This window comes from Apus apus, chromosome 5, assembly GCF_020740795.1.
Source record: "Apus apus isolate bApuApu2 chromosome 5, bApuApu2.pri.cur, whole genome shotgun sequence".
Taxonomy (NCBI): Eukaryota; Metazoa; Chordata; class Aves; order Apodiformes; family Apodidae; genus Apus; species Apus apus.
In genome coordinates, this window is record NC_067286.1 from 63,394,824 (window position 1) to 63,463,572 (window position 68,749).

Genomic DNA, 68,749 nt, shown 5'->3' on the forward strand with positions numbered 1-68,749 from the left:
GGCTCTAAAGACAAATATTGTCAGGCAGGGACATCTCTTGGGTGGGTCTCCAGGAGCAGATCCTTGCTGGGGGGTCACAGAATCATAGATAATCATAGAACGGTTTGGGTTCAAAGGCACTTTCAAGACCATCCAGTTCCAACCCCCTGCATGGGCAGGGACACCTCCCACCAGCCCAGGCTGCTCCAAGCCCCATCCAACCTGCCCATCAACACTGCCAGGGATGGGGCAGCCACAGCCTCTGGGCAGATGGTGGCCTGTCCCAGCCTGGGCACACACCAAGCACCTGCAGCCCACGTCACTGAATGCTCCTAGCCTGGTGATACCTGGTCCATCCATCCGAGCACAGTGTGTGGATCCAGACAGTGGAGGAGATCCCTGCCCAGGGAGGACAACAGCAAGGCTTGGCAGAGCTGTTATCTCACCTGGCCTTCATCCTGCCGCCGTGAAACAGGTCTGGTGAAAGCCACAGGTGCTGTTGACTCTGCAGTCCCACGTGAGCCATCTCCAAGTCAATAACACATCAGTAACATGAAACCGAGATGCCGACCAACCCTCAGACCAACCCTCATCTCCTCCAACTTTCTCCTCACAACACCCCGACGAGAGGCACTGAGCAGGGAGCTGGTAGGTCCCCCAGGCACATCCCCAGATACAGGTCTGCCCCTTTCCTCCAGCCAGGAGAGCCTGGTGGGTCAAACAGCCAGAACCAACCCAACCAGGTCACCTCCAAGATAGATTAGTGTGAGTTTCCCCCTTCAAAACCAGGATCCATTCAACACCAAGAGCAAATACCATGTGAGAACTGGCAGGGACATGACTACACCTCCCAAGGCTTAGCTCAACAGAGGGAGAGGAGTATTTGCCCTGTCTCCTCCGAGGACATTGAGCAGATGGGGACTTTGGTTATCATAATTATTATTTTTTTTTTGGCCTAAATGGTCACTTGAGGCAGATATTAAATCCAGTTAATACGTGTGGTTGAGGGGAAATGGATCTTTCATTAAAACGATCCCTCACTTGCGTGCTGGTACCGCCAGGTTGTGCAGCTCTCTGCTTTCTCTCAATTACTGCTCTTATTAGGGCTCGGGCTCATCATAAATACCCAATTAAAGTCATTAGAGCAGGACAGGTAGCTGTCTGAGTAACACAAATGCAACCTTAGTGCCTGGAGGAATCAATTTTCCAGAGAAGAGCAAGCCATGGCAGGGAAAACACGGCCCAGCCCGGGGAATCCCAGGTTAGGGGAGGGAGGGTGGGCATCCCAAGGGACAATGGGCATCCCGGGGAAGGGTGATGGACACCCTGAGGGACAATGGGTGCCCTGGGGGGGGGAGGATGGGCATCCCAGGGAGGGATGACGGGCATTCCAAGGGATGATGGGCATTCTGGGGAGGCACGATGGGCATCCCAGAGAGGGATGATGGTTATGCCATGGAGGGACGATGGGCAACCCAAGGGACAATGGGCATCCTGAAGGACAATGGGCATCTTGGGGAGAGGATGGGCATCCAGGAAGGGACCCTGCCTGCCCTCCAGCTCCTTGGCATGGCCATGAGCTGCTGCTCAAGTTCTTGGAGTGTCCAAACCCCTCAAAGCTCCCTCACAACCCCCTCCCTCAGGCTGGGGACACCCCAAACCGGCGCTGGATAACCCCCTTGGTGTGGCAAAGGCTCGGGCACAGGATGAGGAGATGGAGCAGGGCTCTGAACCACTTTTATTCCATGGGGACACGCTCACCCCTCTCCTCCCTCTGTGTCCCCGCTGCCCTGAAGCCACATGCCAAATCCCTCCTGCTTTCCTGGAGCCGGGTGCTCTCCAACCCCTCCACAAAGTGCTGCTGCTTGGAGATATTCACAAGTACCCAGGAGTCCCCCCCCCTACAAGTTCCTCTTTGGGGCAAAATTCATCCTGGGGAGAGGGGCAGAAATGCTTCTCACCTACCCCTCGCTGCGAGCCGGACACTATTCCCACCTGTGACAGCCCCAGGAAGCTCCGGGATGCTCCGGAGCGGGATCGTGGGGCCGAAGGCTCGTTCCTCACCCTCACCAGCAGCCACCAGCTTCTGCAAGACCCAAGGGCTCAGGGGAAGCCGCGTTGAGGGGTGTCTGTCCTGCACCAGCCCGGGGGGCAGAACTGGCTGTCCCCTCCAGGGCCGGGTCCTTTGAAGCTGCTTTTTCGGGAGTTGAGCTTCCGGCAAACCCTGCGGATGAACATGCGGAAGACGGAGGTGCGGAAGATGATGAAGACCCAGGGGTCCACGATGGAGTTGACGGAGAGGAACCGCAGGGCACTGAGGTCAGCGTTCTCGTTGAAGTCAGCGGCGAAGGCCCCCAGGTAGGCCCGGATCTGCTTGAAACAGAAACACACCAAGAAATGGGAATGGGGGTGTGGGTGTGTGTGTAAATAATAATTAAAAAAATAATAGGAATCTCACAGCAGGGACAAAGCTGAGAGCACAACCAATTCCCAAGGGGGCAGCAGAGAGTATTGGGATCCCCTCCCCAAGATCCGTATGTATCAAATCAAGGCATGTCGTGGGTTGTAGAAGCTAAAAATTGGGTTAGGGATGGTGGTGGCACAAGGGCACCGTGTCCCCATCAGGGCCAGGAGGGCAGACCTAAAGGTCTGAGGGACTGGGGTTGTCCCAGGGATGATGGGAGCATCCAGTCTCGGCTGGCTGCAGTGGTGGGTGCTGCTCTGCACCCCAGTTGCGTGGCTCCCACACCCCCATGATGGGTATTAGACCAGGCATCTGTTGGGTAACTTGGTGGCCCTGGCTGGGCCAAAGTCCTTCCTCCACCTCCAGGTCCACGTTGGAGCCCTGCTTGGTAGAGGAGCTTTGCACTAGGGTGGTCACAAAACCAGTATGAGCCCAGACGTGCTGGTGGCTGGTGTGTCACGATACGGCTCCAGAGGGTGACAGAGGGGACAGGGAGTGGAGGTGGAAGGTGTCACCTAGGGCAGTGGCAGCACCTGAGCCCCATCCCCCCAGTTTTGGGATATCTTCTGCTATAGCCACCAGTTCTGCTCACAAGAGGTGACAGCAAAGTGTTGCCCTGTGACATGGGGTACTCGGGGTTTGGGGGGAGCAATAAAGGCTCTATCATGCTGGGGGTCTCCCATCCTCCTTCCCCACTAGTGGGACCCCCCCTGTCACTGGAGAGGAAAGGGGAGGATTTCAAGGAGTACTTCCCCCAGGTCAGGAAATCCAGTGGGGGTCAGAGGGAGCTGGATCTACACAGCACCTTGACTGGGGAGTGGTGGGAAGGGGGGGTTAACTTGAAGGGTCTAACTCAATGACCCAGCTCCCCTAGGAATAGGCACGGGGGAAGTTATTTCAGGGGGCTAAAGAAAGGAATAAATTGACCCCCCCAACACCTCCAGCACCTCTGGGCACCCCCAGAGGAACAGGGTGCTGATGATGGGGGAGGGGGTGATATTCCAGTGGGGTTAAAGCAATAACTAGACCCCTGGGATGGGCTGGGAGACACTCAGAGGGGAGGGCAATGAAAACAACTTGCCCCCCCCACACACACCTCAGGACAGAGTGGTGGGGATGGGGGGGTTAATCCATGGGGGTTAAAGCAAAGGAGTAGTAACCTGCAGGGACATGGTGCTGGTGGTGGTGGGCATTTTGGGGAGGGGGGGTGGAAACACAATGACCTGACCCCCCCCCAGGACAGGGTGGTGGTGATGGGAGGGAGATTATTCCCAGGAGGTTTACACAATGAACCAAATCCTGGAACAGGGTGGTGCTGTGGGGTTATTCTAGAGGGGTTAAAGCAATGAAGTAATGCTCCCTCCCCATCCCCCCCCCGACTTTAGTGGGGGTTAAAGCAACAGCCAGACCTCTGGGACTGAGTGGGACACACAGAGGGGGCAAAGCAATGACACAACCTCCCTGACACCTCTGGGACCATCTAATGATGCTGGGGTGGAGGGGGGTGTTTATTCCATGGAGGTTAAAGTCATAAGTTAACCTCCAGGGGCGTGGTGCTGGGTATTCCAAGGGGGAAGGGGGTAACCTCCCAGAAAGGGGGAGGGGAGGGTGATGGCCGGGGAGGGGGTTATTCCAAGGGTGTTAAAGCAAAAACCAGACCCCTCAGGGTTGGGGCTGCAGTGGTGGGTCAATTAGAGGGGACTAAAGCAATGAGCCCCTGGGGTGACACCTCCAGGAGCAGAGCCAGAGTTTGTTCCAAGGGGCCACAGCAATGACCTGACCCCCCCCCCGGGACTAAGTGGTGGCAATGGGGGGGTTATGCCAAGGGGGTTTAAGCATCCCTGGAGATGGGGCAGGGGAGTATTCAGAGGGGGGGAGGGGGGCAAAGTATTGCCCTGGGCCCCCAGAAGCATGTTGGGGTTTATTCCAAAGGGTAAAAACAATGACCTGACCCCCCTGGGACTGAGTGGTGCTGATGGGGGGGGGGGAGCAATTCTTTGGAATTGGAGGTGCTGGGGGGGGGGGGGGCTTTAGGCAACGATCTGACCCCCATGGACATGGTGAGGGACTATTCCAAGGCAAGCAAAGCAACAACCCAACCTCCTTGAGAGGAGGTGGCAGAAAGAGGGAGGGGGTGTTAATTTTCCAGGGGGATTAATGCAGTGACCAACCCCCCAGGGCTGATGGGGTGATGGGCATTCGGGGAGGGGGAGCAAGGTGACCACCGGAGCTCCCGGGGGCAGGGGGCAGTTTGGGGGGGAGGTGGGTGGGAGGGGTCCGTCGGGGTTACTCACGATGAGCGGCAGGGAGCAGATGGTGAAGAGAACAGTCATGAGCCCCAGCAGGACGAGGTGGTCGAGCTCCTCCATGTGGGGGGCGACGGGGCCGGCGGCGGGGGTCCCGCGGGGGGGGCTGCCTCCGGGCCATGCTGTAGAGGTGCCTCATGCTGCTCACGTTGCAGGCGCCGATGGCCAACACCAAGAGGCCCATCAAGCTGGCGTAGAGGACGGGAAAGCCGAGCTGGCGGGGCCCACCCCCCGCCATCCGGATGAAGCACCAGGTCCCGGGACAGTACTGCATGGGCACCCCGAAACCCAGCAGGGGCAGGGCGCAGAACAGGGCGCAGAGCCCCCCCGCCGCCGGCCCCAGCGTGGCACCCAGCCGTCGGGTGAGGTGCCGCCGGTAGAAATAAGGGTGCCCCAAGGAAAGCCAACACTCCAGGGCCATGGCTAGCAGCAGCAAGGTGGGGGCCAGCCCGAAGAAGGCCATGAAGAAGGCGAAGAGCTGGCAGAGCAGCCCGGGCTCTCCCTCGCCGCGCCCGCCGGGTCCCAGCTCGCTGAGGCTGCGGTTGTAGGCGTAGGCGGCCAGGACGATGGGGCTGAGCAAACACTTGCCCAGCAGGTCGGTGACCGCCAGCCCGCTCACCAGCACGTAGAAAGCGGAGACCCTCGGTGGGCGACCACCGGGGGACCGGGAGCGCCGTCGGTGCTGACCCAGCAGCAGCAGTGCCAGCACGTTGCCCAGTAGCCCGGCGGCGAATAGCACCGAGCTGGGCACCGCCGATTGCCCGCTCTCGATGTACCGGCTGCTACGGCACCTGTAACCCTCCGTCTCCATCGGGATATCCCGTACCGGGATGCACCGCAGCGGGATGAGATGGGATGGGATGTCCCGCACCTCACCGGGCTGCGCCGCGGCTGCCGGCGGCGACTGGCCCGGCGGGGCGGGTGGCCCCCGCGGCGGAGGCAAGAGGGAGGGAAGGAGGGAGGGAAGCAGGGGAGAGGCGGTGCAGCACGACCGGGCGCGGCCCCCGGGGCCGCCCCTTCCCGCCCTCGGCCCTCCCCGCCCCGTCGGGGGGCTGCTGCGGGCAGGGGGATCCGCCGGTCCCCCCGGGAGGGCTGCGGGAGGAGGGCGAGCCCCGGGGGAAGGGACGGGAGGGGAGACGGACCCACCCCGGGCGAGGGGACCGGGGTGGGTCCCCGTGGGGGGGGGGTATTGGTGAAGGGACTGGGGTTGGGTTCCGGGTGAGGGGGCCAGGGGTGGGTCCTGGGGGGGTAGAGGGGGAGATTACGGGTGAGGGGGCCGGGGCTGAGGGTCTTGGAGGAGGGGGGTACGGAGTAGAGGACGGGGTCTGAATCCCTAGGGGGGACTTGCAGGGAAAGGGAGCACAGCTGAGCCCTGGAGAGGGGGTTACAGGGTAGGAAGCTGGAGCTGAGCCCCTCAGAGGGGTTGCGGGTAAGGGGGGGTTAAAGTTGAGTTCTAAGGATGGTTATGGGTGAGGGAGTTGGGGCCAAGCCCCTGAGGGGAGGGGTTACAGGTAAGGGGGTCGGGGCTGAACTCTCAGCGAGTTTACAGGGTAGAGGGCTTGGGCTGAGCCCCTGGGGGAGGGCGGGGGGGTGTGTGTCACAGGGTAGAGGGCTGGGGCCAAGCCCAGCACCCCATAGTCCCTCGGGGAGCAGTGTGCCATATAGGGTGCCTCTGCCTCCATAAATCTCAGGAGATATCCCACACCAGAGCCTCTAACCTGGCCAGGCATCATTTCTGCCTGCACCCCATCCCGCAGGCTGCCCTGCAGTGCCCCCCCTAGCCCCCCCCATGGTGGGCTCCCAGCCCCTTCACACCCACGTCAGTGATCCACTATTCCAGAAATAAACTTCAGGAGAAGCCCCCAAAGCTTCTTCCAGGAAAAGAAGTGACCTTTCTAGCCACAGAGGTGCCCCTGCATAGTGCACACCGCAGCTTGCAGGATACATGTGATGATGAATAAGCACGAAACCACGGTTGTCTGCTTTCAGCCCCCTTTTTGCTACTCCGGATGAGTGTACACGAAGCACAGGACAGTATCAAGATGACAGGAGATGTGGGGAGGCTGTTTAAGGGACAGGACATTAGCCCTGGCAAGCTGAATGACTGTGTTTCTCATGCTGCACGACGGGAGCTGGTGACTCCTCCAGCAGAGAGGGCAGGGACGGTTTGTGGCTGATGCTCTGTGCTGGTGACAGCTCGAGTTCTGGAAGAAATCAAGATAAAACTCTTTTCAGCTCGACACTGGCACCCGTGCGGTGTTGAAGTGCTGCCCTCCTTAGGGCTGAACGCGAACCCGGCCGCTGCTTCTTGCAGGGCGCCCAGGGAAGAACTTCAGGCTGCCCAGGGAAGCAATCGGAGCGAAATCCTCCCGGTCCATGTCTGGAAAACGCACTCACTGCCTTGTGCAGCTGGCCCAGCACCCTGACCCGGCCCTGGAGCAATCACTGCCCTGCTGCGAACGCCGGGGAGGGATGGTCCTCGCCCGAGGCTGGGGTTTGAGCAGCTCCACTCCTCCTTCTTCTTGCTCAGAGAAAAACCTGTTGTCGTGAACCAAAAACCCACCCAGGCAAGCTGCTTCCATCCGCAGAAGCCACCACCAAGTGAAATGCTTGGGCTTTGCTGTCCCTTCTGCACCACGGGGGTTACGGGAGGCTGGTCCCTGGCACGGCAGGTCCCGGGGATGTGTGATGACCCCACCAAGGGCACGTCTGCTCTGATGGAGAACAGCCCAAAGTGCTGGGCTTCCTCGACAGAGCCCAGTTAGTTGGACAAAGCCAGAAGGCCAAAATACAGCCTGGGGAGAGAAAGAGGAACCATGACTAACTACATCCCTGTTTGAAGACAGGTGGTGCCCCTGGATGCCGCCAGCTGGCTGGAAGCCCCAAGGGAGCAGGGAATGCTGCTCGTGATGGAGATGCCTGGGGTGCAGAAGGCTTCTTGGGACTATCTCTAGGTCTGGCCATGCAGGCTGGCTGGCAGAGCAGCAGCGGGGTGTGGGGGGGATTGCTTTTCACCTGGTCCCAACTCTGGAAGGTCTGACACTGAGCACAGCCAGGTGTCTGTCCCTCTCCACCGAGGGGGATCCAGCCCCAGCACCATCGAGCCAGGCTGGGGACCAGAGTAGGTGTGAGGAAGGAGCAGAACCACAGGCTCATCTCTCTCTTTCATCTCCTCTGGGAGACACTGCAACATGGGCAGCCAGATGCACCACATCCCTCTTCAGCTCTTCTCTTTATTCATTTGCATAAATTACGGCTATTTGGGGGAGAGGGAAGGATTTGAGAAATTCTCATCACAACCTATGACGAATCTCTGACCCTCTTCTCGCTGGTCACATTCCTGGTGGAGAGGTGGGGAAAACCCCCCACCAAAACCCCAGAATAAAAACAACCCAAAGCGGAAGAAAAAGCAGCAACGCCACCAAAAAAAAACAAACCCAAAAAACCCAAGACAAACGAGGAGCTGGAAAAACTTGAAGCATCCGCAAGGAATTTCAGAGGTGGTTTTTTTCTTTTGGTTTGGTTTTGTTTTTTTTTCCAAAACTCTTCCTGACCCTTTAAGGCTTCTCCTCGCCAGGCGGGTCCTTGCTCCTCCCGTGCCAAGCTCGGCTTTTCCCAGCTTTTCCCAAAGAGTTGCTGCTGCCGGGAGAAGCCACGTCCGGCTGCTTTTTGTCAGCCCCGCGGCTCGGGGCGTGTGATTTTCTCGCCTTCCTGCAGCTCAGATCTGGCTTTGGGAGTGTTTGGAGCGGTGTGTGAATAACCTAATTTAGAGCCCTTCGGACGGGGAGGGTTTTGGCAGCCGTGCCGGAGAGCGGGCTGGAGGGATGCGGCTGGTCGGGAGCGGCGGGTTTGGCAGGTCCTGGACATTTGCATGTCGAGAAAACAAGGCTGGGAGGGTCCTGCGAAGAGGAGCCAACCCCCTCCCTAGCCGGGAAGGCTCCATCACCGCTGGCTGGTGCTTCCTCACTCATCCCCTTCCTTGGGAGCAGCACCCTCCCCACCCCGGTGTCCTTTCCGACTGTTCCCATGTTTTTCCCAGCTCCGGTTTCTTCAGACTAAACACTCGCCAGGCTTCCAGCCTTTCATTCTTTCCAGGCAGAAGGATTTAGGGGATTCACAAATCCCACGGCAAGAGTGGTGCAGCAGCAGGTTGGGGAGGCATCGGGGGGGACCAGGGTGCAGGGATGGGGAGCACCCACCTGCACCCGAGCCGGTGACATCCCGGTGCTTTTCCTCCTGCCATGCTGAGTCGGCTGGGAGGACGCATAGAGGATTTTAATGCCCAAACACCCCAATTTAAACCAGTGGATAGGGGCAGAGGTGGCAGCGGGCCACCCCGTGTCTCCTCATCCTGACCGTGATGGTGTTCCCGGGAGAGGGGAGAGTTTTGAGGGGCTGTTCCGAGCTGGGAATACGGCTCTGAGTCATCAGGTGATCCAGGCGGGAGAAACCCTGCGATTGTTTCCAGCTGTGTTATCGCAGCTCTGGGCTGGAGGAGGAAATATCACTGGCTGGGCGGGAAACCTGCCGAAAGCCCCCGGGAGCCCCCGGCTCAGGTGGGGGGCAGAGGGTCCAGGACCTGTGGTCACCTCCTCCTGCCCCATTCCGGGGTCCTGCCGGCATCCAGGAGGAGACCACCTCATCCCGCGGCTGCATCCTGCCTGGTATCCCAAAAGGGGGGAAGGAAGGGGGGGAGAAAGCAGCCCCGAGGTGGGAAGGTGTTGGGCAAGGAGGGGGGGTGGAGCAACGATTCCCAAATTGCACAAGGCCCGAAAGACCGGGCAGGGGATGGAAGCGGGGGGATGGAGCAGGGGGTGGAAGCGGGGGATGGAGCAGGGGGTGGAAGCGGGGGATGGATAGGGAGATGGAGCAGGGGGTGGAAGCGGGGGTTAGAGGGGGCGTGGGATGACCGGAACGAGCAAGGAAAGTGGCTGGAGCTCCCTGGTGTTCCTAGAATGGCTAGGAGCGAGTCACAGGGCGTCTGCTCCCCATGTGTCCCTGGGGAGAATCGGGAGGGGAAAGGAAAGGGAAAGGAAAGGGAAAAAAAAAAAAAAAAAAAGGAAAGGCAAAGAATGGGAAAGGGAAAGGGGGTTGGGAGAAAAGGAATGAAGGGAGGGATGGATGGAGGAAGGAAGGGAGGGAGGGAAGAGAGGGGGGCGGGAGGGTGCCTGGGTGTCCCGAGTGCAGCCCCGGGCGCGGGCAGCAGGCGGCGGCCGGTCTCTCTGCTCCGGGACTCAGGTCCCCGTCTCCCTACAGACCCGGCCCTTTTGCCCCGGCCCCGGGGTTTATCCCCCCCAGAGGCTGCCCCCGCCACGGCACAGAGCGGAGGCCCATCACCCTGGGACCTGCATCCTCCGACTGGTTCTTCTGCGGCCACAGCCTCCCCTGTAGTATTCAATGAGAAACCTGAAATCCGTGTCTGAGCCCCGTGTTCCCTCTCTGCTTGGGGTGTCCAGGTCAGTGACCAACCCCTGCCTGGGCACCCCGGCTGCTGTGGGGAAGGGACCCACGTCATGGGTGAAAAGGGATCCACACCGGAGTGAAAGGCTCCAAGGAGCAAAGTGAGCCACATAAGCTTTAAATTGGATGTTGGGAAGAATTTCTTCCCCAGAAGGCACAGGCTGCCCAGGGTAAGGGTGGAGTCCCCATCCCTGGAGGGATTTCAAAGCCATGTAGATGTGGTGCTGAGGGACATGGGTTAGTGGTAGTGCTGGGTTAATGGCTGGACTTGATGATCTGAAAGGTCTTTTCCAACCAGAATAATTCCATGATTGTTTGAGACAGCCCTCAGCAGGGTTAGATCCACTGCAGAGCAGCCCATCCCTCTGTGGTGAAATATCCTGGTGTGTTTTGAAGCTCAGTTTAGGGAGAGATGGATCTTGAAGTGGAAAAAAAATTAAAAAAAATATATGTAAAATAGGAGGGGGGAAAAAAAATAGGAGTTAAATTAAAGCAGCCTGGCTTGTTGCTTTAGGCATGGGGGGTTGGGCAAGCCTTCATGTGAGAGCTCATGTCCCTCTGAAACTCAGTGGGTCCCTGCAGCTCCCCTGCAGATGTGCAAGGAACGGGAGAAGGCAGCTCCCAAATCTGCTGCCCATGTGTTTCACTCTTTCCCAGGGAATTCCAGCCTAGCCCCAGCAGTCTGTCCCTGTCTAGCCAGATCACTCAGCCCTAAAAATCCCTTTCAGTGTGAAACTGCCCCACAGAAGTCTTCAATTTAAAGAACAAATCCTCCTGCCTCCCAGCTCGAGCTGGTCCATCCGCTGCCGGGGGCTGGGGTGACCTCGGAGCTGCTGGGTGCTTTATATTTTTTTTGGTCACAGCAGATGAAAGGGACACGTGTCAGGGGCAAACAACCTCTTCACCCAGCTGGGAGAGGTTGTGCAGGACAAAGGCTGGTGGTAGAGCCAGAGCCAGGAAAATGTGGCTGAAAGCATATTTGCTCGGAGAGGCTGTCAGGGAAAGACAAAGGCAGGAAGGAGATAAATGCAGGGAACGAGGCTAATTGCTGGGATTAGTCACCCCTGGAGCATCGGGTGCTGCAGGGGTCAGGGCTGGAGGCCCAGGGAGGTCAGGCGAGGAGAGATGAGCTGGAGAGAGGTTTTGGGGAGAGCCTTGGACTTCTTAGAGCCATGGGAAGGGCTTTTTGGGCAAAGAGCAATGGGTGACCAGGGCCTGGACTCCAGCTCTGATGGTGCCAGCTCCCCTGGAACACCAGGGACACCTAATTCATCCAGCTAATAAACCCTAATTCTGCAGAGGGCTCTTAATTCAGGATATAAACACCCATGGAAGGGCCTGAAAACTCCATCAGCTCAGCCTGGAGCATGTCAGGAGCCTGAGCCCTGGGATGGGGTAGGACCAGCCCTGCTGCCAGGGGGATGGGGAGAAGCATTCTGTCCATGTGGTGTTTTGTGCTGCAGGGAAAAACACAAGACCCCACCCTGGGAACACAGGGCACAGTCCCACCAAGGGGCTGTTTTTTTCTTTACTCTTACCATCCTCCCTCCCTGCCAGCCCACCGGATGCTCCCGGCTTCTCTTTGGGAGGACAAACCCATCTGGGCTGCTCCCCCTGGCAGACAAAAACCCCTCTTGCCAGGGACTTTGCTGGAGCCCAGGACCAAATAAGGAACTGGTGGCTAATGATGGGGGAAGAGTGCACAGGAATCAGTCGGTGTCAGGAGAGCTCCCGGCCAGCTCCGTGCCCGGTGGCACGGGGGGCTCCCAGGGCTCGGCACGCTCATCCGGCAGCTGCTGGACAAAAAAAGCAGCTCTGCAGCAATGTTTGGAGAGAGGAAGGAAGGAAGGAGAGCCTCGGAGATTAAAAAAAAAACCCAACAAACCCCAACAACCAACTTTTCTTTACCTTCATGTCTTAAAATACACTTTCAAACCCGCAGCCGTCCTTTGGGCTGGGGCTCCAGATGCCTCGGGGAGATTTTCCATGGGGGAGCAGCGTTGCCATCCCACAGGTCTCCTGCTCCCTGTGGTGTTGGAAGATTTGAGCTCCACTACTTTTCCAGCTGGGAGGACTCAGCACTTGCTGTCTTGCCTTTTAGAGTAACAGCTTAATTATTTCTTCTCTCCATGCGCTGAGGCACTTTCCCACATTTCTGCTGCAGCTGAGTCCTGCAGGGCCAAGAAACCTTCCTCTTTCTGTAAAAACCTTGGTTTTCCATAATAAGGACCCAGCAGTGTTCTAGCACCCTGTCTTCTCAGCTCTCCATAACAACAGTGTCTCTTCCAGAGCACATTTGATGCCCTGAGCAGAAAGATCTGTGCTGGGTGGCAGCTGGAGCATGTTGGATGGACCCTGAGAATGGAAATCATCTTCAGGATGGGTGGATCCTTGGGTGCAGGTGGATGGCTTGGGATCTCTGGGTGTCCAGTGGGTGGTTTGGGATCTCTGGGTGCCCTGTGGGTTGCTTGGGATCACGGTATGTCTGGTGGGTGCTCTTGCTCCTTGGAGCTGGCGGCCTCCAGACCCTCCTGAGCAACACGTGCATCCTTGAGGATGCATCTGAGCAAGTCCTGGGGGACCTCCTGGTCCAGACCCACTGGGGAAAGGGTGGCCCTGTGAGCGGGAGCAGTGGGGCCAGGGAGAGAAGCTGGTGAGTCATGAGCTGATTCGAAGAGACGAGACCGAAGGCAATGAGAACCCTTCCCAAAAATGGAAGTGCCGAGTGCCGGGTGTTGTGCTGCTGGGAACCGGCCCCGGTGCCGCGGCTCCCCTGCTGGCAGCGCCCGGCGGGACGATCCCGGGAAGGGAAACAGCCGCGGGAAAGGCAGGGAGCCCAGCCCCGAGCTACGGTACCATGGATAGAGCCACCAGGAGAGGCACCTCGACACAGCCAAACATCCCATGGGAGAGGTAGGGCCATCCGGAGATTCCTTCTCTTCCCTCCCACGCAGAGGTTGTTCCTGCCACCGCACCTCGGCCAGGCACCCGCTGTGGATTCTCAGGTGGCTTGTAAGGGTTGAGCTCAAACCCAAGGCTGTGCCCACCTCCTCAGATGAAGGGGCAGATAAAGGGGTGTCTCTTCTCTCTGCTTTTACAGACCCTCGGAGATGCTGCCATCAGATCTGGCTGAAATCAGCCAGCAGATTCCAATTATTAAGGATGGGAAGAGAAACTCCACAGATACCACCTGTTCTTAAGCCATGAGGCCAAAAAACTTGTGTGTGCTGATTCAGGGGTCTGAGCTGTTCACAAGCCCTTCCCAGCCAGAGCCCTTTCCCACCAGAACCAGAAGGATGTTTAAGGCCCTAACTTGTTGCCCTTTCTACCAAACAGCTCAACCCTGAGCAGGACTGGTGTCTGATATCCAGGAGAAATGCTCCGAGGGCATTATTGTGGTGACCCACTAACCTGGACACTGCCAGCTTATTGGGTCACCCCAGCCCTGCTCTTACCCCAGCCCCACAGCAACCCTGCTCCTGTCTGCCATCCCAACAGCTCTGGAGCATCCAGCCAGCTCTGGCTTTCTGCTGCAGCCCCCAGCCCTTCTCCAGTCACAGGGAATGACGTTTCCTTTCCCATCCTCCCCAGGAGAAATGGACGTTTCCTGCTGCTTCCCTTATCTCAGCAGTGGCTCAGCAATCCCAGGGCTGCCAGGCCTTGGGGAAGAGGCTGCCAGGATTTCCTGCCCGAAATTACCTCCGTGCCAAGGATTTGCCTGCCCCTCCTCCTCCTCACTAGGAAGCTGGGGCTTTCGGCAGGGCAGGGGGTGCTGGAATCCCTCCTCCCTCCCCCAGCCATATCTGTCAGGAGCAGGGGAAGCTGGAGGGGCACAGTGTGTGTGTGGGGGGGGGGTTCTGGGCAGGGAGTGGTTTGTCCTGGTTTGCCCAGTTTAGCACAGGCAGTTGCCAGTGTCCGTGGTGGAAGGAGCTCCTGGATCTGGCAGGAGCCTTCCCCAGCCCTGTCATGCAGAGCATCCTCCACCTCCTCCAACTGCAGCACATCTGTTTCTGCACAAAACACCACCAAGTAAATGCCTATTGGGTTTGTTTTTTTTAATGCCCAAGCTATGAGGAAAACTAACCTCCCGCAGCCAAGGGCTCTGCTGAGGCACATGGAAGTGATTAGAGGGATCAGTGCCCAAGGAGCCTCCTTTCCTGGCACATGGTGTGAGCAAGCATAGCCTGGCCCCATCCCCATCTTCATCCATAGTGTTGTGCCTCTCCCCATCCTTTTCCTCATCCTCCTCCCTATCTCCTTCCTCATTCTCATCACCATTCCTATCCCCGTTTTCATCCCCATCCCCATACTTATTCCCGTCCCCATCCTCAGCCCCATCCCAGTCCCCAACCCTGTCCCTGCCCCCGAGCCCATTTCCATGCCCATCCCCATCTCCATCCCTGTTCCCTTTCCTGTCCCCATCTCTATCCTTGTCCCCATCCCCATTCCTATCCCCATTCTCAAACCCATCCCCATCCTCATGCCCGGTGAGGCTCCCAGTCACTCTTAAATCCCAGGGATGCTCATGCCAGGTGGACTCTGCTCCTGGTACCAGGGCACAACTCCAGCCCTTCCCAGCTGCTGCTTTTTGTCCTGACCAGTGCTGGTTTTGCCAAGGGGGTGGTAAAAACTGGTTAAAGCTGGTGCAAGAAGACTGGGAGCTGTGTCTTCCACATGCCAGAGGGTCCTCAGACCCTCTTTCTCCCTCCTCTCCTGCCCCCTCAGCCCATTGCCACCTCCCAGCTGCCACCAAATGCCACCCTTCCCCAAGCAAGAGACATTCAAGCCAGGGTCCCACCCTTGGGACAGACACTTGGCTTCATGAGGGGGCATGGGAGACAAGGCTGGGTTTGTCCCTGCTTGCAGGGCTGGGAGGTGCAGAGGGGCTGCTGGTTCCTTCGCTGTGCCTGATTTTCCCTGGAGAGCCCCGGGGGTGTTTGAATTTTAAAGAAAATCCACTCTTTTTTTTTTTTTTTCCTCTTTTTATTCTTTTGGCACAGGGAACTCCTCGAAGGCTGCGGATGGTGTCCAGCTGGCCTGAGCCCTGCTCAGAGCCCTAATGGTTTTCCGTGGCCAGGCAAGGAGTCTCCCTCCAAGGCTTGGAGCCGACGGCAGCCGAGGGGAGCGGAAACTTCTCCGGATATGGCCCCTCCAATCCCACTTGCCAGGACAACCAGGCTTCCAAACCAGCTCATCCCCAGCACCGCTGGGAGCTGCTTTCCAGGATGCCCAGCAGCTCATGCTCTGCCCAGGATGGAGGGGACAGGAGCCACAATGACAAATCCCTGTCACTGCAACACGGGCAAGGCGGAGAGCATCCAGCTGTTTCCAAGGATTCCTGCCGGGAATGCCACGAATGCGTCCCTGACTTATTTCTCTCGCCAGCCTCCGGGGTTTGACACTTCTCTCCTTGTTATCTGGCATTCCTTGGCCATGCGGGTGGTTTTTGGGACAGATGAGATACGTACGCTGGCCTGGGGCCAGGGAAACACTCCAGGAAGATGGCAGTGGAGCTTTCGGCTGCTCCCAGCCTGGATTTCCAGGAGCACTCAGTGACCCCAGCTGCCTGGATTGGGGGCTGCCCCCTCCTCCACCGCTGCAGGTCCCCGACATCCCAAATCCAAGCCAGGGAACCCTCCCCCCAGCTGCCCGTCCTCGAAGTCTTGACCCCTCCAGACTTGCTTGAGCTGCACGACAGATTTTGGCCCTTTCAGTTTTCCGCCCCCCTCCAGTCCCCTGTGGATAAGGAGTCACATTCCTGCCCGGCTCCAGAGAGCGGGATCCGAGGGAAGGGAGCAGGGAGCGGCCAAGGCCTCTCGCCCACGCCCCGGCCCCGGCCCCGACCCCGGCTGGCTGCGGGCCCGGCTCCGGGGGCGGTACAGAGAGGGAGAGGGGAGGGATGGATGAATCTGGGGCCCCGGGAGCGGCGGGGCATGGAGGGGGGATCCCCGCTTTCCCCTCCCGGGATGCCCCGTGGGTACCCCGCCCCGAGGTGGGGGTCATGGAGCGGGGTGCTTTGCGGCGGATTTTGGGATAAGCCCCCCACCGATGGCGGCCTGGGGCGTTACAGCGGGGGCGGGCAGGGATGCGGAGCCCCCTGGAGCGGCGGGGCACGGAGCGGGGATCCCGGCTCTACATCCTGGGATGCTCCGGGGTAGCCAGGCCAGAGGCGGGGGTAGAACAGGGAGAGGGGGGGGGGGGATTTGCAGTTCGGGGTTTATTTGGGGATAAAATCCCACTGATGGGGGCCAGGGGGGTTAGAGAGGAGGATAGGGGGGAGGTTGGATGCGCGGCCCCGGGGAGCAGCGGGGCTCCCCCTCCCCGGGATGCCCCGTGGTACCCAACCCCAGGGGGGCAGGAAACGGAGGGTGGGGGGGATTTGCAGCCCGGGGCGGATTTTGGGGTAAGCCCCGATTGGTCAGAGCCCGGGCCGGGGGATCCAATGGCGATGCGGTCGGAGCCTAGACCCGCCCCCGGCAGCGGCGCGCCCCGTCCCGCCCCGCCGGCTCCGGTTCCCTCCGCCGGGTCGGGGCCGTCCCGCCGGCTCCGCTCCGGTTCGCCCCGTCGGGTGCGGTCGGTCGGTCGGCGCCGTCGAGGGTCGGGTCGGGTTGGCCGGCGGCGGGATGCGGGTGGCGGTGGCGGTGCTGGCGGCGGTGCTGGCGGCGGTGCTGGCGGCGGTGGGGACAGCCCTGCCCCGCCCGGGACTGTTCCCGCACGGCCCGGCCCGCGGCGATGCCCGGCTGCGGCCCGGGGACGACGAGAGCTCTCCGGGGCTGCCGCTCCGCCGGGCCCTGCGCCTCTACGGCCGCGCTGCCCGCCGCCTCTACGTGAGTCCCGGCCGGCCCCGGCTCCCGCTCTGCCTTCCCCTCCTTCCCCAGCCCCCTCCATCGCCCCCCTCTGCCCCTCCATCTTACCGTCCTTCCCTCCTTTCCGTCCCGCCGCCCTTCTGTCCCTCCCTCCTTCCATCCCTCGCTGTCTCTCCATCTTACCACCCTCCTCCTCTCCATCCTTCTATCCTACCATCCCTCCCCCTTTTTGTCTTTCCCCCCTCCACCTTCCCATCCCTCCCTCCTTCAATCTCTCCTTGTCTTTCCACCTTCCTACCCTCCTCCATCCCTCTCTCCTTCTCTTCCCCCCCGCTCTATCTTTCCATCCCTCCTCCTGCTCACCCCCTTTCTTCCCAGCCGTACCCCCTGGGCACCCACCTCCCCTCACTCCTTCTCCCCACTCTTTCTCCTCCACGAGTGCCTGAGCTCCACATGGCTTTCCTGCATCCATCCCTTTTCTCCATCCCGTTTCCCCCCCCACCCCGCTGTCCCCTGCCCGGTGTCTCCCGCTCTGGAGGAACAAGAGCCCTTTCTCCTCCACAGCTGTTCCCCCACCAGCAGCGGCTGCAGCTGGGATGGCCCTGGAGCTGCAGCTCTCTGGGGGACGGAGAAGCCCGAGGTCTTTGTTTTCTCCTTAGCAGGATGGGGGCCAGGCAGCCTCAGGGCTCTCAGCCCTGTGTCCTGCTCCACTGGGGAGGGGGAGGACTGGACTGGTGGTGGAGTCACCTCCTGAGTCCCCTCCTCCACTCTCCCTGCAGGTGGGGACCAACGGGGTCATCTCCACCCAGGATTTCCCCAGGGAGACCCAGTACGTGGATGACGATTTCCCCACAGACTTCCCTGTCATCGCTCCCTTCCTGGCCGACCTCGACACCTCCGGGGGCAGAGGGAACATCTACTACCGGCAAGATGACTCTCCAGATGTGCTGGACCAGGCTGCAAGCTACATCCAGGCTGGCTTCCCCAGCTCTGCCAGCTTCTTCGTGCCCACCAATGCCTTCATCACCACTTGGCAGGATGTGGGTGCCTACCAGGAGCTCTCACAGGACGCTCAGCCCTCCAAGAAGGTGAGGTCAATGGGCTGAGGTTGGACACCCGTCCTACGTGTGGTGGGAGGATGAGTCTTCCTTGTGCAGCACCCAAATGCTCAGTCTCTTCTTTCTGGGCAGCTGGGTGGTGGATCCAGCCTTGGATGAGCACCGGGAGACATGGACCTTCTACTCTTTGCTCAGAGTTGCAGTGGTGGTGGGTCTGTTGGCTCTGCTGATGGGCAGAAGAGGTTTAGAGGTTGCCTTCAGCTCCATGGTTGGAGATGCTCAGGCTTTTCCCTGCCTTTCAGGGAGAGCTTTACAGTGCTGGTGGTTCTGGATTTGCAGGGCAGAGCTGAGCCTGGGGAAAACATGGCCCAGGTCACTCATCAGGCTCCTGACCTTTTGCTGGTGGCTTGGGGCTGGTCCTTCCTTCTGCCCGCATGCTGTTGGAGAGGAATCAGCTTCAGAGTTTCCACCATGGGTTTATTCAGTGGCTGGAAAACAAGCTCACAGGTGGTCTGCTGGATGGGGGAGGTGACCTGAGCTCTCCACCCACAAGCTGATAAGGCTCCTGTGGGGATGGACCTGCAGCCCTGCCTTTCCCTGAAAACATTGGATCTATCACGTCAGGCTGATGATGTGCTGAGGAGGTGACAGTGACAGTCTGCCAGCAGGACAGGCTTCTTGAAACTAGTGGAATACAACAAGGAAAACTCCCCTGAGGAATACCCAGAGATGTGGGATGGGTGATGGGCTCTTGCTGTGGTGGGCTGGCCTGAACCTGAAGCCCATCAGTAGCCACCAGGTCCCCATGGGCCACCAGGAGCCATCCCCTCTGTCCATCCCCCCTGTTCCAGGGCCCTTCAGTAGCGGGTTGCTGAGAGGGAAGCCAAGGAGGGGAAGAACCCAAGGTTTGGAAGGAAACAGCACATTTTTTTTCCCTCTCTAATTTCCAACTTGGAAAAGAAGCAGCTGAAGAGATGCCATCAGGGGCCTCGCAGCGACCTCACGGCCACCAGAAATGTGGCCTCCTCTTCTCTTCCCAATGCTTTGTTGTTTTTGGTTTTTTCCCCTCTGCAAAGCTGGGTCAGTTATTTTCAAATGAGACGAGCAGCTCCAGGGAAAGCTTCATTCAAGACCCGCTGAAGTGCCTGGGCTTGGCTGGGCTCCCTTTGAGCCAAAATTGCTACAAAACTCCCCAAATGCCTCTTTTTTTTGTTGTTTGTTTTTTTGTTTGGTTGGGTTTTTTTTTTTTTCAGACCAAACGTGCCATTTGTCAAAACGCTGCCCTCCTGCTGCTCAGGGATTGACCTTCCAAGCCTTCACTCCCCCCCCTCCATGTTTTGGCAAGTCACAGCTCCTCGGGGACACTCTCCTTAGTCTCAGCAGTGACACTTTCCAGAGCAAGGCAAGAGCTGATACCACTTCTGAGGGAGGAAAATTGCTCTTTGGGCTGGAATTTGCCCTTTGCAGCATTTTTGCCGGGACCCAACGGGTCACGAGCAGGGAACTGACCCCCCCCCCCACCCCCCAGCAGTCTTTGTCCCTCAGTGCCAGCACCTCAGTGTCACCCACCGGGTGTCGCCCCCAGAAGGCAAAATCAATCTTACAGCTGCCACCAGGGTTTGGCTGCGTGGGGGGAGGAATCCAGCCTTGGGGCAGGGGGGGGGTTAATCCCCCCCCTCAACTTTTTGGCTGCTGTGTCACAGGGTCTCTGAATGCCCGAGTGTTGCCACGCACACAACAAGGCTTTTATATCCCGCGGGGCTGCTGGGAAACCCATTTTTTTCCCAAAAAAAACTGGGGCTGGAGCTGCAAGGATAGGCAGGGCAGGGCTGGGGGGTGGCACGGAGGGAGCCATTGTGTTGTGTGTGTGTGTGTGTCCCCCTCAGTGTTTTGGGGGTGAAACCAGGATTTTAATCAGTTTTCCTTTGCTGGAGCTTTGGTTTTTCCACTTTTGGGGTGGGGGGGTGGGGGGGGTGTGTGTCTGTGTGTGTGTTCTCTGGTGGCTCATTAAGGGTTGTGCTCATTCCATAGCCTGGCAGGGCTCCAAGGCTGGCACGGGGCAGGCAGTGTGCCCACAGCAGGACCTGTGGGTGTGGGGGCAGCCAGAGCCACACGCATGTTTTTTCCTGAGGAAACCAAGCTAAAATTGTTCTCCGGGGGGAGGGAAGTGAGGGGAGGGGGTGGGTTTTCCTCCAGTGCTGGTGGGATGGGGGGGGGGAATGCTGGTGGCAGGAGAGGGGGATGGGAGCGAGGGGCTACCAGGGTACAGGGTGATAACCCAGGTTATGTGGGCAGGGATGCTCCCGGGCAAGGTGCAGGTGAGCAGGGGTGGCCTGGCTGTGTCATGGGCTCTGGTGAAGGATGCTGAGCATCTGCACTTTGCACCAGGGTTTGACCATGCTCCTGTTCTTCCCCAGGAGATGTCTGTAGGCTGTACTCTAGGTGATCCTGCTCTGGCAGGAGGGTTGGACTAGATGATCTTTCCAGGTCCCTTCCAACCCCTAAGTGTCTGTGATGGAAGGTTCATACACTGTGGTGTGTGAGCAGGTGGCTGCTGTGTCCCCTAATTCCCCTCCTTGTCTCCATCCTCCTCTGCAGTCCTGTCCCCTCATGATGTCCCTCTCTCCTGCTTTTCCCTTCGACAGCTCAACACTTTCCAAGTGGTCATAGCCTACGATGATGAGGACACCTACACCATCTTCCTCTACCCTGAGGGTGGCCTCCAGTTCCTGGGGACACGGCCCAAGGAGTCCTACAATGTCCAGCTGGAGCTACCAGCCAGGGTGGGCTTCAGCTGGGGGGACGGCGATGACCCAAAGAGGGACGGGCTCTTCCACAGCCTGGCCAGCAGTGAGCAGGCTCTGAGGCAGCTGGAGCGGTGCGTTGTGCCCTGGGGGAGGGCATGTGGGGTGGGCAGGGGGGGCAGGGTCACCTTCTCCCAGCCCCCAGCATCTTTGAAAGGCTGCAAGAAGGAGGGAAGGGAGCTGGGGGTGATGGGTGTCACTGGAGGGTCCAGCCCCATGTGCATGGGGAGGAAGGAGCTGCATTTGGGGTCCTGGGAGAGGGTGTGGACTGGGGTGACTGCCTTTGGGGTGGGGGGGTTCCCAGCAGAGCAGTGATGGATATCCATGTGTGCTGCTGTCCTGCAGGGAGAGCAACACTGGGGTGCCCGGCGTGTGGGTCTTCCACGTGGGCAGCACAGCCCCCCTGGAGCAGGTGGAGCCGGGGGGCAGCGGGGGACAAAGCCCCGATGTGCTGCCAAGTGCCACACACCACGTCTCCGGCACCACCGACCGTGCATCCACGGAGCAGCTGGCCCAGCACAGCTTGGAGCCCACCTCACCCCATCCCCACCATCGACCAGCACTGCTGGGCGTTGTCCCCAGGGGGCTGCCTGTGTCCCCCGGGCAGGAGCGGAGCCGCCGGCTGCCCCCCGAGGGGGACGGCAGAGCCCGGCAGAGCTACTCTGCCAACCCCCTGTCCTACAGCTCCGGCCACCACGGCGTCGGCGTGGAGGAAGATGAACATGTCAATCCTGACAGTGAGTGGCCGTGGCCCCTCCGAGGGGACCAACGGGGACATTGGGTGGTGGGTGGCTCCCTAAAAAAAAGCCTCATCGCTGCAAGCTCATCTCTTCCAGGGCTGGAGCTAGCGTGGGCTGGCATTGCTCCTGCAGAGCTGCTGCCCTTCCAGCTCCAATCTTCCCAGCCAAATCCTGCTGCCAAAGGGCTGCCAGAGCCATACGTGGCAAGCGGGGGAAGCTCATGGGAAGCTCAGGGAACAGGTCCCTGAGATGTGGTGCCAAGGCTGGCCCGGCTGTTTCCCCCTGCCGCCAAGCTGGCTGGGAAGCCACCATGGCACAATTCCCAGGGAGCAAAGCCCCATTCCCAGCTGGCCGTCTCCCAGAAATACACTGAAACTCGATCTCTCACCCTCTGTCAGATCTGCCTGAAATCGGGCAACAGGTTCCCAACCTCCCCCGTGCATCCCAGGATGCTTTCTTGGGAAGCAGCCGCAGCCAGCTGTCCCCTCTCCACACAGTGTTTTCTGGGACCAGGGGAGGGGCACCTCCATGAGGGGGTGATTTTTGTCACCGTGTCCCCAGCCCTCTTCCCCTTGTCCCCAGTGTTCACCTACAGTGCAGCCAGCAAGGAGACGTGTGCCCAGCACCATGGGCGCTGCTCCCCACACGCCTTCTGCACCGACTATGCCACCGGTGTCTGCTGCCACTGCCGGGCCACCTACTATGGCAACGGGCGCCAGTGCCTGCCTGAAGGTACGTGGGGTGGGCAATGGGGACAGGCACCCCCTGTTCCTGGCTGGCTGCTTCCAGGGGTGCCTGTCTCCTTGCCCAGGGGCCGTGCATCGCCTCAACGGGAAGGTGAGCGGGAACCTGAGGGTGGGACGGGCGTCCATCAGCTTCCAGGAGGTTGATCTCCACGCCTACATCGTGGGCAGCGATGGCCGGGCCTACACGGCCATCAGCGGGGTGCCCCAGCCCGCTGCCCGGGCCCTCCTGCCCCTCCTGCCCATTGGTGGGCTCTTCGCCTGGCTCTTCGCCCTGGAGGAACCCGGCGCCGAGAACGGCTTCAGCATCACGGGTGAGTGGGGAACTGGGATGTGCCACCCAGCCCCGTTGCTGCCAAGGGACACGGGCTCCTGCTGGGGTGGCCAGGCTCAGATGGGAGGTGACGTGTGGCGTGCGGCAGGGGATGAGGGTGTGGTGGGGTTCAAAGACAGCCCCTCCATCACTTCCCTGGGTTCAGCTGGCTGCCACCTCCCTGCTGCGAGCCCTTCTGGGTGTGCCACGGGATTGGGGAAGAATGGTGAGACCCTGGCCCAGGTTGCCCAGGGAAGCTGTGGCTGCCCCATCCCTGGCAGTGTTGAAGGGCAGGTTGGATGGGGCTTGGAGCAGCCTGGGCTGGTGGGAGGTGTCCCTGCCCGTGCAGGGGGGTTGGAAAATTATTATCTTGAAGGTCCCTGTCAACCCAAACCAGTCTGTGGTTCTATGATGCTTTGGGCATGAATCCTTAAAAATCCTACAAATGCCATCTGCTCCTTTTCCTGCTCAGGTGCTGAATTCACCCAGAGCCTGGAGGTGACCTTCTACCCTGGGGAGGAGACCGTCTACGTCACTCAGACAGCTGAGGGCCTGGGGCCAGACAATTACTTAAGCCTTAAGACACACATCCAGGGCCAGGTGCCATTCCTCCCGGAGAACGTCACTGTCCACATCACTCCCTACAATGACCTCTACCACTACTCCAGCTCAGGTAGGTGCCCATGCTCAGACCCGGGTTCAGTTTCTCACCCTCCATCCCAGCCCAAAGACAACCTGTCCCCACCGTGGTTCCAACACCCGAGACATTGATGCCACTTTCCCCCACCCCGGGGGCGGGTTTTCTCAGCTGTGATGTCTTCTGCTCGCCGGGAGTACGTCCTGGTTGCTGGGACGGCCAACCAGACCTTGTCCTACCGCCTGCACCAGAACATCACCTTCTCTGGCTGCCCTCACGCCCGCCTGCCCGCCCGGCAGCAGCTGGTGGTGCCTCGCGCCTTCGCCCTCTACGACCACCAGGAGCACGTCCTGCGCTACGCCCTGGCCGCCCGTGTCGGCACAGCACCAGGTGAGCCCCAGCACCCGCCTCGGGGTGCCCAGCTCGGGGTGCCAGCCCCCGCCTAGGGGTGCTGCCATCTCCTGCCCTGCTCCCAAAGCTGCAGCAGGCTCCACGTGCCCACAAGCAGCCAGAAAGGAGGGGTTGTTTTCACAGCGTCACTGAATCGCTCTGGTTGGAGAACACCTTTCAGATCACCAAGTCCAACCCTTCCCCCAGCCCTGCCAAGGCCACCCCTGCCCCATGTCCCTCAGCACCACATCTACAGGGCTTGGAAACCCCTCCAGGGATGGGGACTCCACCCCTGCCCTGGGCAGCCTGGGCCAGGGCCTGACAGCCCTTTGGGGAAGAAATTGTTCCCAAGATCAAATCTAAACCTCCCCTGGTGCAAGTTAAGCCCATTTCCTCTTGTCCCATCACTTGTTCCTTGGGAGCAGAGCCAGACCCCCCTGGCTCCAACCTCCTCCCAGGCAGCTGCAGAGCCAGCAGGTCTCCCCTCAGCCTCCTTGTCTCCAGGCTGGACACCCCCAGCTCCCTCAGCTGCTCCTTGTAAGATTCGTGCTCCAGCCCCTTCCCCAGCTCCTCTGCCAAGTCCAAGCATCTAGAGCCCAGGTGCTCCTGCCAAAGGGGTCTGCAGTGGGGGTGGCACAGCCACGGGTCCCTTTGTGAGATGCAGGTGCTGCATGCCTATGTCACATGAGAAAGGGACAACTGGCCACCAGCAACTGAATGCTGCCAGCTGTCCACCAGACAGTTCTACACCACTGGCTCTCTGCTGTACTTGGATCAGGGCAAACGGGGCTTGTTTAGCTCCAGGAACAGACCTTTGAGGAGCTGCAGCTCTGCTCACGGGGCTCTGATTTCTGCAAGGAAACTGTTTGTACAAGTGAGTTCAAGCATACGAGTCACACAGTTTGTAACATGAAAAATGAACAGTGAGATAAAGGTGACTTTGTCAAAGGTGAGATATTTTCTAAAAGTAGTGCTAAACAAATGCAAATCAAAAGCCATCAAAACACAGCTTTTAAAGTGATGTTCAGGATGGTGACCTGAAATGATCTGTTTGTAATTCGTTTGATTGAGTTGCCTTTATCTCAGAGTTAATTTTTCATTTCTCATGTTTGATGGAGTCACCTTCATCTCATCCTTAACTTTTTAGCCTTACAGACCGTGCATCGTGCACTCCCCTGTACCTACACACCTTCCTTGCAGAAATCAAAGCCCCATGGGCAGAGCCACAGATCCCTGAGGAGCTGAACAAGCCTCACCTCATGGTCCACGTACAGTTGTCCCTGTGGAGAGAGATGGAGGTGTAGAAGTGTCTGGCGGGCAGTTGGCGGTGGCTGGTTGTCCTAGACCCACGTCAGATACACGTGGGAAAGGTTGTTCCTTGCTCCGCGTGTCTCCCAGGCCTTTGCCCCCTCTAACATCCCCCCCCTTTGTCCTCAGATGATGCTGAGAATCCCCTGGTGAACCCGTGCCACGATGGCACACACGCCTGCGAGGCGACGGCGCGCTGCCAGCCCGGTGCAGGGATGGAGTACGTGTGTGAGTGCCCAGCTGGGTACCGCAGGGATGGACGGGGCTGCCGAGGTGAGTGGGGACCGTGGTGGGTGCACCAGGGTGGCTACGGCCGTTTGGGGTGCTGGGACATGCTCAAGAGCTGCACTGAGGATTTGGGTGAATCACGGAGGCAGGGTGCTGGGGAGGCAGCGGGGGAAGCGCTTCAGGAGTATTGCTGGGATGGAGGAAGCAGTGGGGTGGGCAGCTTGGGGCAGGGTGTCCCCAGCAGGCCGGGAGCAGCCGAAAAAGAGGGGTGTCCCACCCACACCAGGACACCCGGTGTCCCCCAATTCCTCTAGATGTGGACGAGTGTGCCGAGGGCCTGAGCCACTGCGGCCCCTTCAGCAGCTGCCTGAACGAGCCGGGCAGCTACCGGTGCGAGTGCCGCAGCGGGTACCGGCCGGCGGGGGACGGGCAGTCCTGTGTGCGTAAGTGCCAGCCCCACGGTTCAGGGTCCCCTCTGCCCCACGGGGGTCACCTCAGCCACCCCTTCACACCTCTGTCCCTCCAGCGCTGGTGCCAGTGACCAACCCCTGTGAGGACGGGAGCCACCCCTGCGCACCGGGGGACCGGGCTCGCTGCCTGCCCCGTGCCGGGGGCCCTCCCGCCTGCCAGTGCCTGCCCGGGTATGCTGGTGATGGCATCCACTGCTCTGGTATGGGGACACGGGAGGGACTGCAGGGTGCCAGTGGGGTGTCCTGCCCTGGCTGAGCCCCATCCCCACCCCCTGATCGTCCCCATCCCTGCACAGATGTGGATGAGTGTGCTGAAAACCCGTGTCACCCGGCTGCCACCTGCTACAACAGCCCAGGCTCCTTCTCCTGCCAGTGCCAGCCCGGCTACCAGGGTGATGGCTTCCAGTGCACGCATGGTGAGGCCACCCGGCTTGTCCCCACGCTGGCTCTGCCCGGGATGGCTTCCCCATCCTCACTCTGCTGTTCCTTTGGCTTTCCCGGTGGCAGAAGGGATGACGCAGCGGCTGACCCCCTGCCAGCACGACCAGATGTACCCACGGGCAGTGCCACCGGGACCCTCGCCGGTGGGTGACGGACACGTGCCCCAGTGTGAGGAGGACGGCGGGTACCGGCCGCTCCAGTGCCACGGCAGCACTGGGCACTGCTGGTGCGTGGACGCTGCAGGGCAGGAGATCGCCGGCACCCGGACGGCACCGGGCAGCACCCCGCCCCGCTGCGGGACCCCAGGTGGGTTCTCCAGGGACACAAGGAGGTGCCATCCCCACCCCATAGCACCCCCAGCCCTGTGGTGTCCCTCCAGCATCCTTAGCATGGAAGGGCGCCGGGCAAGGAGAGGGGAACCCAGGGCTCAAAGTGGGAAAGGGGAGGCGGGTTGGGTCCTTTGGCATTCTTGATGGCATCCCATGGGGTGGTATCCCACATGGGTGGCTCATGGGGTTCCTGGGTCTTCAGGGTGCCCTGGCTCACAGGGTTATAGTGGCAGTGGCCATTGGGGAACGTGTGTCACCTTGCTATGGTGGGGACAGCCATGGGGTGGTGAGGGGGCTGGAGAGGGGTACCCCACCTGGCCCATGGCAGGAGACCAAGGGGGTATCAGCAGAGCATCCCCCAGCACCCACAGCCCTGGGTGAAGCGGGAACCAAACCTGGGTGCCAGGTGGGCCCAGGGGAGCAGCGTGGCACCCCCTGAGCCTGGGATCTGGGCGGGGGGGGGTTTTGCTGTTGGCAGGGTCCATCCAGCAGCTGACTCCCTGTGAACACGAGCGGCTGTACCCGCGGGCGGTGCCACCGGGACCCTCGCCGGTGGGTGACAGACACGTGCCCCAGTGTGAGGAGGACGGCGGGTACCGGCCGCTCCAGTGCCACAGCAGCACCGGGCACTGCTGGTGCGTGGACGCTGCGGGGCAGGAGATCGCCGGCACCCGGACGGCCCCGGGCAGCACCCCGCCCCGCTGCGGGACCCCAGGTGGGTACCCCGGGGTTGTCCCCTCCCCACAGCACCCCCAGCCCTGTGGCATCCCTCCGGTGTCATTAGCATGGAGGGGCACTGGGCAAGGAGAGGGGGGAGCCAGGGCTCCCGCAAAGCCCTGAGCCCCCCGACCTTGCACGCGGGGACCATCGCAGGGGCTGGGGCGAGCGGGGTGTGTGTGTGTGTGACTGTCACCTTCTCTGTGGCCAGAGCCCACCGAGCGTCCCCCCAGCATGTGCGAGCGCTGGCGGCAGAGCCTGCTGGAGCACTACGGGGGCAGCCCCCGCCGGGACCAGTACGTGCCGCAGTGCGGGGCGGGGGGCGAGTTCAGGCCCCTGCAGTGCCACGGGGACAGCGGGTACTGCTGGTGCGTGGACCAGAGCGGCCGGGAGATCCAGGGCACGCGCTCCGAGCCGGGCACCACCCCTCCCTGTAAGAGCTCAGCACCCCCAGTCTGACCCCCCTCATCCCCACCCAGCACCCCGCTCAGCTGGGGAGCCCGGGGGGGGGCGATGGTCCCTGAACCATCTCTCTCTGCCCGTTGATCCGCCAGGTCTCCCCAGCGTCGCACCGCCCAGCGTCCAGCCCTCGCCCCGCCCCGACGTGTCCCCACCAGCCTCGGGGACCTTCCTGCTCTACGCTCAGGGGCAGCAGATCGGCTACCTGCCCCTCAACGGGACGCGGCTGCAGAAGGAGGCGGCCAAGACCCTGCTCTCCCTCCATGTACAGTATCTTAGAGCACCCCAGACTGGTTTGGGTTGGGAGGGACCTTCAAGATCATCCAGTCCCAACCCCCTGCATGGGCAGGGACACCTCCCACCAGCCCAGGTTGCTCCAAGCCCCATCCAACCTGCCCTTCAACACTGCCAGGGATGGGGCAGCCACAGCTTCCCTGGGCAACCTGGGCCAGGGTCTCACCACCCTCACAGCAAAGAATTTGTTCCCAGTGTCTCAACTAAATCCCCCCTCTTCCAGTTTGAAATAATTACTTGTCCTCTCCCTCCCTGCCCTTGTCCCATGCCCCTCCCCAGCTTTCCTGGAGCCCCTTCAGGCACTGGAAGGTGCTCTAAGGTCTCCCTGGAGCCTTCTCTTCTCCAGGCTGAACACCCCAGCTCTCCCAGCCTGGCTCCAGAGCAGAGCTGCTCCAGCCCTGGGATCATCTTCGTGGTCTCCTCTGGACTCTCTCCAAGAGCTCCATTGCCCAGTGCCTCTCCTGGACCACTCTTGTCTGAGCTGGGATGGTTTGAGGCATCACCTCTTGAAGGTTGATGTTGATTTTGGGGGACACTGGCACTGAGATGGAGGAGGAGTGATCTCAGCTTGTCCTCCAGCTGGCCCCAAGCAGAGGGGCAGGTCACAGCCTGCAAAGGAAGGAGCATGGGTGCTCGCTGAGCCCGTTGGTCCCAGGCCACCAGCGTGCAGCTCTGCACTGCAGAGTCTTCACTGCAAATTGACTTTTCCGTTCCTCAGGCTCCTTTTGGAGCATGGCCACGTGCATCTCCAGCCAGGCCAGACCCAGGGAGAGGAAGGCTGAAATCTGGGCCATGACCTTCCCTCCTCCCTTGGGAACTGAAAGCCCTTGCCAAGTATTCCAGTTCCCCAGCCTGAAGGTCATTCCTTGGGCCAGCTTCACTGGTGGATCAGTCTCTCCTTGAGCTGAAAGGTTTCAAACCCATCTGGACGTGGGTGTGTGCCTGCAGCAGCTGGCTTAAAAACCTCTGCAGCAGGATTCAGCTGGGAATGTGCAGCTGGAGCCTGTTGGGGTTGGCTTTTGCCAGGGAAAGGGGATTTGGGTGTCATTCCCCATTGCTGCCTCTTGCAGAGCACCCTGGGCAGCTCCCAGTTCTGGCTGGTGGGATAAGGATGCTCACTGAGGCTCTGAGCGGTGGCCCAGGTGGGATTTCACCCCCGTGTCCTTCTCCCTACCCTGGCAGGGCTCCATCGTGGTGGGGATCGACTATGACTGCCGGGAGAAGACCATCTATTGGACCGACGTGGCCGGCCGGACCATAAGCCGGGCGAGTCTGGAGTCAGGTGCTGAGCCAGAGACCATCATCAGCTCAGGTGTGCTCCCATCTCCGCTGACATCTGCCCACCACCTTGTCCCCATCGCAGCTCTAGGGCTGGGGTTTTGGGCTCCTCCACCCACGCTCACATCCCTCGGCTGTGGGCCAAGGTGGGGATGCTGCCACAGGTCCAAGAGCCTCATGTGTCCCCCCCCCTCCACTGACCCTGTCCCTCCCTCGGGCAGGGCTCATCAGCCCCGAGGGGCTGGCTGTGGACCACCTGCGCCGGGCCATCTTCTGGACTGACAGCGGCCTGGACAAGATCGAGAGAGCCCGGCTGGACGGTTCCCAGCGGCGGGTGCTCTTCGACACGGAGCTGGTCAACCCCCGGGCCATCACGGTGGACCCTGTCCGAGGGTGAGCAGTGACATTCCACAGGGATTTCCATGCACGGGGCGAGAGGAGGACACGCAGGGTGGTGCCACGGCCTCATCCTGACCCTGGGAAGCAGCTCTCTGACGCTGCACACCCTGTAGGAGGAGGGATTGGCTCTGCTCCCCACCTCCTCCTTTGTTGAAGAATTCAGGATTTGGCAAAACCTGCTGGTTTGGTGTCAGGGTGGACGTTATTTTTCAAAGCTTTGAGACCCACCTGGCAAATGTCAACACAAGCTGTGCCTCCAGGGTGCTGCTGCCATCCAAAATCTCCTGCTCCTAAGACTCACCCTAGCCTAGGATCTCCAGTTTGAGTCATAAACACACTCTATATGATTCTAGTTTACTTTTAATAGCTTTTTTTAAATCCAAAAAAGATCTCTCAGGCACTGTTAGGGGGAAATCCAGGCCTCCCTCCTGACAAGAACCAGTAATGAAGAGAAAGCTGATAACCTCCTGCTGCTCCTTACTGTCTTGTTTGTTCGTTTCGCTAATGTTTTCCCAAGGAACCTTTACTGGACGGACTGGAATCGGGAAGCACCCAAAATTGAAACTTCCACTGTCAACGGAGACAACAGGAGGGTCCTGGTGAACAGGGACATTGGCTTGCCCAACGGTCTGACGTTTGACCCCTTCTCCAAGCTGCTCTGTTGGGCAGATGCAGGTAACTTAGAATCACAGAACAGAACCACAGAATTGTTTTGGTTGGAAAAAGTCTTTCAGATCAACCAGTCCAACCATTAACCCAGCCCTGCCAAGGCCACCACTGCCCCATGTCCCTCAGCACCACATCTATAGGGCTTGGAAACCCCTCCAGGGATGGGGACTCCACCCCTGCCCTGGGCAGCCTGGGCCAGGGCCTGACAGCCCTTTGGGGAAGAAATTGTTCCCAAGATCCAATCTGAACCTCCCCTGGTGCAACTTGAGGCCGTTTCCTCTTGTCCCATCACTTGTTCCTGGGGAGCAGAGCCCGACCCCCCTGGCTCCAACCTCCTCCCAGGCAGCTGCAGAGCCAGCAGGTCTCCCCTCACCTCCTTGTCTCCAGGCTGGACACCCCCAGCTCCCTCAGCTGCTCCTCCTCACACTTGTGCTCCAGCCCCTTCCCCAGCTCCCTTGCCCTTCTCTGGACACGCTCCAGCCCCTCCATGTCCTTCTTGTGGTGAGGGGCCCTGACCTCACCCCAGAATTTGAGGTGCCCCCCCAGATCCCGGAGAGACAATCCCTGCCCTGGTCCTGCTGGCCACCCCAGTGCTGACACAAGCCAGGATGCTGGTGGCCTCTTGGCCACCTGGGCACACACTGGCTCATATTCAGCTGCTGTGCCCAACACCCCCAGGTCCTTTTCCACCAGGCACTTTCCAGCCCCTCTGCCCCAAGCCTGGGGTGTTGCCTGGGGTTGTTGTCACCCAAGTGCAAGACCCAGCACTTGGCCTTGTTCAACCTCATACAAGTGGCCTTGGCCCATCCACCCAGCCTGTGCAGGTCCCTCTGCAGAGCCTTCCCTGCCTCAAGCAGATCAACTCCCACCCAGCTTGGTGTCACCAAGCTGGTGTCACCAGTGGCTGGGGGTGCCCTCAATCCTCTAACTCAGGTCATTGATAAAATATACCAAACAGAACTGGCCCCAGCTCTGAGCCCTGGGCAACACCCCTGGAGACCAGCCACTAACTGGAGTTAACTCCACCAAGGACAGATCAGCCCACAACACTCAAAGCCTTGAGGGGAAAACCAGCTGTACATGGCTTCTCTGTCCCTTTCCACTGTCCTACCCCAAAAGAGTTGGTGTGATGGGATTGGGGTGGGGGCTCATGAGTTGCTTCTACAGCCTTAGGCTGGAGAAGCCAGTTTCAAAACATAATGACTACAAAGCCCACGTTTGGTGTTATTCCATGGCCTGGTAACTGTGCTTTGTGTTTGAAAAGGAACAAAGCACCTGGAGTGCACGTTCCCTGACGGCACGGGCCGGCGGGTCATCCAGAACAACCTCAACTACCCCTTCAGCATCATCAGTTATGCCAACCACTTCTACCACACGGACTGGAGACGGTAAGGAAAGACAACCTGCTTCCCTCCTGCCACCAGGAATGCTCAGCTAGTTCCAAGGGCTCTGCTCCCCATCCATCCAGGAGCCAGCCTCCCCAACTCCCTGCCTGAGTCCTGCATGGAGCAGCTTGGAGGGGCTTTTAGGGCCAGAGGGGGAAAACAAAAAGGCTGTCCCCAGCCTGCCACCTGGTCCCAAATCCTGGAACCTCACCAGAACCTTCTCCTGGGTCTCCTGCAGGGCCTCAATCAGCAACACCCATTTGTAAATCTCTGCACAGGACAGTTGTTTCGAAACAGCCCCAGCTTCCTGGGAGGGACAGAAATAGTGGTTGGGTTTCTTTTTTTTTAAATAAAGCTTGGCACAAGTTTCTGAAACTAGACAAAGTCAAAGAAAAGACTCTGTCCTCAGTTGTTCCCTCTGCCCTGCCACCCCAGGCCCTCAGCATCACTAACCTCTATCCCCACTCCAGCTGGAAGCTCTCACAGCTTCAATTAAATCTTAGCAGATTACAACAAACACTTAAGTGCTTTGCAGGCTTGGAGGAGAGACTGTCAGGGAGATAATCTGTCCTTGGAGGGCTGGTTGTGCCTCTGCATCACCCAAGAGAAATGCACTGAATGAGCTGGATGGAGGTTTTACAGGGCAAAATTTCTTTCCACTTGTTCTGCAGGTGTTTGGAACAATCTTTTTAGCTGCCTCAGTCCTTAAATGCATGTAAAGAAGGGAAAAAAAACCACAAACCCAAGTTTAATAGATGAGTAAAGCACATCTCCCCTTTTATCACCAGGGATGGTGTGATAGCCATCAATAAAGAAACTGGCTCCTTTACTGATGAGTATCTTCCAGAGCAGCGATCACATCTCTATGGAATAACTGCAGTTTATCCCTACTGCCCTGGAGGTAAAGCACAAAGCCCATCCCCTCTCCCTTGTCTGGCAGCAGTTGCATGCTCGACCCTCTAAAGAGATACATTTCTCTCTGCAGCAAAGAAGTAACAGCTGCTCTTTGGAGAAACAATCATCTTTGCACCCAGAAGAACTTCAGACCCAGGAAACTGTCACTGCATACAACTAAGGGGGGGAAAAAACCCTTAAACCAAGGCCCACGAAGAGATCTACTTTCCTGCAAAAGCTGATCAAGTATTTTTTGAAGTTATACCTCAAGTCTTTACTACTGTATTTTTTTTAAGTGAAAAACATGGATATCTTACCAAAAAAATGGTCCTGTGAATCTCAGACCATTGCTCTAACTCTTGCTTATACAAGCAAATTTAAAATGTAGCTTTCTTTTTCAAATGTTTGATTTTATTGGAAGAAGAATGGATTCATTTTTTTTTTAATAAGTTTTGACAATCTGACCAACGGGTCCTTAAATCCAAAACCAAGTGCTATGGGGAACTCTGGCTGCAGTACCTTGCTGGGTCTGGGTAATCCACAGCCCTGAAGGCAGAGACTCTGTGTGCCCAGAAGTGTGCAGAACAGTTATGGGATATGGCAAAGGCATGGAAATTTGTCCAGAGGACAAGTCTGTATTTTCACCACTGCCTCAATGCATGTCTTTTAGTATTTATATTAGAAGAATATGCTAGAATTGATCTGTTGATGCTTGTTGGTTCTCCTAAGTGCCTTCCTAGACCTACCCAGTGTAGACCAATACATGTTCAGAAATACCATTTACGTTGTAACGCTTCACTTTTTTCTAGGTTACTTCAATAATTGAATAAACTGGTTGGTTTAAGTTTCCCTTTGGATCGAGTTTTGAAATATTTCAGTTGTAGGGCAGGCTGGGGAGAAGCAGCAAGCAAGCCAGGAACGAGCTGTTCATATGGCAGGACCTCAGCAAAAGAGGAATCTGCAGGGCCTTTGGGTACCACTCCCCACTCAACACAAAGCCAAACACAATGAAGAAGTCTAAATTTGCCAACTCAGAGCTAATCAGAACAATTTGTCTATTTTCCCCAACTTCATTTATTTAAAGGAAAAAAAAAAAAAAAAGAGAATTCATTAGGAGTCAGAATTCAATTTCCTGTTTTCTTTCAAAACAGTAAAATAAGACAATTTCACACTGCATGCCAGACTTGTGCAGGGTTGTACGTAGTTCCTAATTGTACTAAGTACACAAGAGACTAAAAGCTTTTATCTGCTCATCTCCCAACTTTTCCCAATCTGTGGTCAGTCTTGGGATCAGCAATAATGGCCTGAACTGCTACGATGGCTTCATTAATTTTTGTCTGCAGCTCTCGGAGCTCCTCTATATGCAGCAGTCGGAGGATCTGGGCAGCTTCATTGAGGACAGCATCTGGGTGGGTTGCAGAAAGAGAAGGCACATGAATGCTTTCATCTGACATGAAGGTCTTAAAAGCTTAATCTAAGTGGTTCTCCTGCTTGAAAGAGGAAATGACATTCCCTGCTGCTGGAGAGGGACAGGAATCCACAGCCAAGTGGGATCAGGAGGAAGCATTCTGAGGAGGAACTTGGGGCAAAAGCGAAGGCAGCAGAGAACCAGGTCACTTGTCAGTGCCTTAAAAAATTATCTGTCAGGCCATGCCACCTCGCACTGCTCCGATGAGATTTTAGGTAAATCAGGCAGCTGAAGCCCAGGCAGAAGCACAGAGGGCCTCTGCTGGTAGCAGCAAGATTTACAGGAGGACATGACAAGACGCATTCCTCCCGCCTGCAAGCAGGGCTGCTGTTAAAAGCCGTTATTTAAACATTACCCTGAAACAACATATTCCAGGGCTAAGATTTATGCTTTTCTGTTCCAAAACAAAACGCACTGGAGTGCTCGTAAATAACAAGCTGGGAGGGAGCAATTCTTTCCACTACAGGCTTTGTTACTGTACACACGAGCTGCCTAGCTGACAGTAATGTGCTTGGTCAAAGGCAAACTCCACCAGTTAAAAAAGTTACCTTAAGAGAACTGCTTACCTCCTGTGTCAAAACCAAGAATGTGCTTTTCTAAAGCTACAGGCAAACCCTTTGAAAAGAAAAACAAAACATGTTCAAATGTAATTAGAAATGTCATTTTGCATTTTTTTTTGGAAAATAAAATCAAGCACTACCCCAGGTAAAACTCTTCTGGAGGAGAGGAGGATTGGCTTATACAGACACCTGTGATGGCTTCAAAAAGTCATCCTGCCTGATCACACCAGTGTCTTTTGTGTCCTGAAACATCAGCCCCAGAGCATTAATAAAGACAAAGCTTCATGCTTAATAATCCCTACTTGTCAAGTGAAGCCCATTGGATACACACACTGCCCACATTCAATCCTTAAAAGGCCAACAACAGCACTGCCAGAGAACACTCAGCAACATCCCTACCCCCCCCCCCAAACTAAAAGCAGGCACAAACTCTTCCCTCTCAGAAACCATTTGCCTTCCCACAGCTGCCAGGTCTCCAAGCACTGGCCAGTCTGAGGGAAGAGTTATAAAAAATATAAATATATGCCCTGTAAGCAAGTGAACTTCTCAAGCACTGAACTCCCAACCTCCAACATCCTCAGAAGCATTTTCTCAAGTGTTAAGCTTAGGAATAAAGCTAAACATTTGATTTTTCTAAACACTTCCTCTACCAGGACAGCACAAGGAGAGGTTTGATGAGTGGTCATTTATAAGCAGGGCTCTCTTGCCTTTGCCCTCTCCAGCTGCAGAGAAGTGGTCAGGCTAAACAATCCCCCACCATGTTTCAACAAGCACATGATACTAGATTTAAACAATCTAAATCTTCTAATTTGCTTTCAGTACCCATGGAACTTTTTTCCAGCAGTGGATCTGGCATGTTTGCATTTGGCAAGACAAAAACATCCGGGTTCAATACCATTAGTTTCCACAATGATGGGGTTGTAAACCTTCTAAATAGTGAGGATTTCTTTTTCAAGCCTTTGCTATCCATGTCAAAAATGCTTAGCTGATCAAAACCATGCAAACTAAATACAAAATGCTGACTGAAACGAACTCTAATGTCCCATTTTCAACACAGTTTTCTTTCCCAGGGCCTTTCCAGTAAAATGGATGCTCAACTGCCATCTTAAAAGACATCTGCATTGTTGAAATTTAAATAGCTTGTGGTTAAGAATGTCACTTCAAGCTGACTGTAGCAGGAGCTGGGCTGTACAGGCACCCACTGCTGCTGCAACTACAACAGGCCCATGGTCATTTGCACAGCAGCTTCAAACAGGGAGAAAAGTGAGGAGCATCTTTCCATCCATTAACACACAGCTGACTTCCTTTCTCAGCCTCAGTCCCTAAAAGATTTAATTTATAGCTGCTGCACCAAACACTTGGAATGGGCCTGACCACCTCAGCCACTTCCCCTGGAACTGTGGAAGTGTTGACAGCAAAACCAGATTTGCTGGGAGTGGGAGGAAAAAAAAATAATTCCCAGATTTCAGAGTGGGGGGAAAATGGAACCCACTTTGTTGAGGGTTTAAACATGACCCAGGGTATGGCCTCCAGGAGTATCCTTAAAGTGATCCTGAAGGGTGTTTGTGGGAATTAATCCTACCTCAGATACACTCATGAAGAAAGGAAAGCTCAGGACAGGCTCTGAGTCTGTCAGTGTAGATCTGAATCCTGTCTAGACACCCAGTGCACTGACTCGCCAGCCATTCCAAACACCACCTAAACAAGTGTCACATCTTCTCTTGAAAACTGTACTGTGACAAGAAGATACATCTAGTTTTATTTGGTACATTTAAAGCACAAGCACATCAGTGTGAGAGTGCTCAGCATTCACACCTATCCTTCAGCCACGGAGTATTTCTCTATTTTATCTTTCCCTCACCCTGTCATGATACTGCCAAGAATGTGGCTCGTGACATTGTGTATATAAAGTTGCCAGTCATGCAACAGCCAGACATTTATAACCTGTTTCCAGGGACAAGGCTTCACATACAAAGTGTCACTGCCCAGTAATTTCACCACTAACAAGCCAGCCAAAATCAGCAGCAGAGGTTTATTTTTCTTCTCCTTCTACCCTGTGACCCAGATATCCCCTCTGCCTTTAAGACCTGGTACATGATGATGTTGAAGATTGCTGCTGGCACAGATAAAGCCCTTTTCCTGCCTCCAAGCCCCTGCCTTTTCTCCACCTCACTTGAAATTTAGCATTCCTAGTGACAATACACTCCCAGTGACACGTATCACCTTCAGTGACCCAGTGACATTTCAACCTCAGACCTGACCATGCTCTGAGTACCTATCAAGTACAAAGAATTCTCCACCATGACTAAAATTCTGTTCCTCAACAAAGCTACTCGTGCCAAACTCACAGAAAACCTCATTTTTGAGCCCTGTACATCAGCTGTGCAACTCTGTAAACAATAACTAAAAGCAGCTTTTAATTAACATTAGTTACAGACCAAAAATGGCTGCAGCACCCTCAGCTGCTTTCATATTTTCCTGCTCTTTTTAACAGTTTTTTGGCTATTTGAGACCAAAGCTTTGATTTGATGTTCTAGCTCTTCTGGCAATTACTGCACTGCAACTCAGAGCACCTGGATTGCCTCTCAGTAAACACCAGGACTCGTGTTGTGATCATAAATAAAACATGGACCATTCTGAGCAGCTGCCAGAAGAGATGAAGGGACTTGGGTTACTTGAGCAGATCCAGTGGCTTTAGAAAGGACACATCCCCATGTGCACCTGCAAGGGGAGGGAGGTGGCTTTTCCTGGCTGTGCCCAGCCCCCATGCCAGCAGCTGCTGTGCAACATGCTGGAAAGAAGAGCAGGAGAACTGAGACATTTAAGAAATGACAACCTGAGAAACCACAGTCATCCCCTGGAACATCTTCCACACAGACAGACTGAGGTTAGAAAATAATTCCGCAAAATCTGGGGTTTAAGTCTCAGAAGTTTCCTTCACTGATTCTTTCTGGGGAAGGGGGGGGAGAGAGGAGTTGGATGTCCAACATCAACACATAGGAGATGTATCTAGAAGCAAAACGCTCCATACAAGGAATGTTTCAACCTGCTTATCCAGCCAACACTGCCAATTCCAAGGAAAAGCCAGGTCATACATTTCTACTCATGCACTGAGCAGTAAGGGTAAGCCTCCAGCTAATAGGACAGAAAACAGCTGTTTCCATGATATATCATACAGGTATGTGTATTTCTATTCAACAGAAACAAAAACACTCTCCATAATCCTCTGGGCCTGTGAGAATCAGGACTGTGAAGATGAAGCAAATTTCCACCACCCTCCAAAGTGAAATATTGAAACAGAAGTGGTTTATCTGGAGATGGCAGATATTTACACCGACACTTCTTGACTTGATATGGAACAATTAGCCCCAGACCCCTGCAGTGTGTATACAAACCTCCTTGGACTGACTGGCCTTGGCGATGGCATCCTGCGTCAAGCGCTCCTGAACCAAAATGCGGATTGCCTGGGAAAGACATGAAGGCAACACTCATCAGTTTGTGTCTGGATGTATTTCTCAGCAATTGCAAGGGAAAAGGAGCCAACATCATAACCCAGCATAACCTCAAACCCAGAGTTTTGTGAAAAGCTTTTTTGGAAAACTCTTTCAGACTTTAAACCTTTTCAAATAGGACTCATCTTTGAGTTGTCTTACACGGGTGTAGTTTCTTGGGCTGTGGGAAGGCAGCTTAACCAGAAGACACAAGGACATGATATTAATTTCAGCCACTACTGGGCCAAAAATTGCAAAGTACCAGGATCAGTCAGGAAAGCCTGCAATGCCCAAAACGAGCTGATCACAACCCCAAAGCAGCAGCACCATTTTTCTACAACTGCAATGCAGTTCTTCCGGAAGGAAAACCTGCCACCAGTATCTTTTGGTAGCTGCTGAACCATCTTCCAACATGCAGCAAACCCTGGAGCAAGGCTCCCCACCCAGATTTTTAAAAGACCGAGAGCAGAAAGGACATATTTTTAGACACAGGAACAAGAAGAGTCTTAATGTTCACAATCCTGCTGCTCATCTGTTTTTACTGGCTCCAGCAGACAGTGTGAAACCGCATCGGAGCCATCAGCAACCGATACCTACGCCTGTAAATGCCTCTAAAATAACGGAAGGAACACCATGCAGGCAGACTTCCAGCATGGAGAACTGGGCCTGTCAAACACATTCCTCAGACATTCCCTGAGGAGCAGCCAAATGTGACAGAAACACTTTTACTGCTTCGTGTTTCTCCCCCAAAGATTTCTCCCGGTTTTGGTCATGATGAAGGTTGAGGCGATACCAGAAATCCTTCAAACCGAAGGGAGCAGCCTGGACAGAAGTGTCTGATGAGGATTTGAAATTCCAGCAGGGAAACCAGACCCCGCATGAAAGAATTTTGAGTGCCTTTTGCATTAGAAAAAGGAAATCCAACTGGGTTATACAGATGCTTTCTGATCAACTTGCCAGATTTTAATTAATAAAACAGGACTCCAAGTATCTCTCCGCTGACTCTGCCCAGATGCCTGGGACGTGCTTGCACCCTTGGCCTTCCCTAAGCAGCCATTCCAGAGTTTCCAAGCTGGAAATAGGGATAATAGCTTCTCCACACGCACACTGCAGACCTGCTTCATGTGGTGCAGAATTAAGGGTTCCACTGACACATTCTACCACCACCAAACCCTGAAAACCAAGAGCTGCTGCTGCTCATGTAACATGAACCTGCAGGAACCTATTCTTAAAAGTCAGACAACTCGGGCTGGTGGTTTTGCCCAACCACTTGTGTCTGAAAAGTGAGAGGAGAAATGTGGAAATGGTGACAGAAATGTACCTACATTTATGCAGGAAACACATTCCGCTTTCCCTTGGAGGTTTTAGTACCAAATTACATAAACCCAGATAACATATGCAAGCCTGGAGACAATCCTGTGGGAAGACCTGAAGGAGCTCAGCCTGATAAGGGCTGAGCTCATGCTGCAGATCCTCAGCATCACCATTCACAGGTTTTCCAGTATCTGAAGGGGCTACAAGAAAGCTGGGGAGGGGCTTTTCACCAGAGAGGGCAGGGGTAATGGTTTTAAACTGCAAGAGGGGAAATTTAGGTCAGACATCAGGAGGAAATTCTTCCCCCCTATGAGGGTAGGAAGGCACTGGAACAGGTTGCCCAGAGAGGCTGTTGATGTCCCCTCCCTGGAGGTGCTCAAGGGCAGGTTGGATGAGGCTTGTGCAGCCTGGTCTCGTGGGAGGTGTCCCTGCTCACGGCAGGGGGGTTGGAACCTGATGATCTTTAAGGTCCCTTCCAACCAGAACCATTCTATGATTCCATCATTCCCTTCTCTCACTCCCTGATATCCCTTTGCACAGTTTTTTGTGGAGTTCAGGGTTGGGTTTTTTTTGGTAGGGGATGGACATACGAGCTCTCCACCACTCTTTAAAGATTGATGAAGGGATCAAAAGCTATTTTGGGAAGGCAAAGGAGGGTACCATACTGGGGAGGATGAAAAAGTGGTTGTTGGGGTAACTGCAGGCCAACACTGTATCAACTTCAATACTCAGTTAAGTTTCTCCAAAATAAACTCAGCAAATACCACAGCACTTGTAAAGGATGGACCTTATCTTTATTTCAGAGTTTATTTTGGTGCAAAACAAAACTAAATTTATTTCTATGCTATGACAAGTGGTAACTCAGGATTGCTCCAGTCTCAGTAAACACAGTACTTCAAAGAGACAGCACAGCTCCAACCCCAAATTTACAGGTAACTACTGAGTTCCACCATTAAATTACACATTTTATCACACACACAAAAAAGATGCTTTTGAAAATTAATGAACTGCATTTAAAAGCCATGATTGGTTTTCAAGACTAATTTAAACTGACTTCAGTAATGACAAGGAGTAAGCAGGAGCAAAAGGAGAAGAATGAAGCATTTAATTGTGGCTCCTCACTAGGATGTTTGTTTTAAACATCCTTTGCATCGCTTTCCATTCATTTCCATGATTTCTATTCTGTGTTCTTACCTGCTTGAAAAGGCACATACAGGATGAGCTTTACTCTTTTTTTTGCTTAAAAAATCATCATTACCAGTGACTCTGCACCACAAGCTATTACACACATACCAGGCACTGGGGAAAAGAAGGCAGAAAGGGGCTGTGAAAACTGGGAAACTCACCTTAAGCATTACCAAGTAATCATCGTGTCTCTGAATCTGAAGGAGATTAGCTAAAGCCATCACTCCAGCCTTGAAATCAGGATTATTCACTGGAAAAAATCATCATAATCATTAAAAATATATGCTGGTTTAACTGGCTCCAGAAGACAGAACTGGCTTCCTGGCTCCACAGTAGCAGACTGCCCTCAAGGATGGGCAAGGCCACAGATACACAGCAGTGAGCAAGCATTCTGGCTGGCTACAAAGCCATCCAAGCGTGCAGGAGGTTTCATAACCAGGTTGCAGAACATCACTCCAACCCAAACAGGGTCATTTTCCATGCCAGAAGCATGGCATGCATCCTACTGCACAGGAAACCTGCACTAAGCCTTTAAAAATGAAGCCCATGACACCAAGGTACTCTCTTTTATAAAGCCCTCTATCACTGCAGAGCAGAGCTGTGCCTGCTGGGTGAGGGCAGGACCAATTCCTAGCTGTCTTTTTGTAGCAGGAGCCATGAGAGAAGACTTGAGGGATTTAGGGCTAATTTGAGCAGCTATTTTCCATCACTTCCGTTTATTGTGAATGTGCCTAGCAGTCCAAAGAATTAAAATCATGATGGGAGGTGCAGCTGGGGAAGGCTGAGCCAGTATTTAATAAGCGAGAGTGCTGAAGTAAACAGTCTGCCATCATGTCTCCTTAGCTTGGTTTTTAAAAAATATACAGTAGTCTATAGTCAAAAGGTATCTTGCTATTTCACCCTAACCCATAGGAAGTACTGATGTTTTCTGGAGCTCTCTGCAAAGCTGTCAAGGTAAATACCCTTCACCTGCTTCCTCACTGCCTGATAAGAGCTCTCTCAATTCATTAATATCTGAGCAAGCCTCTGGGAAAGTTTCTGCCCCCCCCTGCTCTTCCCCTTTTTCCAAACGGGAAAAGCTCTGCATCCATGCACATCCAGACACCTGGGATTCACATGGAGTTGATCCTTCCTTCCAGGAATGCAGGCAAGTGCAGACAACCCCAAGTAACTCTCCAAACACCATTCACAGAGAGGCAGTGAGAGCCAGCAGTAAAGAATTTGTAGCCCTCACACTCCTCAAGCTTTTTTTGGAACAGGCTGCCCAGGGAAGCTGTGGCTGCCCCATCCCTGGCAGTGTTGAAGGGCAGGTTGGATGGGGCTTGGAGCAGCCTGGGCTGGTGGGAGGTGTGCCTACCCATTCTATGGTTCTATGATATAAAAGGGGGTTTTGAAAGTCCTAAGTATCACAGTATGACACTCAATCAAAATCTGAAGAACAGGCCATGGAAGACATTCACATGTGATGCATCTGCAGAGTAGGCTGCTGCACACTTACCATCCAAGTTAATCAGGGGTTCTGCATTTTTTGCTGTGTTGTCAGCATTCTTAGCACCATCGGGGGTAGAATCCTTATACTTATCAGCTGTTAAATTCAGAAGCAAACAGGAATATCATTAGAGATAATGACACAAATACCTAGTTAACATTTTAGCACCAAGCTGTAGTTTGCTAGAGCTGCATTTTTTGGGGTGTGGTAAGTGCCCAAGAGGCTCCTGGGCTTAACTGCTGATGTTCTGGAGCTCCTGACTATGGTCTCCAAAGGTCACCATTTCAGTGAGCTACCCTAAAGCTCCCCTCTGCAGAGAGCTCATGTGCTACCCCAGAGCAGCATCAGAGCATGCTCCAGGCTTATGTAGGGCACTACGCTCTCCATGGAGGCTCTCCTGCAGTCTTCCCCCTCCCAGAAGGCTGAAGAAGCTGCACCTTGCAGCTCCAGCACTTTCACAACCCCCCTGCTCAGCCATCACTGTCTCTCTGTCTCAGCCAGGGCTCCAGAACTACAGGCTGACATTGGTTCTGCCCAGAGAGTAAAACATCCCCAGTGAAGGCTTTGTTTTATAGGCTGCAGCACCCATCTACCTGCCCCAGAGGGGCTTTTCAAGCCTTTTGAGGATGGGGCCTCCTGGGTCCTCCACTCTCACATAACCCTGAGTCACAAGCAGCTCACTTCCTCCACCATGAGGGACTGAGAACCAGCTCTACAGATTCCAAGTATTTGTATCCTACCTAGAGCTCAGCCCTGCAGGAATTAAGGGTAATGGAAAACCACACTTGAGCTATCATGATGTTTTCCACCAGTAATTACATTTGTATCTGCAGCCTCACTCCAAAGAGAAGAAACTGCTGCTGACTGTGGAGATTTAACTCCACGTTTTCCATAACCTTGCCCCAGTTCCCAAGGGTTCAGGATCTAATCCCTGTGAAACAAGGGTCTAAGAATAACTTCTTTGAATAAATGTAGTTCTAAAGGAAATGCAGTTAATACACTTTAGGATAAGTTCTAATAAAGGCAATCCCAGAGGGAGAAGGGTATAAATACGTAAGTGGGCTTTGCTATATCCAGAAATAAAGTAATAAATGCAACTATGCTGCTGCACTGTCCCATGGGAGCTGTGCTGCAGAGGAGCAGTTCACATCCCAACATGCTGCAAAACCAAGGAGATGGAATGAAAGGAAACAATGTGTGTGCTTTAGGCATTGTCTGAATTGGACAGATACTGCATAACATTAAATCAAGCCATGCTTCCCTGTTGTTCTGAAGTACAAAACTCACTCCTACCGTTGTCTCCATACTCCAGCCTCACTGCCAAGCCCAGAAGCCAATCCACTGTTTCTTGTCTTTCTTGGATTTTGAAAGGACAATTCACATCCTTCATGTACTGCAGGGAGAGGAGAACACACACAGATGTTGTTGACCTGTACCAATCAGCCAGGAGCACAGACTCCTTCTGTAAACAGTCACTTTCCCACAAACTTTAGAATCGTTAGGAGATGGTTCCTAACAAGGAACATCCCTCTGAAATGTCCTGCTGTGGCATCTGATCCATCTGGGACATTTTAGAGAGCTCCAATTCACCATCTGCCATTTAGAAATGGCATCTGCTTTTTAATTAATATTATGAAAAATATTTATCATGGAATCCTAGACTGGTTTGGGTGGGAAGTGACCCTAAAGACCATCCAGCTCCAACCCCCTGCATGGGCAGGGACACCTCCCACCAGCCCAGGTTGCTCCAAGCCCCATCCAACCTGCCCTTCAACACTTCCAGGGATGGGGCAGCCACAACTTATTCATGGTCAGACTGCAAACAGGGAAACCAAACCAGCCCTTCCTTTGCTCAGTTTGTGTTACACAGTAAGAGGAGGCCAGGGAAAGCACAGAGAACAAATTACAGCAAAAACTTCCCAGCTAAAGCAGGAATGGTGCCATCAAAGGCTTTCCCAGTACTGAGACCAGAGGATTCTGAGAGGCAGCAGAAGTCATGATCCCTTTCTTAGGGACAGTGGGCAAGGACAAAACATGGCTGGGACACCATCTCTGCTCTTCTGAAGGCAGAACACAGCCCCCAGCCCAACCTGCTGCCAAGAGTGCCAAAGCTCAGGGTACAGTGAGGTGCTGCTGGAGGGGGAGAAGTGCCACACAGCCTCTACTCCAGCAGCACCAGCACTGGAGGGACAGGGGTCCAGGGGCTGGAGAGCACAAGGAAGCAGGGCTCCCAGGGCAGGGACATGGAAGGACAGTCTGGCCAAGTCAAGAAAGATACTACAACAGCCAGAGATTCTGTAAGAGTGATTTAGGCTCCCCCAAAAAAGCATCAGCACTGCAGCTCCTGGGCAGAGAGCAAAGCCAGAGGTGCCAGGGGGGAAAAGGTGAGTTGAACAGACACTGAGCATTGCAGAGCAGCATTCCCAGCCCTTCACAGGGCTGTCTGGAGAGAAAGGAAATGGGAACCAAGAGGGAAAGCTTAACAGCCCTGTGGTGACTCAGAAAGCTCATGAGCACACAGGAGATCACTGACAGAGCAACAGCTGCTTTCCATGCCTTGCTACAACCATGGAAAAACAGCTCTGGAATAACAGGAGGTGCAGAGATGAGCTGCAGTGTCTCTTCCACATGCTCACAAAGCCTACGAGTGCATTAACCTAATCTGTTTGCCTTTTGGTACATAAGAATCATTAATGCAGAAAAAGCTGTTTATTTGTAGCCAATTTCCTTCCTCCTTCAAGAGCTGAATCAAATCAGGCAAAGCCACAAATTAGGATGGATTACAAAACCACAGCTGAGGGGAAAACTGTGTGCAAAAAAAGTCCTGCCATCTTAATAACCCCTACAGTTTGGCTTCAATAACACATTTAAATTCCTAAAAATGTAAAAATTCAAAGGCAGGACAAATATTCATTTACACTCAACATCTACAGCAGCTCTTAACTGTCATTTTTACATAAGACATCTTTCTGATTCCACACAGGGCTTGAAACAAGAAGATACCTTTTCAAATGACTTGGGCCAGTCATCACTGTGTATGTTCCTTAAATTCCCTCGGTCTTCAATCTTGTAGTGTCTGATTTTCTGGTCTTCGAGCCAAACAATAAAGTTTCTGAATTCTGTTTCATCTGTCAGGAGATGTAAACAAGCCAAGGATTAACCAGTATCTTAAGGGCAAAATTCCCATTCAGACCAACAAACACTGGAGGTTTCATATTTTACCACAAAGAAAGACACCTCTAAGAGTAAAATCCTGTATTCCAGGATCAAAACTCAATCTTGACTATTTTTCAAGTCACTTATTGGTGATGTTGACTGACTGCACTAAAAGGCATCAACCAACAGTCTTGCTTTTATTGGGAATATAGTTATAACTTACTAAGATAAGAAGGAAAGGTGAGATGATGACAGAGGAGTTCAGTTCCTACCTCTGCTCTCAGGACAAACATGTGGCACAGAGCAGGAACCCCCTGTCCCTTCCCCAGAGCACCACACACCACTGGTGACTGTGCCAAGACATTTTCTCCCTTCACTGTTGACTCAACTGTTCTTGGCTGTTGACCCAACATGTCATTATTTGGGAGCTGCAATTCCACAACACAAAGACCTTGATCCAAACAAAGACATTCCTACTGGCCAAAGCAGGCTGCACCTGCCCTTCAGTCTCAGAATTCCTTTCTGGACACAAATACCACCAGCTGTGATATTTTAGCTTTGGATGAACTTTCATATCTTGAGTTAATGAGTTTAACATCCTCCTGCATCTCAGAGATGGGCAAATACACCATTTGTGCCCATCAGGGACAAGAATGATACTTGTGCTTCTCTAGTGTGTCCCAAGGGATGCAAGTGCCCTGCTTCTATCAAATGTGTTGTAAGACACAGACACATGGTCACAACACAGGTCAGGAACACCTTTTAAAATTTCTACACTGACAAAATGAAGCTTTAAACATAAAAGGAATGTTAGCTATTGGGAATTTAAAACTGACAACAGAAGAAGCTGCCAGCAGGCAATGCCTCTTGAAGAGAAGTGAGTGTACCAGAGGCACTGAGGGAAAAAACAAAGAGGCATTAAAAAAAATGAGCTGAAGCTTAAGAATCGATCACACTGGCTAAATATGTTCGATAGAGAGCTGCTTCAAGCAAGAGAAAAAGTTGTGTATGTAAAAATGAAATAGTGAAGCATTGTTACTATCAGTGTGTTAGAAAAGAGCTCTAATCATAGAATCCCAGACTGGTTTGGGTTGGGAGGAATCTTAAAAGATTATCTAGTCCCAACCCCCTGCATGGGCAGGGACACCTCCCACCAGCCCAGGCTGCTCCAAGCCCCATCCAACCTGCCCTTCGACACTGCCAGGGATGGGGCAGCCACAGCTTCCCTGGGCAACCTGGGCCAGGGTCTCACCCCCCTCACAGGGAAGAGTTTCTTCCTCAGACGCAACCCACACCTCTCCTCTCCCAGCCTGAAACCGCTCCCCTTCGCCCTGTCCCTACCAGCCGTCTCCCTCCCCGCTTTCCCGAGTCCCGGTTTTCCCAGCGGGAGCTCCCGCTGCCCCCCCCCGCCAGCGGAGCGCAGCCGAAGCCCTGAGCCCCGAGCTGCACGAAGGCTCAGGGCCCAGCAGAGCCCTCCGGCCTCCCCCTCCCTCCCCGGGGCCTCCCCTGGGGGCGAGGGCAGGAGGGGCCGAACGGGAAGAGGCCCTGAGCGGGGGGGGCTGGAGGCCCGTGCACGGGAGGAGAGGGGCTGGAAGGCGGGGACGGTCGAAGTGGCGGCCCCGCGGGGCTGCCCCCCGCCCCGGCTGCTCACCCCTGCAGTTGAACCCCGCCGGGTTGTGGTAGTCGAGCGCCGAGAGCTTGCGGCGGAACATGGCGCCGCTGCGGCCCGGCCCGGCCTGCCGCCCCGCCCCGCGCCCCGCCCAGCGCCCCGCGCCACGCACGCCCATTGGCCAGCGCCCGCCGAGCGGCAGCCCCGCCCGCCAATCAGAGCGGCGGGACGGACTGCCGGGAGAGGAAGCGGCCCCGCGGCCCGGCGGGGTGACGCGAGGGGGGGGCGGGGCATAGGGAGGGGGAGGGGCTTGGGGAGGGGGAGGGGCTTGGTAAGGAGGCGGGGCTTAGGGAGGGGGCGTGGCCGGGGGAGGAGGTGTTGGTGGGGGGAGACTGGGGGTACTGGGGAGCACTGGGAGGTACTGGGAGGTGCTGGGGACACTGGGGGGCACTGGGGAACACTGGGGGCACTTGGGTTACTGGGGAACACTGGGGGCACTAGGGGTACTGGGGAGCACTGGGAGGTACTGGGAGGTACTGGGGGCACTGGGGGGTAGTGGGGGTACTGGGGGTACTGGGGAACACTGGAGGTACTGGAGAACACTGGGGGGTACTGGGGTTACTGGGGGCACTGGGGTTGCTGGGGGCACTGGGGGGTACTTGGGGCACTGGGAGGTGCTGGGGGCATTGGGGGTACTGGGGAACACTGTGAGGTACTGGGGGCACTGGGGGTACTGCAGGCACTGGGGAACACTGGAGGGTACTGGGGGCACTAGGGGTACTGGGGGCACTGGGGGGTACTTGGGGCACTAGGAGGTACTTGGGTCACTCGGAGGTACTGGGGAGCACTGGGAGGTACTGGGGTTACTGGGGAACACTGGGGGTGCTGGGGAACACTGGGAGGTACTGGGGAGCAGTGGGGGTACTGTGGGCACTGGGGGTACTGGACAACACTGGGGGGTACTGAAAAGCATTAAAGTGTACTGGGAAGCACTGGGCTGTACGGGGGAGGGAGCACTACGATGTACTGGAGAGTACTAGGATTTACAGGGAAGCACTGGGCTGTACTGGGGTATACTGGGGAGCACTGGGTTGTACTAGGGAGCACTGGGCTATACTGCAGAGCAGTGGGGTGTGCTGGGGAGTACTGGGCCGTACTGGGGAGCACTGTGCAGAGCTGCGTGCCGGGCTGTGGGCTCCCCATGGCCTCCCCCCACCCTACCTGCCCCACAGCCCCCCAGGACCCCCTGAGGAGCAGGGAGGCCTGGGGGTCCCAGCCCAGTGCCCCCCACATCAAGCTGGGGCCCACACCCCCCATCTCTGCTGGCTCTTGGGGCTGGCCCTGGGGTCCCCCCTGTGCCCCCCATGAACGGTGCTGTGGGGCCTGGTGCCCCCCAGGACATTTTTATCATCTTTCCAGGCAGGAATCATCCCGGTCTCACATGGATCCGCCCCTGGAGCTCCACCATCCTCCCGGGAAGCAGCAGGCTGGGCAGAGCATGGATGCAGAGCAGCCCTGAGGGGAAGGACTCGAGGGTGTTGGGTGATGAGAAGCTCAACACGAACTGGCACCGTGGCTGGAGCCCAGAGCCCACCCGTGTCCTGGGCTGCATCCCCAGCAGCGTGGGCAGCAGGGCCAGGGAGGGGATTGTCCCCTCTGCTCTGCTCTGCTGAGACCCCCCTGCAGGGCTGGGGTCAGTTCTGGAGACCCCAGCATCAGAAGGACATGGAGCTCCTGGAGAGAGGCCAGAGGAGGCCATGGAGATGATCCCAGGGCTGGAGCAGCTCTGATCTGGAGACAGGCTGGGAGAGCTGGGGTGTTCAGCCTGGAGAAGAGAAGGCTCCAGGGAGACCTTAGAGCACCTTCCAGTGCCTGAAGGAGCTCCAGGAAAGCTGGGGAGGGGCTTGGGACAAGGGCAGAGGGGGATGGTTTCAAGCTGAAAGAGGGAAGATTTAGATGAGATCTGCAACCCAAACCAGCCTGTGACCAAATGATACCATGACCATTCCTCTCCCACGCTGGGTTGTTCCTGCAGTGGATTAAGTGAGGCCAGGGACACACATTGTCCACCCCAGCAAGACTGACCAGCGATGGGGTAGTGAAACCTCTCTTTAGGTACGGGGTCACTGATATGGCCAGCATGGTCCTGTGCCAGCGGCAGGATGGGGCTCTCCACCCTTCCCTCCACTTCTGCCTTCAGGACTAAGCCCTCACCCTTCCTAACCTGGATTTTCCTAACCCTTTCACCCTGGTTTTGAGCATCTTCCCCTTCCCTGGTGGATCTGAGCCCTTCTGCCAGTCCCACAGGGCAAAGCCATCCCCAGGAGCTGCAGGGAGGGGATGGCTTTAATTTTTGGTCAGCCCTGCAGTGATCAGGCAGTTGGACTAGATGATTGTTGTGGGTCCCTTCCAACTGAAATCTCTCCTCTCCTCTCCTCTCCTCCTCTTCTCTCCCCCCCCACATGCTGTCTATCTGATGGGCTTGCAGCTAATGAAGGCAATTAGTGCAAATGGGTTTATTCCCATTAACGAGCCATACAGGGCCTCGTGCCAGCGTCGGGGTGGGCAGGGAGCAACATCTCCCTTAGGTTTCCCTGGCTGCTCCACACCTCCTCCAGCACAGCAGATGCTGCCGGCTCGGCGGTGCCACCGCTCTGGAGCTGGAGCCCAGGGAGGTGAGGATGAATCCAAGCCAACCTTGGAAATGGAGGAGAAGCAGGGAGGTGTGGGAATGGCTGAGCAGCACCTGGAGGGGGGGTGTTGTGGGAGCAGGACTTGGCTCCCTCCTTCACACCAACACCCATATTGGTCCTTTCGGTCTATCCCGACGGACACAGTGATGGGTGGGGAGCAGGGGGTTGGGCCAGCTGGTGTGGAGATGTCAGGGCACAGTTCTGCCATGTCCCCAGGGTGGGCAACGTTGGCCACTTGCTTGTAACTGAAATACCTGCTCAGCACCGGGCTCAGCAGTGATGGGATCGTTGCAAAACCCACTTTGCTCCCAGCCCCAGAGGTGACCTGAGGAGCCACCATGGCTGGATCTCAGATGGTTTGGGTTGGAAGGGACCCTTAAAAGTCATCCAGTCCAACCCCGTGCAGTGAGCAGGGACATCTCCAGATAGATCAGGTTGCTCAGAGTCCCGTCCAACCTGACCTGGAATGTTTCCAGGGATGGGGCATCTCTCCGGGCAACCTGGGCCAGTGTTTCACCACCCTCAGCATACAAGAATTCTTCCTAATCCCTCAGCAGGGAGATCCCCCTGATTCCACTGGAAAACGGGATCCAGCTGCAACCAGGCTGAGAACCCACCTCCCCAGGGACCGGCGACGTGCACAAGAACATCATCTCCAAAGGCTTGAAACAAATGGAAAATTTTATTTTCCAACGAGTACACAGACCAGGTGGGATGGGGATGCTCTACATCACAACGCCGACCTCCCCGCGCTGGCTTTCCCTTCCAACCACCCCCTCCCCAAAATCCCTGGCACTGTTGGGACAGGCTCCCCCCCCGACCCCCAACACCACCAGGGCAGAAAAAAACTAGGGGAAAAAAAGTCCTTTTCCAGCACTCCAGGTATTTTTCCTTGAAAGCCTGGGGGTAGGGTTGAATGCCATTTGATACCACGCTGGAAATACAGCACTGGGATGGAGATGACTGGGATTTTTTTTATTTTTGAGGAGGGGGAGGTGGAGGGAAAAGGTCTTGGCAGGTGATTCCTACTTGGCTAACAAAGGCAGATCTGTGTAAATATCAATACTGGGGTGAAATACCTGGCAGGACACCAATGTCAACACCACTACCAACAGAAAATCAAGACCAGCAACAAAAAACACCTTCCATTAGTAGTTTAGGTTAGTTGGATATTCCCCTCCCCACCCCCCTACCCCCCCTTTTACTCTTCATGCAGTCCCCCCCCTGCCACCCCCCCTCCCCTCTTTGTTTATTTATTAAGAATTCAAGTTGTTAAATAGGCGAGTCGTTTAAAAAATTATTACAAACCACTTGGTGACAGGGGTTGGGAAGGGCTGGGGTGTGAGCCCCGGGTCAGACCGGCTGCGTTTTGCTCTCCTTGACTGTAAATCAGTGTGAAAAAAAGAAAAGACAAACCCACGAGGGGGGCAGCGGGGTGGGATTTACACGTCTGCCTTGGGACAGCAAGAGTGAACTCAGCTGCAGAGCAAACGACTTCATCCGTCCTTCGACCTAAAGCTACGTGAGCTGGAGTTAAAAAGATGGACACAGGGAGGTTTAAAGTTGGGGTGGGCTGGGACCATCTTGGCTATTCGTGGCGTATAAACATTCCCAGGTGCCAAAAAGTTCGGGAGTCCAGTGTAAGAACCACTGGTCTTCTTTGTAGAAGACTAGAAAAAGAGTATGAAAAGGTAGAAAAACCAAAATGCACTTGTTACGGGCTGGAAAGATTCACCAGGAGGTTCCTAAAGACTCTTGAATCCACAGGGATTTTGAAGCTGACACCTGATTCAGAACTAGTTTAGTGGGGTCACTGCTGACACCCAAGCCTCTACCTGACCTAATTTTGCATGCAGATCCCCAGGTTAGGATTCCCAGAGTTTCCCAGGAGCACAGATGAGCAGGGAAAGCCAGGAGGTGTTCAGAGTTCAGAAGGAGAGCCAAGCCATGGCCACCAAAGTATGAACCCAAAGAGGAGCCCCCAGAAAGGTGGCTTGTCTCCCCAGGGATGCTGACAGTGGATGAACCGGACCCAGGAATAATTCCCCAGCCTGACAAGGGGCTCAGGCTGCATGTAAACAGGTATCAGGCACCTCTGGGAAGGGGTGACCCCATGGCTTCCCACGCTGCTCCCCTGCTCCTACCCAGCATGGCAGGGTGGAAGCAGGAATGGGAGAGGTGGTGGGTGCTGGAAGGGGCAGAAGCATCCCAACATGGGGCAGCATCCCACTGTGGGGGAGCAGCCCACTGCAGGGAAGCCTCCCACCATGGTGAGCAGCCCGATGTGGGGGAGCAGCCCACCATGAAGGAGCATCCCAGCGAGCATCCCACCACAGGGAGCATCCCACCATGAAGGAGCATCCCACTGCAGGGAGCATCCCACCATGGTGAGCATCCCACTGCAGGGAGCATCCCACCATGGTGAGCATCCCACCATGGTGAGCATCCCACTGCAGGGAGCATCCCACCATGGTGAGCATCCCACCACAGGGAGCAACCCCATGTGGGGGAGCATCCCACCATGGTGAGCAACCCAGTGTGGGGGAGCATCTCACCATGGTGAGCATCCCACCACGGTGAGCAACCCCATGTGGGGGAGCATCCCACCACGAAGGAGCATCCCACCACAGTGAGCATTCCAAGGTGGGGGAGCATCCCACCATGAAGAAGCATCTCCCTGTGGGACAGCATCCTGGTCCAGCCCCAAGGCAAGGAGATGCTGCTGGGAAGCTGCAAGAGCAGGACAGGGACCGAGCGAGGAGGGCAGAGGCACAGAGGTGTAGGAGAACAGGAAAGACCCGGAAAGAAGTGATCAACTTTGATTTTTCAGATCTCTAGCTACCCTGCAATGCCCAGGGCAGGGTCCACCCCGAGCCCCCACACCCAGGGGGCCAACACCTACCCTAACACAGGAGGTATCTCAGGCACATCTAAGGCATGGCAGGAGCTGTCTTTGCTTCCCGAACCGCCTCCCTTTCCTCCCTACAGCTTCTCCCACCAGCACGCGAAGTCGAACGATGGCGAAGGAAAAGCCTGGAGCGGACGGACAGAGACAAACTCTCATGCACTACCACCGAACGTGGGGCACAGGGGTACGAAGCACCAACCACGACACGCGACTCGCTTTCACTGGCAGAGCCGAAGGGAACCACAGGCGGGAAGGTTGGGAAGCGGGATTGCGCTACAGACACGGAGACGCCGGCGCCCGCGCTGCCGCCCCAGCCCCTCCGCTGCGCTGCCGGCAGGGCTGGGAAAGCACAAGGACCAGACACTGAGGGACATCGTGGTCAACCTCACCTGTGGCTATGGTAGCTGACAACTTAAAATTAAAACCAACCGACCGAACCGAAACGAAAACCCGACGGACAAAATCGTAAATCAGGCTCTGGGAAGAAACCAACAATATCATTCCAAGAGGGTTATACACATCCTTAGCAGTTACGTTGCTCAGCACAGCTCTGGTGCTTTAAATATGGAACAAACAATTTTGGGGAGCTGAAAAGTGGCACAAATTTATTCTTTACAGATATTTTTTTTTTCCTTTTTTTTCTTTTTCCCTTTTTTTTTTTTTTTTTTTCCTTTCTAGGCAACTCTACAGACTTCAGATCTTTTGCCTTGCAACGCAGATCATCTTAATTCCCCCAAAGGTGGCCAGGTTTTTCAAACATGCACATCTCTGTAGCTTCCAGGCCATATATTATACTTATTTTTTGTTGAAATTCTGCAGACTAGCAGGTCGTCCCCCGTTCCTAAAAACTCTACATCAGTGTTCAGGGTGGCCTGAGTGCCAGTCAGGCTCCTCAAGGGTTTACAGGATCACACAGAAGAACTTCTTCTCTCTAAAAGGGTTTTCTGAGGCCGGGACAGGAGTCAATAGAGGGTCTTCCTTGGCGTGGGCTTCACAGTAGGCCATCAGGTCTGCTGCTGCTTTTGACACCTGGAACAGAAGGAGCCCCATGTGAGGGACAGGCTGATCTGGGGACATCCCAGCCCAAGAGAGCCCATTGGTGGGGCTGGGCTGGCTGCATCCCAGCCCAGGGGAAGAAACATCAAACTCTGGCCAAAGATTTGAGTGGTGAATCGATAGCACATCCCTGGTGGGACTAGTTTTTCCCCTCCAGGCTCTAAGCTCACCCGTCAGCACGTGCTCCCGTGAGCATCTTTCACTTCCTTCAACCATTTCATCCTCCATAATCACTGCATCCCTGCTCCCACAGTCTTTTCATAGAATCACAGAATGGTTTGGGTTGGAAGAGACCTTAAAGATCATCAGGTTCCAACCCCCCTGCCATGGGCAGGGACACCTCCCACCAGCCCAGGCTGCTCCCAGCCCCATCCAACCTGCCCTTCAACACTGCCAGGGATGGGGCAGCCACAGCTTCCCTGGGCAACCTGGGCCAGGGTCTCACCACCCTCACAGCAAAGAATTGCTTCCTCAGATCTCATCTCAATCCCCCCTCTTTCAGCTTGAAACCATCCCCCTCTGTCCTTGTCCCAAGCCCCTCCCCAGCTTTCCTGGAGCCCCTTCAGGCACTGGAAGGTGCTCTAAGGTCTCCCTGGAGCCTTCTCCTCTCCAGGCTGAACACCCCAACTCTCCCAGCCTGGCTCCAGAGCAGAGCTGCTCCAGCCCTCCCATCATCTCTGTGGCCTCCTCTGGCCTCTCTCCAACAGCTCCATATCCCTCCTGTGTTTTGGCAGCCTTTCAGCAGCCGGCACCACCTCTCAGCATCCCCTTGAGCCCCCACCCCACCCTGAGCCTCCCTTACCTTTATCCTGTCGATGTTGGCCTCCATCTTCAGCTGCTCCACCAGCTTACGAGCCTGTGCTATGCTAGCAGTGTTGTTGCTAGCCATGGGCGAGCCCGGCGCGCGCTCCGGAGGGGCTACGGGCACAAACACACGTGTGTGAACCCTTGGGTGGCTGAAATCCCTGACACAACGAGCTGGGGTCGCACATGGGATGCTGGAAGAGCCAAGTTGTGTGAAATGAGGGCGTGAGGATGGGAGATGCAGACCTGGGCACTTCAGCCAGCTTTTAATGCTGGTTTTATACACGGGCAGAGAACTGCCAGCCTTGGGCGTGCGGGGCACACGCTGCCTGAAATGCCCTCCTGTGCCATTCCCAGAGTGGGGGATGCCCTATGAGCCATGCCTAGGAGACACTGGGACCTCCTAGAGCAGCAGGACCCTGAGCTGGGTTTTTGCTGGTCGAGGAAAGGCTGTGGTGGCACCAAGGCAAAGGAAACCAGAGCCTGGGTCCCCCCACCGCAAGCAACCCGGCACTACCCGGAGGTGCCAGGTTTGTTCCCCTGCCCAGGCAGGCACGTCATCCAGCCCCGGGTGTCCCTTGGCCTCTTTTGCTTTGTGCCTGCTGCCAACTTGAACACTGTGAGTCTAAACAGGATGCTGGAGTTTCCTGTTTCTTGAGATTTCCACTGGGGCAGACAAGGGGAGGGGGGGAGGGAGGCTCATTAAGGCCACACCAGCTCCATCACGGATGTTTTTCTGTTGCCTTTATAACAGCCACGAGCTCTGGCAGCAGCGACCAGAAACCTGGCACTCAGCTCCTCCAGCAGCCAATGCTTTTATAAGCACCCAGTATTTTACAGCAGGGCTGGGGCTGCCCGTGAGCTCAGAAAAAAAGGAGGTTTTGGGGGGATATTCTGTGATAACAGGGGAAAACAAGCCCCCTGACAGCCCCTCGGGACAAGGATGGCATAGCCCTAAACTGAGGAGCCCGTGGTGTTTTAGGGGGGACACCAAGAAGCTGTGGGTACCTTGAGTTCAAGCCCATCTCACTGGGGATATTAGGGGGACTGGGAAGAAGTTAATCCTGGGACCTATAGAGAAAAGCAACCTGGCAATGGGCTCGGAGGTGACCAGAGAGTGAGATGTGCTGGGGTTTCATAGAACCATGGAATGGTTTGGGTTGGAAGGGACCTTCAAGATCATCCAGTCCTAACCCCCTGCACGGGCAGGGACACCTCCCACCAGCCCAGGTTGCTCCAAGCCCCATCCAACCTGCCCTTCAACACTGCCAGGGATGGGGCATTCAGGATGGGTCCCCTCATCCCTCAGCCCCCCCCTGCCCACCAGGGGAGCACAAGGAGGAGCTGTTTTTTACCAGAAGCAGGTCTCTCCGGGGCTTTGTGCCTCTAGGGGAAGATCTGCTCCTCTTGGCCGTCTGCTACCTTGAAATAAAGAGAATATAAAATAAAAATAACATAAAAGGAGCCGGGTTAGGTTGCTGTGACATCCCTCAACACAACAAGAACATGATTTCTGGCACCAGAAACCCCCGAGCCCTCGCAAACACCGAGTCCCGAACCTCGGCGGGGAGGCAGAAAGGCGGCGGGTTTCCTTCCGTGTCCCCCCCAGTGACACTGTTTGCTCGGGGAGGTTTTCGGCACAGGAAGAGGTTTCAAGTCAGTGGGCAAGTAGCTGAGGGCTGTTGGCAGCCGGGCTGTGAGCTGTTCCTGCCCCAGCTCGCAGCACATCCGCACCCGCCGTCGGACGCGACGCCGAAGCCCCGCGAGCCATTTAACCGCCTGGTGCGCAGGGCACGTGGCGGGGAGGAAAGAGCATCCCCCGGGGAAGGCTGCCAGAGTCCTCCCCCATCATCCCCCTGATTTCTTTTCTACAGCCCAGCTCCCACCGAGCACCCCTGAGCTCCTACTTGGCTCTGCTCCCATCAGGCAAAGCTCTGCTCCAGCGCCGGGGGTTCAGCTCAAGCCTCCGCGCGGTGTCGGCGCTGGGTCTGCAAGGCTCTCCCCCAGTTTCACTCCAGCTGTGGGTTACCAGGGGGTGTGGCTCTCTCCTGCTTTTGCTTTCAGTTCTCCCTGCAAAGCCACAACGTGGATGGCGGTGCCACCCTCGTGTCACTCAGGTCTGCATCACCCAAGACGCCGTTGGGCAGTTTGGATCACCCAGAGACTTTTCTAATGCAGCAAATGTTATTCTTGGTGATTTTGTGCCATGTCATAGAATCACAGAATCCCAGACTGGTTTGGGTTGGGAGGGACCTTAAAGATCATCTAGGTCCAACCCCCTGCCATGGGCAGGGACACCTCCCACCAGCCCAGGTTGCTCCAAGCCCCATCCAACCTGCCCTTCAACACTGCCAGGGATGGGGCAGCCACAGCTTCCCTGGGCAACCTGGGCCAGGGTCTCACCACCCTCACAGCAAAGAACTTCTTCCTAATACCTGACCTAAATCTCCCATCTTTCAGATTAAAGCCATCCCCCTCATTCTATCACTCCCTGCCCTTGCCAGAAGTCCCTCCCCAGCTTTCCCGGAGCCCCTTCAGGTACTGGAAGGCTGCTCACCATGGTCTGCTGCCTCTCCAGTTCCGGGGTGTCCTTTTGGGACTGAAGTTTGATGTCATGGAAGGAGGCAAGGGGATGGGGGGCACTTCTAAGACCTTCTGTACAGCTGCTACAGCCCTGATGTTTTAAAAAAATATTTGTATTCAACCCTGCTACTGCCTTTGTGCAAGGAAACCCTCCTGTGCCCTTCCTACATTTAACCCCAGAGGCACTGAGGTGGCAGAGAGCCCCAAAACCAAAGCACAAGAAGCCCAGGACCCTGATGGGACTGAGCATGGGAGGTCTGTGTGAGTACCTCACCGGGGACCAGCCTGCTGGGATGGTGCTGGGGACCTGAAACCTGAGGAACTTTAACAGTGTGGGGCCAGTGGTGGTTATACAGCCTTTGCCCAGAGGTGAGCAACTGGGTGTGCTTCCTTCAGCATGAACAACAAACCAACATTAGGTGACACCTCCAACCCAGCTCATGAACATCCCCCGATGAAAAACAACCCTTGGGCAGCAGCAAAACTGTTCCAGCAGCTTTTTTCATCCCACCCCACCATAACCCTGGGGAGGTCATGAAGCCACCAGGAGTAAACCCAAAGTCTCCATGCCTTTTTCCTCAGGATTTGATGTAAGCCAAGCTGCTGGAGCATCCTCCTCTCCCTTAACCCCCACCAAACTATACCCTGGCATGTGCCCTTGCCCCAAACCACATATATTTCAGACTAGATATTAGGAAGAAACTTTTTACACTGTGGGTGGTGAAACACTGGCCCAGGTTGCCCAGAGAGGTGGGAGATGCCCCATCCCTGGAAACATTCCAGGCCAGGTTGGATGGGGCTCTGAGCAACCTGGTTTAGTGGAAGATGTCCCTGCTCACTGCAGGGGGTTGGATGAGATGTGACCTTTAAAGGTCCCTTCCAACCATCTGATGATTCTATGATTTAGTTCTCTTCCCCAAGACCCAAGGAGGTGTGGGGTTCACTGCTGCTGCACCCTGTGCTGAGCTAGAAAATACTCGTTCATGGGTAGGTGCCAAGGGCATCAAGCAGATTAAAGCCACCCCAGGAAGGATATAAATCCTCAGATCAGAGCAAAAATGCCAAAAGTATTTGAGGATGGCTGTCCAAAGGAAATTCTGTTTCCTAGTGAAGTCATCCCTCCACGGGCAGGCACTGGGATGCAAGCTTTGGGATCCCTTGGGGGAATCCAAAAGGATCCATCCCACAGGCGGGACTGTGCCAGCACTCACCACATCCCTCCCAGTTACCTGCAGGACCTCCCTGGCTGCCAGAGCTTGGCTCTTCACTCACCCCTTCAAAATCCCCACCTTAAAACTAAAAATCACTGTTATCCCCAGTATTCCCTGACCCCTGTTCTCACCCCCAGTGCTGTCGTGCCCAACTTTGCCTGCAAAGAAAAGGGATTAACGGGACTCACAAGGAACACAGACAGGGTCTTATTTCACCTTAATGGCACATGCTCCTGGATAACAGGATTCCTGCCCTGGAGCCCAGAGGTTAATGAGCAAGGATGCTAATTTATCTCCATGCTAATGATGTTTAGCACATGGATGTAACCTCTTTTGGGCCCTGTGCTGTGTTACAGCTCAGGAGCTCGCTGGGTTGTTTTGCTCAGCTGTTGCACAGAGGGGTCACAGGTTATTTACTGCTTTATTTATTGTGGCGAGGGGATCAAATGCATTTAAAAGGATGCAAAAGTGCCTGCAAGAAATGCCTGGGTTGGGAAATTTTGCTGCTGATTTCTGCTTGCTGGTACCTACACTCCAAGCAAACACCTAAGTTACTGCTGACTGTTTAAGGAGGAGCAACTGATAGTCAAATCATTATTTTCTTCTTTCACCCAGCCAAAACAAGCCCCAAAAATTGAGATTTAGTTGGGCAAAGGGTGCAGGATTCCCCTGACATCACGTATTTCTGGGTCCTGCACCCCCTTTAAATGTTCTCCTGACCCAGAGAGTATTGGTGCTGCTCCTGTGCCTCTTGTCCCCAGGCAAGCCAGCAAAAGCCCTGAACCCCACCCCTCCTGCCAGCTAGGATCTGAACTAAATCAGCAGTTAATTAATTGCCAAATTGCCTGCTGCTCCCCATCCAGCTCTGACCTGGTGAGCTGCTTTGCCATGACCTCCACCAAGGAATGATGCAAAATGCCACGTACAACCCAAAAAAAGCCACCACAAAAGGAGCATTTCTTGATGCCAGAGCAATCCTGCTAAGCCATCAACCTACTCTTCCCTCCCAAACCAGGCTCCTCCAGGGCTCTGGCATCCCACAGCTGCCAGCCCTGCTTGCAAGAGTAATTAGCCTTCATTTGCCAGCTCCTCATCAGCACAAGCTGCTGCCTGCTTTGCACAGAGCTGAAAGGCAGAGGAGTCCCAGCCTCACCAACCCAAAGCCCACAGAATCCAAGCCAAACATCCCCTCTTCTTCTTTTCCCCCTTTTCCCTTGGGTTTTATCTCAAGTTGCACGTGGGTGAAGACCAGAATTCTCCTAAATGTTCAAAAACAAAATGGCATTTTAAGGGTGATCATTTAGTCCAACTCCTTTCAATAGGCAGCTGTCATTACAGAGGGGTATCTCGAAGCACACTTTGCACTGGATTGGGTCCATAGCTGTTCCAGGGCTGGGACACCAGATCCTTTGCAAAGCATTGTCTTACATTTTGGAAGGTGCAAAAAGCACCAAGTGAGATTTTTATAGAGCTCCTGCATCTCTACAGGTCTGCAGCCTTTGCCCACCCAACTGTGGTCCTCTGCAGTTCTAAACCCATGGATGGCATCTTCTCCCATTCCTCAATTTTCCTGACTCTTTTATTTTCACCTCCCAGTGGGTTTTTCTCTGCTTGGCAGAAAATTTTTCTCCCCCCACCTCCCGGAGCTTCATGGAAAGGAAAAAAGCCATGGCTCTGCTGGAAAGAAACGTCTGCCAGGGCCCAAACCTCATTATTCCCCCAACCTAAAGACCAAAAGCAAAGCCCAGCACATCATCACCCACCACCAAGACTGGCTCCTGTTCAGAGTGAAAGCAGGAGCCTCCCTATTCCCTGTTCCAATTTAAAAAATCAGGCTTTCCATCACTGATGCACCAGGATTTTCCATCTGGATAGTAGCAAAGTGGGTGAATCCCACTGGGGTAGCCAGGATTTGGAGGAGCACAGGGCTTGTTCCTTCCAGCCAGGCATCATCCAGGGTTTGGTGGGGTTTTTTTGTGTTGGAAAAGGTGCCAGGATGGGTGTTTTAATGGAGGGATCTGTTCCAGCTACAACTCCTGCTGGGATTGCTCCTGGACATCCCAGTGGCTGAGGCCAACCCAGCTCGCTGCATCCCATGGTGGAAGATTTCCTGAAAACTGACTTTTCCTCCCCAAAACCCAGGTGTGATGTGGCATCCAGAATGGATAACCAAACCATTGTCCCCCCCCCTGCAGCTGGCACTGCAGGACACCAGCTGGCTGGAGCGTGGGAATGCCTGTCACAGGACTTTTGAAGCCATCCTGTTGCTTTTTGCTAAAAGCCATGGCTAAAAATAGGTGGCTGGGCTGAAAAAAAAAAAATAAATTACTAAATATATGCAGAAAAAAAATTAAAAATATTACAGACAAACAAAAAAAAGAAAACAGCCAAAAGCTGCATTTCCAGGGGGTGGGAGCTGGGGTAGTCGCCTTGATCTCAACAGCAGTTTCAGACTTGGCTGGGAAAGGAGCCTTAATCCACCTAAATTCCATGTGTTTCATGATTTCCTGAAGCAAAGGAACATTAGGAGCTGGATTTATGGGATCCCTTCACAGCCCTTCGCTGGGACAAAGGACCTGGATCCTCAGCAGTGGTCACAGCCACCCAAATCCCCCCCCCAAAAAAGGGATTTAATTCCCTTTTCCAACATCCTTATTTTTCATGATGTCCAAGACAGCGTTTAAATCACTGAAAAGCATCTCGCAGGTTGGAGACATGCTGGGAAATACAGAAATAAATTAAAAGATGCCTGGGGGGGGGGGGGGGAAGAGCCTGCTTCCATGGAAACAGCTTAGTTATCACGCCAGCATCTGATCCCTCCTGCCAAACCAGGGAGAGGTGGGATAGGTGCTGGTTTTGGTCCCAGTGCTGATGTTTCACCCAAGTTGGTGGGTTTTGGTGCCTAGTGTCCCCCTGGAGGGTGCCTGTCTTAGCCTTGTGCAGCCCTATTCAGCCATATTTCACCCCAAAAGCAACACCAGGGTTAGACCAGCCCTGGCTCCTCCAGTAGATGTTATTATCAAGGCAACGTGCAGAGCAGGGAGTGAGAGGGAGCTGCAGAACAGGAGAGGAGCAGCTTCAGCCCTGGCGGGGGGAGACATTTCAGGTCCCTTTTGCCTGGAGAAGTCACCGTGCTGTGGGTGCCACACGAAAGTGAGAATCTCAGCTCTGTGTTTTCTCAAGGCATCCTAACGGCTCAAAACGAAGGCAAACAGAAACCAACCTCAACTTCCTTTCTTTCTTTCTGTTTTTTTTTTTTTTCTCTTTCTTTCTTTTTTAGTTGCTCTTTTTTGGGGTGTTTTTTTAAAGGTGAAGGACCACCCAGCCCAGCCTGGGACATCTCCTCCAGTCCCTCCTGCCACATTTCAAAGGAAATGGTGGCTCTCTCCAGCCACTGGGAGCTTGGCCAAATATTGGGAGTAAGGATGCCCAAATACTGGGGACAAGGGCACTCAAGTAATGGGGATAAGGACACCCAAATACTGGGGGTAAGAACAACCAATACTGGGGAATGAGGATACCCAAATACTGGGGGATAAGGATGCTCAAATACTGGGGATAAGGACACCCAAACAGTGGGGATATTAACACCTAAACAGCAGGGATAAGGACACCTAAATACTGGGGATAAAGACACTCAAATAGTGGGGATAAGAACACCCAAATAGTGGGGATATTAAGACCCAAATAGTGGGGATAAGAACACCCAAATATCTGGGATAAGGACACTCAAATAGTGGGGATAAGAACACCCAAATAGTGGGGATATTAAGACCCAAATACTGGGGATAAGAACACCCAAATATCTGGGATAAGGACACTCAAATACTGGGGATATTAACACCCAAATATTGGGGATATTAACACGCAAATATTGGGGGATAAGGATACTCAAATACTGGGGATATTAGCACCCAAATATTGGGGATAAGGACACTCAAATACTGGCATAAGGACACTCAAATACTGGGGATATTAGCACCCAAATACTGGGGATAAGAACACCCAAATATCTGGGAAAAGGACACTCAAATACTGGGGATATTAACACTCGAATACTGGGGATATTAACACCCAAATATTGGGGATAAGGACACCCAAATATTGGGGATAAGGACACTCAAATACTGGGGATAAGGACATTCAAATACTGGGGATATTAGCACCCAAATACTGGGGATAAGAACACCCAAATAGTGGGGATATTAACACTCAAATACTGGGGATAAGGACACCCAAATATTGGGGATAAGAACACCCAAATACTGGGGATAAGAACACTCAAATACTGGGGACATTAACACTCAAATACTGGGGATAAGGACACCCAAATACTGGGGATATTAACACCCAAATACTGGGGATAAGAACACCCAAAGCCATGGCCCGGTGGCCCAAGGAAGCCATCTGCAGCCCAGCTTCACCTCCTTCCCAGGCCCTGAGCTCTCCCCAGGTTACAAGCACCCCTGGATGTGCCAACTCACCCCTGCCCACGCATGGCCCCGCTCGTCCTGGCTCCCTGGCACGGGAACGGCACGGGAAGGCCTGGGCAGCCGGGGCTGGCAGGGACACCCTGGCAGGGACACCCTGGCAGGGACAGGTAAGGACCACGCATCCTGCCACGCTGTCCCCGGGCCCTGCCGTGCCCGAGGGGTCAAGCACCACCTCCGCTTCTGCAGAGCCCACCAGGGCTGAGCCGCAGCACCACCCAAAACCAGAACTATTCAAGGGTTGGGGGTTTTTAATAAGTCCCCGCTCGACAAAGTTCTCCCCGAAACCACCTCCGGCAGCACCACATCCAAACCCCCCTTCAACACCTCCAGGGATGGTGACTCCACCACCTCCTGGGCAGCCTGTTCCAGGGTCTGACCTCTCCTCCTGTGAAAAAAATTTTCCTCATGTCCAGTCTGACCCTGCCCTGTTGCAGCTTGAAGCCCTTCCCTCTTGTTCTGTCCCTAATTACCTGTGAGAAGAGACCAGCACCAACCTCTCTACAATGACCTTCCAGGTAGTTGTAGAGACTGATGAGGTGTAGAGACTGATGAGGTCTCCCCTCAGCCTCCTCTTCCTCAAACTAAACATTCCCAGCTCCTTCAAGCGTTCTTCATCAGATTGATTCTCTAGGCCCTTCACCAGCTTCGTTGCCCTCCTCTGCCCTCGCTCCAGCACCTCGAGATCTCTCTTGAATTGAGGTGCCCAAAACTGGACCCAACACTCCAGGTGTGGCCTCACCAGTGCTGAGGACAGGGGGACAATCACCTCTCTCCTTCTGCTGGTCACACTATTTCTAACACAAGCCAGGATGCCATTGGCTTTCTTGGCCACCTGGGCACACTGCTGGTTCATGTTCAGCTGCTTGTCTATTAGAACCCCCAGGTCCTTTTCTGCCAGACACTTTCCAGCCACGCTTCCCCAAGCCTGGAGCATTGCCTGGGGTTGTCGTTGAAGCCCAGACCATGAACATCAGCCCAACAACCTCATCTATCCAAGTCTCTCTGTAGAACCTCCCTGTCGTCATGCAGATCCACACTCCTGCCCAGCTTGGTGTCATCTGCAAACTTACTGCTAATACACTCTGTGTCCTTATCAAGATCATCAATAAGGATGTTAAACAGAAAAGGTCCCAGCACTGAGCCCTGAGGAACACCACTTGTGACTGGCCCCAGATGGATTTGACTCCATTGACCACCATTCTTAGGGCCCGACTGTCCAGCCAGTGCTTGATCCAACAGATCATGTGCTCATCCAGGCCACGAGCAGCCAGGTTTTTATGAGAGTTCTATGGGGAACCGTGTCAAAGGTTGAAAAGGAGACTTTAGATCTAGGAAACATGCACCACCTCCCAGCTGGCCAGAAAACAGCAGAAACCCCCCCAAAAGCTATTTTTTTCCTCATGGAAAGAACTCTAGAAAGCAAAAATCACCCTTTAATTAACATCATCATCACCCTTATGACTTCTTAATTCCTTCCCTTCTTGATTCCACCCCAAAAACCAACTCAGATCGACTCAGAAATAAATTCTTTGTATGCACCTTGCTCAGAAATCCCCCTTTCTTGGCCCAGGAAAAAGAGAAATGGTTAAAACTGCTGAGGACGGAATGAACACCTGGACCAGGAAAAGAGCTCAGCATCTGCTCATACAGCTCTGAACTCCTGACCCTTAATTAAAGGAAGCAGCCAAGAGCTATTATTTCATGTTAATTAACGGATCCATTCTTGGGTTTCATTTTTTTTTTTAACCTCCTGCTGGCCGGGGTCAGGATGAAGCCCTTTAGGGCAAGGCGGGAGGGCTGCAGGGAGGAGACGTTTCACCTGCCCTCACATCTGCCAAAGGATCTGGGGCCTGGCTGTGTCAACACAGCTCCCGAGGGGACAAACCCACCCTGAGCCTCAGGCAAAGTCACCCCAAGTTGAAGGCCATGATGCCACACCAACTGCCCACCCACCAGCACGGGGGTACAGCTGCCCCCGAGGGAGTGGGGCAAGGGATGAGCTGCCTGGTTGGTAGAATCCCAGACTGGTTTGGGTGGGGAGGGACCTTAAAGACCATTAATGGGCAGGGACACCTCCCCCCAGACCAGGTTGCTCCAAGCCCCATCCAGCCTGCCCTTCAACACCTCCAAGAAGAGAAAGAGAAGAGGGAGAGGACAGAATATTTCGGTTGGAAGGGACCCACAAGGATCATCTAGTCCAGCTGCCTGACCACTTCAGAGCTGGCCCGAAGTTAAATTCATAGAATCCCAGACTGGTTTGGGTTGGAAGGGATCCTAAAGATCATCTAGATCCCACCCCCCTGCCATGGGCAGGGACACCTCCCACCAGCCCAGGTTGCTCCAAGCCCCATCCAACCTGCCCTTCAACACTTCCTGGATCTCATCTAAACTGTGTTGCTACCTAGAAAGGTTGGACTAGGTGATCCTGGAGGTCCCTTCCAACCTGGCATTCTGTGATTCTACGAGGAGCTGCAGGTTTGGCTAAAATCTCCCATTTTTAGGGTGTAACCCCAGGAAATCAGGAGCACATGGATTTGGTTGTAGCTCCTGCTGTGGCTGCTGGGCTCATCCTTCTGCAGCTTTTCCAGCTCAAATCAACCCCGAACCTGCTCCCTTTGCAGCCAAGAGCCTCGCCCTGTCTCTTCACCCAAAAACCTCCTGCAGCAGGTGAAACTGCAGAAATCCTTGTGATGAGACCATCCCCCGATGGTCTCACCCCAACCAAACCTTTATTAGAGTTTTATTTTAAGTAACACTCACACGAAGCCTCATAACCCTCTTCCAGCCCTTGGGAACCACCCAAGAAGTTACATCAGCAAAAGAAACAACCCCGTTAACCATCCCCTTCGTTTAAATCCACCCCCCTGTGAATTACCTTTGTCTGCTTTAATTAGGTATCCACAGTAGAAAAGAATTAATTAATTAGTGATCAGCACCTGAACCACATTACTCATAAGGCTCTATTTCAAGCTTCAAATACAGCAAACAGGTCACAGTCAATCTGCTACAGGCAGAGCAAAGCCCCAGTGCTGCCACCTGGAATTTCTCTTCCCATCCCTGCTATCCAAGCAACAACACCAGGAGCTTTTTTTCTTTTTGTAATTCTTTTTTTCCTTCTTGATCACTTTTTGGTTTGTTTTCCCAGGTTCTCCACAGCACCCCGAGCTGGTGCTTTTAGAGCTGCTGCTCAAATAGTTGGAGATGGGGTTTGGAATGCTTTAGGAATGGGTTGTGGGGGTAAAACCCTGAGTTGGGCAGCTGCTGGTGACATCCCAAAAATACCTGTTCAGAGAGTGAGGCATTTACTGGTGGCCAGATCCTGAGCTGCAGGTGGAGGATCATCACCAGATGTGAGCAGGTTTCTGCTAAGGGGAAAAAAAAAAAAAAAATTCCCCCTGCTCTTCTGGATCTTCACAATCAGGAACTTGGAAAAGCAATTTATGGTGGATTGTGCTGGCCCTGATGCTTCATGGTCTGTATGTTCCCTGCTGGAAAACTTGAGGCTACTTTGGGGTGGGCTGTTCTCCCAGGTGACTGTTTGCAGTGGGGATGCAGGCAGGGATGTGGGAAGGGCTGTGGACAAGGATGGGGGCAGGGGATATGGGCAGGGATGCAGGCAGGGATACAAACAGGGATACAGGCAGGGCTGTGGGTAGGACTGTGGGCAAGGATGCAGGCAGGGATATGGGCAGGGATGTAGGTAGGGATGCAGGCAGGGATGTGGGTAGGGGTACAGGCAGGGATGTGGGTAGGGATGCAGGCAGGGCTGTGGGAAGGGCTGTGGACAAGGATACAAACAGGGATACAGGCAGGGATGTAGGTAGGGATACAGGCAGGGATGCAGAGCCCTGCTGTGCTGCAAACCAGGTTAGCTGGGGCTGGCTGGGGAGAAGTAGGTTGCTCCTCTGTCCTCGGTCGCTGAGCTGACCCATATTATCTCAATTAAATTTAACTTCTCTGGCCCGTTGCTGCCTCCTTTGCTTTTAGTGGGTTGTGTTTTTTTTTTTCCTTCCCTGTAACCTAAAGCATTTTGGTCTAAAGTAAGACCTGGTTATGAAGCCAGCAGGTACACCTGGGCCCCTCCTGATGTGATGAGGAGGCCACAGCTATGGTGGCAGAACTGGGACAGGGATGTGGCAGAGGGCTGAGAGGTGGCAGCGTGGTGGCCATGGGCTTGGTGGGCTCTGTGGGCTCCCTTAGCTCAGCCCTGACCCACCTGCATTTCTTCTGGCCACCATCCTCCCATAAACCAGCAAAAATCTGCTTTTTCCCTCCCCAGCTTGGAGGCTTTCCCACGCTTGCCCAGCCTGTTCTCCATCCTCACCCTTTCTCCATCCTCACCCTTTCTCCATCCTCACCCTTTCTCCATCCTCACCCCTTCTCCAGCACACTCGCCTCTTCCTGCCCACCAGGCACAGCATCTTCCTTTTCCCACGGAGCCCAGAAACCCTGGAACCAGCCCATTTTTTTCCCAAGAAAATGCAGGCAAAGCATCCCTGCCAGGCTTCCCGCTGAGTCAACGGCCCCGCTCCCGCCACCGCCCAGGATTCCGGCTCCAGCTTGGAATGACACACGTTCAGCAAACACTGAGAGGGGGCAGAGTAAGGAGGACACACACACACACAGCCCCCCCCGCTGCCACCCCCCTGTCCAGGACCTGGGGTTTTCACACTTGCGACATCAAGCGTGGGGGAAAGAAAGAAAGAAGAGATAAAGGCAAGAAAGGCAAAGCCAAGGAAAAGCAAAGCCCGGATTAAGCAGCGTTGCCCTCCCTTCCCATCCATACCTCCATGGACTGATCCAGGATCAACCATCCCTGGGCCCCACGTGCTTCATTTCCCACCCCCCCACCCCTCCCCGAGCTTCAATTCTGCCCAACCAGGGTCTGGCTGCTCCACCAGCTCCTGTCCCAAGAGCCGGTGCCATTCCCTGCCTACCAGGCTGCTGGGAAACCTCTGCTGTTCATTCCTAGATTATTCTTTCCCCCTGGCATGAGCGATGAAACTCAGGGAAGGCTTTTTTAATCATTTTTTGGGGGCGGGGGGCAGGTTTGGGACTAGGGTGGGATGGAGGAGCAGCAGCAACTCAGCACCAGCCTGACATCCACAGCAATTAGCAGCGACGCTTGCACAGGGCTGGGATTTCAGCTTAAAAGAAAACAAAACCCAGCATCTCCCTTTCATGTGAAACCTCCCCACCAGCCTGGCTCGCTGCATTAAAGGTCTGGTTTTTATTTCCACACACACACCCCCCAGGCATGGAGCAGAGGGAGGGGGAAAGGGAAGGGTCCCCCCCTGCCGGGGTTGGCTGGGGAGGGAGGGAAGCACAGGACACAGATCCAACCCCCCCCCCCCCCAAGAGCAAGGATGTGAGGCTGAGCAGTAATTAGAGGAAATCAAGTGATAAATAATGCAATGGGGCTGGATGGTCCCAGCCTTGCCAGAGCTGCACAAGCCCCTCCCCAGCCCCACGAGGTTAACAACACCAGGGGAGGGTGGGGGAAAGAAGGGCAACCAGGCCAGCCTGACTTGACTAATTGAACCCCAAAGCCCCTGGGAAACACTGTCCTCAGGGCAGGCTGGAGCTCTGGCCCCATGGGGGAGCCACCAGAACATCACCTCTTTGCAAGGTCCTACACAAACTGATGGACTCCTCCAGACCTGGGCACCTTTTGATGCTTTCCCACCTGAGGTGACAGATCTCAGCCTGGGGGCTTTCCAGGGTGAGCAGAGCTGCTCCAGCAGCAGACATGATCCCGAAGACTAATGGGGAAAGGTCATAAAAGGTGGGTTGGGTTGGGAGGGACCTTAAAGACCATCCAGTCCCATCCCCCCTGCCATGGGCAGGGACACCTCCCACCAGACCAGGTGGTTTCTGGGCTCCAGCACAGCTTGTGTTGAGCTTCTCATCCATCAACACCAAATCCTTCTCCTCAGGCCTTCTCTCAATCCATCCTTTGCCCATGTGTAGGACCTTGCACTTGGCCTTGTTGAACTTCATGCAGTTGGCATGGGTCCACCTCTCCAGCCTGCCTGGTCTTTCTGGATGGCATCTCTTCCCTCCAGCGTATCCACCCCACCACACAGCTTGGTGTCATCTGCAAACTTGTTGAGATCTTAATAGTTTTACAGGTTGTGGATGGCTGATGACCCTCCAAG

General features: G+C 55.0%; 4 protein-coding genes across 6 annotated transcripts in view; 1 reads left to right on the top strand and 3 right to left on the bottom strand.

Moving 5' to 3' along the window:
- Positions 1-1,704: 1,704 nt before the first annotated feature.
- Positions 1,705-5,650, bottom strand: PTGDR (prostaglandin D2 receptor). The gene is given in 3 exon segments (XM_051621176.1): positions 1,705-2,349; positions 4,738-4,822; positions 4,824-5,650. Coding segments are annotated over 3 exon segments (1,089 nt in total). The 5' UTR covers positions 5,561-5,650; the 3' UTR covers positions 1,705-2,082.
- Positions 5,651-16,723: 11,073 nt separating this feature from the next.
- Positions 16,724-33,420, top strand: NID2 (nidogen 2). Of its 2 annotated transcripts, XM_051621133.1 has the most exons (22): positions 16,724-17,036; positions 17,795-18,103; positions 20,719-20,951; positions 21,223-21,614; positions 22,200-22,349; positions 22,429-22,674; positions 23,146-23,346; positions 23,482-23,700; positions 25,138-25,281; positions 25,551-25,679; positions 25,763-25,906; positions 26,003-26,122; positions 26,214-26,453; positions 26,955-27,191; positions 27,405-27,626; positions 27,748-27,917; positions 29,129-29,258; positions 29,446-29,617; positions 30,141-30,298; positions 31,557-31,680; positions 32,466-32,578; positions 32,663-33,420. In XM_051621133.1, exons 1-22 carry the CDS (start codon positions 16,833-16,835, stop codon positions 32,671-32,673), a joined length of 4,068 nt encoding a protein of 1,355 aa, XP_051477093.1. In that variant the 5' UTR covers positions 16,724-16,832; the 3' UTR covers positions 32,674-33,420. The 2 variants fall into 2 exon arrangements, with proteins under 2 accessions (XP_051477093.1, XP_051477094.1); XM_051621134.1 differs by lacking the exon at positions 26,955-27,191.
- Positions 33,421-33,621: 201 nt separating this feature from the next.
- RTRAF (RNA transcription, translation and transport factor) lies at positions 33,622-47,014 on the bottom strand. The gene is made up of 8 exons (XM_051621185.1): positions 46,886-47,014; positions 45,082-45,206; positions 43,372-43,471; positions 42,088-42,174; positions 40,751-40,839; positions 37,995-38,063; positions 34,606-34,654; positions 33,622-33,976 (listed from the first exon to the last, which is right to left on the bottom strand). Exons 1-8 carry the CDS (start codon positions 46,944-46,946, stop codon positions 33,822-33,824), a joined length of 735 nt encoding a protein of 244 aa, XP_051477145.1. The 5' UTR covers positions 46,947-47,014; the 3' UTR covers positions 33,622-33,821.
- A 3,759-nt stretch (positions 47,015-50,773) lies between these two features.
- GNG2 (G protein subunit gamma 2) overlaps positions 50,774-68,749 on the bottom strand; it is a 24,553-nt gene continuing 6,577 nt past the window's right edge. Inside the window, exons 1-4 of one of the 2 annotated variants that reach the window (XM_051621196.1) lie at positions 56,212-56,265; positions 55,660-55,726; positions 54,303-54,418; positions 50,774-53,473 (exon numbers count right to left, since the gene is read on the bottom strand). In XM_051621196.1, the coding sequence (XP_051477156.1) occupies positions 53,345-53,473; positions 54,303-54,389 (216 nt within the window). In that variant the 5' untranslated portion in view covers positions 54,390-54,418; positions 55,660-55,726; positions 56,212-56,265 and the 3' untranslated portion in view covers positions 50,774-53,344. Of the gene's footprint in view, positions 53,474-54,302; positions 54,419-55,659; positions 55,727-56,211; positions 56,266-68,749 lie in introns of those variants that run through there. The other variant, XM_051621194.1, reaches the window with a different exon arrangement.

Coding starts and splice junctions, on each gene's coding strand:
- NID2 (XM_051621133.1), top strand. CDS start 16,833: ATGCGGGTGGCGGTGGCGGTGCTGGCGGCGGTGCTGGCGGCGGTGCTG. Junction 18,104..20,718: donor ACGCTCAGCCCTCCAAGAAG/GTGAGGTCAATG, acceptor TCCCTTCGACAG/CTCAACACTTTCCAAGTGGT. Junction 25,907..26,002: donor TGATGGCATCCACTGCTCTG/GTATGGGGACAC, acceptor ATCCCTGCACAG/ATGTGGATGAGTGTGCTGAA.
- RTRAF (XM_051621185.1), bottom strand. CDS start 46,946: ATGTTCCGCCGCAAGCTCTCGGCGCTCGACTACCACAACCCGGCGGGG. Junction 38,064..40,750: donor ATTACTTGGTAATGCTTAAG/GTGAGTTTCCCA, acceptor TGTCTTTCCCAG/GCAATCCGCATTTTGGTTCA. Junction 34,655..37,994: donor AGGCCAGTCAGTCCAAGGAG/GTTTGTATACAC, acceptor TTCTTTTCAAAG/GGTTTGCCTGTAGCTTTAGA.